Raw genomic sequence first — 69,600 nt, forward strand, 5'->3', positions numbered from 1 at the left:
CTTTTAAATAAATCAGGATATCCATTTACGTGAAAGTATTTATAGGCAATATGCAAAGTGCGGATGTAAGCACTTGAAAATATCTGGAAGAACACACAAGTAACTGGGGGCAGTGGGCCCTCACACTCCTTGTCCAGTACTATTCCAATTTCCAAGGGTACAAACTCCAATTCATCGACCTGTGCTACCGGCAGTCGATCAAAGAGGGCGCAATAGCCACCAAAGTCCTGTTTACAAGTCAAGCGTCTCAGTAAGCCGGCGTGGTTACGTCATCACGACGCGCGGTGGCGCACGCGCAGTTGCGAGGTGCCGGGACGCTGCGTGGTTTGCTTTCGATTCAGGGTCTTATTTTGGCACCGAGGGCGCGGGTCTGGCGGCTTTGGTTCGCTTGGTATTGCGTGGGCGGCATTTTGGGACCCACATGAGCCAGTGGCATCATGCCCGCAGTGATAGGAGCCGGGGACGCGACTCTTCCGGACGTTCCTCAGGCAAGAAGAAGGGCAAAAACCACATTCCGGAAAGGTAGTGTATGTGTCTTGCTCGTAGCTTCTGGCCGTCGGCGCGCGCTTGGTCAGTCCGCCCTTGCTTGGGGGCGCGGACCCTTTCCTTGCACCCCACCCCGCCCCGCGCATCCCGGAGAGCTTGAAGGGTAAAGTGTGATGTTTTGTGATTTCGCTCCATCCTTTTCAAAGCGAGACTTTGGGCGTTGCTTCTCAGGTAAAATAGGAAAAGATTGTTTTAAGGCAGTAGTGGTGGTGTTGAGGACGCTCCTTAATTACTAAAGTTGAACTCCCCACTCCTTCAGTTGCTTAGGTTATGTTATTTGGCACCAGAAACATGAATAGTAAGGTCTAAGTTTGAGTGGCAGAACCCCCCAGTACTGCGCTGAGATCTGTGGAAAGTTGCTTTGTATTGTTTTTGGGAATCACGAAGGGCACGCTGTTGCTTTCTGAAATTGTCATTTGAGACAGCTTCCTCCATACGTCCCGGTAGTTAACTTTGAGACCTTGCTCATCTGTTCAGTGGAGTGTTGTGAATCCTTGAGACCTTCCTCTTCCCCGGGTCATCGCTCCTTAAGTCGTCTTCCTGGATACTTTTCAGGCTGTCAACTTCCTGCCTTCAACATGATCATATGGGTCTTGTCTCATCTATTGCAGTTGGGTCCTGACTAGTGTCTATTTATCTTTCCTTCCAACCCATCGTCACACAAGAACTCTTAAATAGGTAATTAGTTAAAAATTATAGGTGGAATATTGCTCAAAAGCATTGCTTTAAAAATAAAAATAAATCCCTTGTCATAGCCTGTTATACATAATTCTGCATGGGCTTTGATCCTCTCTGCTTGTCCAGCCCCATCCCTTGCCATTCATGACCTCACCTGTGCTTCAGATAAACTGAACTAACCCTTGATAATTCTAACTCTCCCTACAGAAGTCAGCTCAGCTATTAACATTTCAGTGTGACTCCCAGCATAATTAGATGAAGTTCACAGTCCTTTTCTATCAAGTTTTCTCTTAAAATATGAACTGACATTTCCTACTGATGGATTTGATGGCATTAGTTGTATGAAGACTTAAAGCTGTGAAGTGAAGGAATTGAATTTAAACTTTGTCAATCAACATATATTTATTAACTGGCACCCTAGTGTTTGCTACTGGTTTAGATTTTATCTGGGATATAGAAGTCCTGGCTAGAGGCCAGTGCTATGGCATAGAAGGAAAAGCTATCACCTGCAATGCCAGCATCCCATATGGGCGCTGGTTCAAGTCCAGGCTGCTCCACTTCCAATCCGGCTCCCTGCTAAAGTGCCTGGGAAAGCAACGGAAGGTGGCCCAAGTGCTTGGGCCCCTGCACCCATGTGGGAGACCCAGAAAAAACTCCTGACTTCTGGCTTTGGATTGGCCCAGCTCCGGCTGTTGAAACCATTTGGGGGGTGAACCAGTAGATGGAAGACCTTTCTCTCTCTCTCTCTGTCTCTGCCTCTCTGTCACTCTGCCTTTCAAATTAAATAAATAAATCTTAAAAAAAAAAAAAGTCTTGGCCATACTTGGTTTAGTATGCCTTATTCTTATTTGTAGTGTATCTTTTTTCCTTTTCTTTTTAAGAGTTACTTATTTGAAAGGCAGAATGACAGGGACAAAAATCAATCTTCCATCCCCTGGTTCATTAATAAAATGCAATGGCTAGGTCTGGGCCAGGCTGAAGCCAGCAGCCAGAATTGCATACCAGTCTCCCACATCGCTGGCAGGATCCAGGCACTTGTGCTGTCTTCTGCCTTCCTACATGCATTAGCAGTAAGCTGGATTGGAAGTGGAGTAGACCGGACTCATACTAGCACTCTGATGTGGAATGCCAGCATTGCAAGCTGTGGCTTAAGGCTGAACCAGCTGCACCACAACACTGGCTCCTGTGGAGATCTTTGCACTGTTTTGTTGCCTTGTATATGTTTTCAATATGGGGAGCTAGGAAGAAGGCAGGTATGGGTTGCTATTAGATGAGAGTGAAAAAGTGAAGTGGCAAAATGCAAAGCAGAGAAAAGAGAGGATGGACTGTGATTCCCAAGTTCAAGGAACTTTCATTCTGTACAGGGGGGCAAGGCTGACACACATTTGACTAACAAAAATGTTCTCATAGGTGGAAAGACTATCTCCCAGTTGGACAGCGGATGCCTGGAACTCGTTTCATCGCTTTCAAAGTTCCTTTGCAAAAGGTAAGTGCAGTGGTTTGAGTGTGTCCACCAAAGGTTCTTGAGCTGGGAGCGTGGTCCCAGTGTGGCAGTGTTGAAGAGTGGAACCTTTAGGAGGTGGGGCCTACTACAAGGTAACTAGGTCATGGGGACGCCACCCTCGGAGTGCATTAATGCTGGTCTCACCAAGTGAGTGAGTTCTCGAGGAAGCGAAGTATTACACAGCGAGGCCACTCAGTGTGCTTTGCTGCTTCTGCACGGAGCCCTTTACTTGCCATTTCTCTAGCATGTTGTGACCCAGCCAAAGGGGCCCTCCCCAAAGGCTGAACTGATGGGGCTGCCTGATGTTGGGTTTCCAGCCTCCAAAAGCTGTGAGCCGAATAAACTTCTTTTGTTCATAAAGTTCTCAACCTCAAGTGTTTTGTTGTAGTAGCAGAAAATGTACCAAGACAGTAAACAAATGTTAATTCAGTCAAAAGTCTGAGTTCATCTTGTAGGACACTGATTCTTAACCCTATCACAATCCATTTTCCTTCTTTATAGTAAGTACTTTATTTTTTTTTTTTTTTTAAGATTTATTTATTTGAGAGGTAGAGTTATAGAGAGAGGGAGAGACAGAGAGAAAGGTCTTCCACATGCTGGTTCATCCCCAAATGGCCACAGTGGCCGGATCTGGGCTGATCCGGAGCCAGGAGCTTCTTACATGTCTCTCATGTAGTTGCAAGGGCCCAAGCACTTGGGCCATCTTCTGCTTCCCCAAGCCATTTCAGAAAGCCGGATCAAAAGAAAACAACTGGGACACGAACTGGCACCCACATGGGATGCCGGTGCCACAGGTGGAGACCTAGCTTACTGTGTCACAGCCCCAGCCCCCCAAGTACTTTATAATGTCTTTTGATTATCCTGAAATTAAATTTACATATAATACAACCTGTTGCCATACCTAATTTTAAAGAAAAAAAATCTATTTAACACCTTAACCATAATGTAAAAAAAAACAAGGCCAGCATTATGGCACAGTGAGTTAAGCTGATGCTTGTGACCCAGGCATCACATATGAATGCTGGTTCAAATCCCGGCTGCTCCACTTCTGATCTGGCTCCTTGCTAATGCACCTAGGAAAGCAGTGGATGATGGCTCAAGTACATGAGACACCTGGATGGCATTCCGGGCCATAAATTGCCAGGGAAATTCTAAAAAAGAAGACTTCTGGAATGAGGGACATCATCTGGATGTACCAGATACTAAGCCATATCAAAAGTGTGTAGTTAAAGGATTTTCTTTTTCTTTTTTTTTAAGATTTATTTATTTGAAAGAGTTACAGAGAAAGGTAGAGACAGAGAGAGAGGTCTTCCATCCGCTGGTTCACTCCCCAAATGGCCACAATGGCCAGAGCTACAATTGGTGCCCATATGGGATGCTGGCACTGCAGGCCAGGACTTTAACCCGCTACAAAACAGCGCAGGCCCCACAGTAAAGGATTTTCAAGGCAGTGAAACTATTCTTTGTGATACTATAAGGGTGATACATGTGAATACATATTTGTCAAAACCCATAGAATGTGCAGCATAAAGAGTGTGCCATATGTGTGTGAGCTGTGGACTTGGTTGATCATGATGTGTCAGTGTTGATTCAGTGACTGTAACAAGTAGACCACACTGGTATAGAATGTTCATGATCGGGAAGAAGTCTGCGGGAATCGTCTGTCTTTAGCATAGTGTGGCGGGAACCCAAAACTACTCCAGAAACTTAAAGTCTATTAATTTAAAAATATTTATTTATTTGAAAGGCAGAGTTACAGAGAGGCAGAGGCAGAGAGAGAGAGAGAGATCTTCCATCTGCTGGTTCACTCCCCAAATGGCCACAATGGCCAGAGCTGATCTGGTCTAAAGCCAGGAGTCAGAAGCTTCTTCCGTGTCTCCCACATAGGTGCAGGGGCCCAAGGACTTGGACCATCATCCACTGCTTTCCCAGGTGTATTAGCAAGGAGCAGGATCAGAAGTGATGCAGTTGGGACCTGAAACTGTCTCATATGGGATGCCAGCACCACAGGCGGAGGCTTTACCCAGTATGCCACAGTGCTGACTCCAGTCTATTAATTTGTTTTAAAAGTGTGTTGCTGGGGGCCGGCACCATGGCTCACTTGGTTAATCCTCCGCCTGTGGCACCAGCATCCCATATGGGCGCCGGTTCTAGTCCCTATTGCTTCTCTTCCAGTCCAACTCTCTGCTGTGGCCCGGGATGGCAGTGGAGGATGGCCCAAGTGCTTGGGTCCCTGTACCTGCTTGGGAGACCAGGAGGAAGCACCTGGCTCCTGGCTTCACATCGGCGCAGCACCGGCCGTAGCGGCCATTTGGGGAGTGAACCAACGGAAGGAAGACCTTTCTCTCTGCCTCTCACTGTCTGTAACTCTACCTGTCAAATAAAAAAAAAAAAAAGTATATTGCTGGCACTTGAGCAGCCTGCCATGTCAGGTCACATACATGAAAGAATAGTTAGAAATAAAATCCGTCTTCCATGTGTGTAGATGTGTAAGAAGTACTTACAAGCACTGAATATGATGGACATACCACTTGTGGTAGGAGAGACAGTGGTAAAGAGAATCAGGTTGGTCTCTGCCTTCTGGAGGTTTGTGACTTGATTAGGAGACCAACATGATATAAATAAACGTGGAAAACAATACATAGCGAGTTTTTTTTTTCCCTTCAGGTAACTCTGGAAGAAAGGATCATAATATCTAGTTTCTACATCCCAGAAAAGTGGAAACTTAGGTTTGAATTTTGATGTATATTAGCACCCAGAACTTGAGTACATGCATGCTGTGCTAACCCATTTGAAGCACACATTGACTCTCTCTTATTCTCTTTGACAGAATTTTGAAAAGAACCTTGCTCCAGAAGAATGCTTTTCCCTTTTGGATCTTTTTAACAAGATCCGAGAACAAAATGAAGAGCTTGGGCTTATTATTGATTTAACATATACTCAACGCTATTATAAACCAGAGGTAAATGGAACCTTTAACTGAAAAGAAATTTTTTCATTCGAATGCTAAAGTACTTCATAGTATTTCAGTAATTCATTAAGCTGCCTTTCATGGATAATAATTTTAGAAGGGAATGAAACAATTTCCTTAATATGTTTTTTGTTTTGTATCATTTTGTTTGGAGACCCATAGAGACAGAAAGAGTTCCCATTCACTGGCTCATGTCCAGGCTGAAGCTTGGAGATGGGACCTCAATTCAGATCTCCCACATGGGAAGCTTCAACCCAGTTATTTCAGCCATCACTGCTGCCTCCTGAGGTTTGCATTAGCAGGAAGCTGGAATCAGGAGCTGGAGCTTGGTATGGAACCCAGGGACTCTGATCTGGACTTGAGCATCCTAACTAGTGTGTTAACCTCTAGACTAAATACTTGTCCTTAACAAAATAAAGTATGAATTGAACTATAACATTTAGCGTTAGATTGGGTGTTTAAGAAATCATATAAGCTTCTACTCTATATTTTGAAAATGAAGTAAGTTAGTAAAATAATAGTAGCCTGAAAGAAAAAAAAAAAGGAAATATCTGTTACATCTTTAGCATAATTAAATTTTCTTTTCATTTTATTTGAAAGGCAGAGAAACAGAGGGAGAGAGATCTTATATCTGCTGGTTCACTCCCTAAGTGCCTGCAATGATCAGGCCTGGGCCAGGACAAAGCCAGGAGCCTAGAACTCAATGCAAATCTCTCACATGGGTGACAGGGACCCAAGTACTTGAACCATCATCTACTGCCTCCCAGGGTGCACATTAGTAGGAAGCTGGATGGGAAACAGAGGTAGGACTCAATCCCAGGCCCTACTGTTAGGGGCATGCATTCCAAGTGGTAGCTTAAGCCAATGCACCACCATGACTGCCCCTCTTGAGTCCTTCCAACACAGCCTTGTAGTCTTAAGTCACTTTTTAAAAATTATATTTATTAATTTGAGAGACAGTACTCCCATCTGCTGGTTCACTGTCCACAGTGACTGGGGCTCGTTCATGCTAAAGCCAGGAGCCAGGAACTCAATCCAGGTCTCCCACATGAGTGGCAAGGACCTGACTGTTTAAGCCATCACCACTTCCTCCTAGGGCTTGCATTAGCAGGAGGCTGGAATCTGGACCTGGGAGTCGGACCCAGGTACTCTTGATGTAGGACACATTGTTTTAACCACTAGACCAATACCTCCAATTTTTGACCACTGTTGTTACTATTTGTATATAAAAGAATTCCAGGCTCAATTCATGCATTTCTTTTTTTTTTTTTTTTTTAAGATTTATTTATTTATTTGAAAGTCAGAATGACACAGAGAGAAGGAGAGACAGAGAAAGAGGTCTTCCATCCGCTGGTTCACTCCCTGTTTGGCCACAGTGGCTGGAGCTGCGCCGATCTGAAGCCAGGAGCCAGGAGCTTCTGGGTCTCTCATGTTGGTGCAGGGACCCAAGGACTTGGGCCATCTTCTACTGCTTTCCCAGGCCATAGCAGAGAGCTGGATCAGAAGTGAAGCAGCCAGGACTCGAACTGGCACCCATATAGGATGCTGGAACTGCAGGCAGTGGCCTTACCCACTACGCCACAGTGCTGGCTCCTTTGTGTTTCTTTTTTTTTTTTTTAATTTATTTTTTTGACAGGCAGAGTGGACAGTGAGAGAGAGAGACAGAGAGAAAGGTCTTCCTTTGCCGTTGGTTCACCCTCCAATGGCCGCCACGGCCAGCGCGCTGCGGCCGGCGCACCGCGCTGATCCGATGGCAGGAGCCAGGATCCAGGTGCTTTTCCTGGTCTCCCATGGGGTGCAGGGCCCAAGCACCTGGGCCATCCTCCACTGCACTCCCTGGCCATAGCAGAGAGTTGGCCTGGAAGAGGGGCAACCAGGACAGAATCCGGCGTGCCGGCGCCGCTAGGCGGAGGATTAGCCTAGTGAGCCGCGGCGCCAGCCTCCTTTGTGTTTCTTATCCCAACCCAGACTCAATCATTTTTACAAGGAGCTTTGATTGTTCTTAGTGGGAATGGTATTTAGAGATTACCACCTGAGTGCTAGAGGTGTTCATCGCTAATAGTCTGATTTTATTTCTAGCTATTTCTGTGGACACAGCTGGGAAATAGTCTCTTAAGTTTGTAATATAATGGGGCCGGTGCCATGCTGCAGTGGGTTAACACCCTGGCCTGAAGTGCCGGCATCCCATAGGGGTGCTGGTTCGAGATCTGGCTGTTCCACTTCCTGTCCAGCTCTCTGCTGTGGCCTGGGAAAGCAGTCGAGGTTGCCCCAAGTCCTTGGGCCCCTGCACCCACGTGGGAGACCGGGAAGAAGCTCCTGGCTCCTGGCTTCGGATCAGCGCAGCTCCATCCATTGCGACCAATTGGGGAGTGAACTATTGGATGGAAGACCTCTCTCTGCCTCTCCTCTCTCTGTGTAACACTTGACTTTCAAGTAAAATAAATAAACCTTTTAGGCCGGCGCCGTGGCTCAATAGGCTAATCCTCCACCTTGCGGCGCCGGCACACCGGGTTCTAGTCCCGGTCGGGGCGCCGGATTCTGTCCCGGTTGCCCCTCTTCCAGGCCAGCTCTCTGCTATGGCCAGGGAGTGCAGTGGAGGATGGCCCAGGTGCTTGGGCCCTGCACCCCATGGGAGACCAGGAAAAGCACCTGGATCCTGGCTCCTGCCATCGGATCAGCGCAGTGCACCAGCTGCAGCGGCGGCCATTGGAGGGTGAACCAACGGCAAAGGAAGACCTTTCTCTCTGTCTCTCTCTCTCACTGTCCACTCTGCCTGTCAAAAAAATAAATAAATAAATAAATAAATAAATAAACCTTTTAAAAAAAAGTTTTTGATATAAGATAGATCATGAATTCATATTGATACTTTCCATTTAAACTCAGAACTGCAGGATTTTCACTTAAATGCCTGTTTATTTATTTATTTTTATTTTATTTTTTGACAGGCAGAGTTAGACAGTGAGAGAGAGACAGAGAGAAAGGTCTTCCTTTTTCCGTTGGTTCACCCCCAAAATGGCCTCTACGGCTGGTGCGCTGTGCTGATCCGAAGCCAGGAGCCAGGTGCTTCTCCTGGTCTCCCATGTGGGTGCAGGGCCCAAGCACTTGGGCCATCCTCCACTGCCTTCCTGGGCCACAGCAGAGAGCTGGACTGGAAGAGGAGCACCCGGGACAGAATCTGGCGCCCCAACCAGAACTAGAATCTGGGGTGCCGGTGCTGCAGGTGGAGGATTAGCCAAGTGAGCTGCAGCGCTAGCTACTGCCTGTTTTTTTAATCTGTAACTTTTTTTTTAAAGATTCATTTTATTTATCTGAAAGGCAGAGTTACAGAGATAGAAGGAGAGACAGAGAGAGAAAGCTTCCATTTGCTAGTCCACTCCCCAGATGGCTGCAACATGCAAGGCTTTGCCAGGCTGAAGCCAGGAGCTTCATCTGAGTCTCCCACGTGGGTGGCAGAGGCCCAAGCACTTGCAGCATCTTCTGCTGCCTTCCCCAGGCCATTAGCAGGGAGATGGATCAGAAGTAGAGCAGCTGGGACACGAACCAGTAACTGTATGGGATGCCATATAGTTATATGGGTGGCTTTATTTGCTACGCCACAACACCGGCCCTGTTTTTTGTTTTGTTTTTGTTTGTTTGTTTTTTAAATATTTACTTATTTCAAAAGTAGACTAATGGGGCTGGCACTGTGGTGTAGTGGGTAAAGCCACTGCCTGCATTGCTAGCATCCCATATGGGCACTGGTTTGAGTTCCTGCTGCTCCAGTTCCGATCTAGCTCTCTGCTATGGCCTGGGGAAGCACTAGAAGATGGCCCAAGTATTTGGGCCTCTGCACCGTCTGGGAGACTTGGAAGAAGCTCGTGGCTTCTGGCTTTGGGTCAGCACAGCTCTGGCCATTGTGGCTATCTGGGGAGTGAAGCAGAGGATGGAAGACTTCTCTCTCTCTCTCTCTCTCTCTCTCTCTCTCTCTCTTTCTGTCTCTCTATAATTCTGCTTTTCAAATAAATAAATAAATGTTTTAAAATAAATAAATAAAAAGTAGATAAACAGAGGGAGAGAGAGAGAGATACTCTTCCATCTGCTGGTTCATTCCCCAAATGGCCACAACAGCCAGGTCTGGGTCAGGCCAAAGCCAAGAGCCAGGAACTCAGCCTGGATCCCCCATGTGGGTGACAGGAGCACACATACTTGGTCCATTCTCTGCTTCGTTGGCAGGTGCATTAGCAAGGAGCTGGATTTGAAGCAGAGCAGCTGTGACTTGAACCAGCACTCTGATTTGGGATGCTGGTGTTCCAATGCAGCCCAACCCACTGTGCCACCCGCCTGCCTGCCCCTATTTTGTTCTTCATTGATTTTCTTCCACTTCAGGAATACCAGGGCTCAACAGTGCCTGGAATTTGCTGTGTCTCAAAATTCATATCCCAATCCTTCTGACTCTTTTTTAAGATTTATTTATTTATTTGAAAGAGTTACACAGAGAGAGGAGAGGCAGAGAGATAGAAGTCTTCCATCTGCTGGTTCACTCCCCAGTTGGTGGCAATGGCTGGAGCTGCACTGATCCGAAGCCAGGAGCCAGGAGCTTCTTCTGGGTCTCCCACGTGGGTGCAGGGGCCCAAGCACTTGGGCTATCTTCCATTGCTTTCCCAGGCCATAGCGGAGAGCTGGATCGGAAGTGGAGCAGCCAGGTCTCCAACCAAGGCCCATATGGGATGCTGGCACTGCAGGCAGCGGCTTTACCCGCTACACCACAGTGCCGGCCCCTTTCTTCTATTGTACTTAAGTCATGGCTGCTTTATGAAAGCACTGGTACTAGGAATGTAAAATATTAGGTGGAACTGTTTGCATAGTTCGGAGTTGTACCATCATATCAAACCTGCCCTCACTTTTGTGTACCCATTGACTGTCCATCCCATGGTTTTAAAGAAAAACAAGTGATACTTCTGATTGAAGCAGATTTTTGAAGAAATGGCTTCTTTTTAATCAGAATTGCTGACATGCCAAATTTATCATAATCTCCTGGTTTATATTTTGGTTCCTCTCACCTTTAATTCTTTCCCCACCAATGAAATAATATTTTTTATGGTTTTATTTTATAGGACTTGCCAGAAACTATTTCTTACTTAAAAATTTTTACAGTTGGGCATCAGGTGCCTGATGATGACACTATTTTAAAATTCAAACATGCTGTTAATGGATTTGTGAAAGAAAATAAAGATAATGGTGAGTTTTATCGTTTTTCTTATCTGAACTTTGATATCCATTTTGAGTGGTGTTAGGGATTTTTTCTTTTTTAAGGATTTATTTATTTACTTGAAAAGTTACACAGAGGAGAGGCAGAGAGAGGTCTTCCATCTGCTGTCCACTCCCCAGTTAGCTGCAATGGCCGGAGCTGTGCTGATCCGCAGCCAGGAGCCAGGAGCTTCTTCTGGGTTCCCATGCGGGTGCAGGGGCCCAAGGACTTGGGCCATCTTCTAGTGCTTTCCTAGGCCATAGCAGAGAGCTGGATCAGAAGAGGAGCAGCCAGGTCTTGAACCGGCACCCATATGGGATGCTGGCGCTTCAGGCCAGGGCATTAACCTGCTATGCCACAGCGCCGGCCCCAGGGATTTTTGATATTGCTAATAGTTGTAACATTTGGCCTGTTGTAGTTTATGATGTTAAGGTGGCTTTTTCAGAGGCTGGCATTGTGGCACAGTAGGTGAAGGCTCTGCTTACAAAGCTGACATCCCATATCAGAGTGCTGGTTTGTCCTGGCTGCTGTGCTTCTGATCCAGCTTCCTGCTATTGCACCTAGGAGAGCAGTGGAGCATGGCTCAACTACCTGGGCCTTGCCATCCAGGGAGACCTGGATGGAGTCCTGGCTCCTGGCTTCAGCCTGGTCCCCACACCTGCTTTTTGGGGCCATTTGGGGAGTGAATCAACAAATGGGAGGTATCTTTCTTTCAAATAAATAATTGAATAAATATTTCTGAAAGTGGAGGCCTGTAATGGGATAAGGTGTTTTTCTTTTTGGTCACAAATAAACAGTTACTTTGGAAAGTGATTTTAGTGAGAAATAACGAACTCTGACCTCACTAACATCTTTGTGAAAAAATCTGAGTGGGAAATGTGTAATAAAATAAAAGGTTTATTCTACCTCATATATTGGTTAAGAGATAAGAGAATAATTGAAGAAGGTGGGAAAAGCTCAGGGTTTTAGAGTCACATAGAAGAGACAGAAGGCAGAGGGTTAGGAGTGAGGCAGACGCTCAGAGCGCAGCAGCACGGAGTGAGCCAGCCAATGGAAGTCCGCCATCACCATCTTACGGAGGGCGTTCCCAGGCTGATTTTCCACTCCGAGCGCAGGTGGGGATGGACACCACCACCTCTTGCTCTTTTTCTTCAGACAAGAAGAACTTGGGTCAGAGTCTGGTTCTTTCTTGTTCCTGCTTCGTGATCTGCCTGACTTCATTTAAATAGATCAGGTTTTTGCTTTTTTTTTTTTTTTATTAATTTGAGAGGTAGTGTTGTACACAGAGCGAGAGGTCTTCCATCCGCCAGCCCACTCCCCAAATGGCCACAACTGCCGGAACTGGGCCAATCAGAAGCCAGGAGCCTCCCCCAGCCGCCCCACACAGATGCAGAGGCCCAAGCACCCTGACCATCCTCCACCGCCCCCACCCCCACCCCCCGGCCACAGCACGGAGCCGGATCGGAGCAGCCGGGACATCCACACGAGACGCTGGCAGTGCAGGCAGAGCCCCAGCCCTCTACGCCACAGCGCCAGCCCCGATAGATCTGTTTTTAATACCTTTTGCGTTTTAAGGATCCAGTAACTTTTTCTTAGCATATACCCACAAGAAAGAATGTGATAGTTTTCATATTTTCAGTCTGAAGAAGCTTTTGTCTTCAGAAAGCTACTGACTGACAAACCACAGGGCAAAGCATTTATTTGCCTTCTTCCTCTTCTTTCTAAATTAAAATTGAGGCGTTTATACTTTATTAAGTCAATCTGATAGACTTCAACAAATATGATAAGGACTAGTGGAAAGACACTGAAGACGGAGGTGGGAGGGTATGGGTTGGGAGGTGGGGGGGGGTGCTAATAGTGGGTTTGAAGATATATTTTCAGACTATAACCTGGTCTCTTAAGGTAGCACTGGTTCTTACTTCTCTAAAGCCCTGCTCACAGGTCTTTCCCTTTACTTCACCTTTAAAACTTGAGAGGCTTGGCTTTGCCGGTGATAGCTGTGGCGTGTCGCTGTTGTAAGCTGTAGTCACAGAAATAAATACTCCTCCTCAGATGCGAGGGTGTGGCTCCCAGCCTGCTTCCAAGCTCTCCTGAGTGTTGCAGTGTTTCATCGGATCTCAGAGGGCTGGGAGATCCTCATCTGCACGGGAGATGGTTCTGAATTGTTGATGCTTGCATACGGCCCTGAGCACAGTCGGCCAGGCGCACAGTCGGCCGGGCGCGTAGGCTGACTCCGGGGGCGCTCCCTGCCTGAGTGGTGCCAACTTGTCTGTGACTCGCAGCACTCCCTCCCGCAGCAGTCCTGGGGCCTTGTTCAGGATCCCTTTGGGCCACCTCTGCTGTAAGCCCTTCCCGCAGGCACTAGGCTCTGAATAAGAGCAGAGCACCACACTGTCCTTTCCCTGGGACTGATAGAGACTGAGAACATCAGTTGATTTTTAGTGAACACGAAGAGCTCTTGGGTTTACTGTTGAGGCAAAGGAGCTACAGAGCTCAGTAACAGTCTCTGTTCTTGAGAAACTCACAGTCACCGAGGACGGTAAGCCGTATATTCTTTTCAGCAAGTATTTAATAACCTTCCATGTTAAAGACACTGCTCTTGCCCTTATCTACTATCCATTGTAGTAGGGGAGAGAGGTAAATAAGCAAATAAATGCAGGGTGATGTTTGCTTTGGAGAGGAACAACAGGATAAAGCGGTGAGGGAAGTGGTGGGTGATCAGGCAGGCCTCTCTCACAGTTGGAGGAGGATGTTCTAAGGCAGCTGGAACAGCAGCTACAAAGCCCCTGAGGCGTAGTGAGGAGGCCTGTGACTGGGATGGAGTGAGTGAGGGTCAGAGCGGCAGAAAATGGGGTCAGAGAGCCTGCGGGTGCGCGGGAAGGAAGTACGTGGTTCTAAGTCACAACATCATTTCAGATTCATAGTTCAATTGAAAAGACAGACTGATGGTAGTTTATAAAACATTCTAAATGCCATGCTAAGAAGTTTGAACTTTATCCTGTGCTAAAAATGATTCTTTGACAAAAGAGCCACCCAGCCAAGTTTATGTTTTAGAAAGCTAGCATTTTTCCGAGTGCAGGATCAACAGAGTTAGAAGCAATGGGAGTGGGGAGATTAATTTGCTGTGGCAGTGCAGGCAGGCACTGGTGTGTGTCTTCCTTACCAGATGCCACCTGGCCACACGTAGAATTTGCAGAGAAAAACTACACATTGTTGGTTTTTCCTTTATTCTTCATACTTTTTTTTTAAATGATGGACTAAGAAATACCATTGGCAGAATTTAAAAAAATTTGGACTTGATTTCAGTCTTTGTTCTGATTGCCGGCTTTGTAGCTTGGGCTTCCACCTCAGAGTCTCACCTTTGCACCAGATGGCGTGAAGGGTGCCGGGTCTGGAGCTGTTCGCAGGGCACTTACTTCTGTGGCTTGTGGGGCCCCTTATGAGATGGAAGGGGAGCCCTGGGGATCCTGAGAAAACCGCCTGCTGGGTGTTTGTAGTGCTCAGCATCCAGAGTGAAGGCATTATTCCATCCATGTCATTCCAGACAAATTCCCTTCTCATAACCTGTTGTTTTTTTAAATTTCCTTTTGCTGCAATTAAATCAGTTACTGGTGGGTATTCTATATTAAGCCAAATGGTTTGTCTCAATGTAATTTTGTAGTTATTAATACCTGACCAGGCCTTTGGTAGTTTACATCATTTAGTCTAGTTGGGAATATGTAAAATTTCCAGAGACAGTGAATTTTGGCTTTTTTTTTTTTTAACAGAATTAGAGAGAGACAGACAGAGAGAAAGGTCTTCTTTCCGTTGGTTCACTCCCCAAATGGCTGCTACAGCCAGAGCTGCACTGATCCGAAGCCAGGAGCCAGATGCCTCCTCCTGGTTTCCCATGCAAGTGCAGGGGCCCAAGCACTTGGGCCATCCTCCACTGCCCTCCCGGGCCACAGCAGAGAGCTGGACTGGAAGAGGAGCAGCCAGGACTAGAACCCGGTGTCCACGTGGGATACCAGCACCACAGCTGGAGGATTAACCAAGTGAGCTATGGCACCGGCCTCTTCTTTTTTTTTTTAAAGGTTTTTTGAGGGGCCTGTGCTGTGGCGCACTGGGTTAAGCCACCAACTGCAGCAACAGCATCCTGTATGTCCACTGGTTTGACTCCTGGCTGTTCCACTTCCAATCCAGCTCCCTGCTAACGTGCCTGAGAAAACATTGGAGGATGGCCCAGGTGTTTGGGCCACTGTACCTACGTGGGAGACCTGGGTTAAGCTCCTGACTCCTGGCTTCAGCCTGGCCCAGCCCTGGTTGTTGTGGCCATCTGGCGAGTGAACCAGCAGATGGACGATCTCTTTCTCTCTTTTTCTCTCTCTCTCCCTCTCCCTGTGTAACTCTGCCTTTAAAATAAACAAATCTTTTTAAAACAAAAGATTATTTAAAGACAGTTACACACACACACACACACACATTTTCTGTCTGCCTGTTCACTCCCCAGATGACCACAGTAGCTGGTTCTGGGCCAGAATACTATGGTGGATGGGAGAAAGGAGAGAGAGAAGTGGCTCTTCCAGATGGCCACAGTAGTCAGTGCAGGGCCAGACTGAAGCCAAGAGCGTGGAATTCCATCTGAGTCTCCCATGTGGGTGATGGGCCCAAGTGCTTGGATCATCCTCCTTTACTTTCCCAGGCCTATAAGCCAGGAGCTGGATGGGAAGTGGAGCAGCCAGGACTTGAACCGATATGGGAGGCTGGAATCACAGGCAGTGGCTTAACCCACTGCCTTTGATTTTCTCTTAAATGATTTTCTTAGGTGATGATTTTAGTCTTTTAGCTTCCTAAAAGACACATTGCTCTAAAGATTCTTCATTTTCTTGGTAGTGTTAATGCTATGGTAGCTTTAAATATCACTCTTTAGAAATAGTATAACTTGTTTTTTTTGTATCTACTTGTATCACTTAGCTCTGTATTTCTTGTTTCATAGACAAACTTATTGGTGTCCACTGTACCCATGGTTTAAACAGGACTGGCTACCTCATCTGCAGGTGAGTTGCCAACCCCAGGGCAAACCATATTTGTTTCTGTCTTTTTACAGTGATGATATAAGCTTGTGGTAAAAAATACAATTAGTATAGAAATACATGATGTAGAAGCAGACTTGCTTACCACCAGAGGTTTCCACTATTAATAATTTAGTATGTATCTTTTCAGACTTTGAAAATGCAGACAGAAGCATATATATATATGTAATTTAATAGTAAATGCAGTTTAGGAGACATTATTTTTTATAATGCAGTGTATGGTGGGAATCATTCAGTGTAGATAATTGGAGACTTTGTTTTAAAGGCTGCATAGTTCCTTTGCATACTGATAAAAGTCAGACATTTTTGAAATTATAAAATAGTGAAGTAGGAAACATTCCTATAAATAGAACATCTTTGAATACATATCTCACTGTCCCAGAAATAATTTCACTCAAAATGAAATTTCTGAATCAAAGAATATGTGTCCTTATGCTTTTCATAAATGTTGCTGCCTTGTACCTATTCATTCAGGAAATACTGAACATCTGTTATGTGTAGGTACTGTGCTGAGTGCTAGCAAAAAAATACTGAACCCATCCTTCGTGAGCCCAAACAGTATAGATGTTAAAGAATCACACAAATGTATATAGAATCACAACTGACAAGTATTAAGGAGGGGGACATGGTACTATGAGAACATACATTAGGGGCTGGCGCTGCCATAGCTCAATAGGCTAATCCTCCGCCTGCAGCGCCGGCACACCAGGTTCTAGTCCTGGTCGGGGCGCCGGATTCCATCCCGGTTGCTCCTCTTCCAGTCCAGCTCTCTGCTGTGGCCCAGGAAGGCAGTGGAGGATGGCCCAAGTGCTTGGGCCCTGCACCTGCATGGGAGACCAGGAGAAGCACCTGGCTCCTGGCTTCGGATCAGCACGATGCACCGGCCGTAGCTTGCCGGCCACAGCGGCCATTGGGGGGTGAACCAACGGAAAAGGAAGACCTTTCTGTCTCTTTCTCTCACTGTCCACTCTGCCTGTCAAAAGAAAAAAATAATAATAAAAAAAGAACATACAGTAGGATGGATTTGATCTCATCAGAGATCAGAGTCGTCAGAGGTTTCTGTGGTGGTTTGAGCAGGTATCTGAAGGTGAATAGTATTAACCAGATGGGGGCATTGTGGAGAGAATTCTGGACAAGGACAGCAAAGACGGTATAACAGGAAATCATACTGTGTTGGAGGAACTGGCTGGGGAGGCTGGGTCATAGGATGGCATTAAAGTGGATCTAGAAGGATGAGTAGGAAATAGATCCTACAGAGCCTATAGTTAAGTTTTATCCCTTATCTTCCCTTATCTTTTTTTTTTTTTTTTTTGACAGGCAGAGTGGACAGTGAGAGAGAGTCAGAGAGAAAGGTCTTCCTTTGCTGTTGATTCACCCTCCAATGGCCACCACAGCCAGTGCGCTGCGGTCGGCGCACCGCGCTGATCCGATGGCAGGAGCCAGGTACTTATCCTGGTCTCCCATGTGGGTGCAGGGCCCAAGTACTTGGGCCATCCTCCACTGCACTCCCTGGCCACAGCAGAGAGCTGGCCTGGAAGAGGGGCAACCGGGACAGAATCCGGCGCCCCGACCGGGACTAAAACCCGGTGTGCCAGTGCCACAAGGCGGAGGATTAGCCTAGTGAGCCGCGGCGCCAGCCTATCCCTTATCTTAAAAGCAATAGGAATCCGTTGAATGTTTTGTTGTTGTTGTTAAAGATAAGTGTGTAGAACATAATCAAATTTGTAACCTATCATTTGCTACTGAATGGAGACTACACTGCAGAGGGAAGGAAGTATAAGCAAATAGACAAATTTGGAGGCTTTTTTAGGAATTGAGTCATAATTATAGTTGGGCCAGGATATGATAGTCATTCTGATCAAAAGACATGGACATACTCTGGACATATTTAGGTACTGTCATTTTTCAGGACTTTGTGGTATATTGAAAATAAGAATTAGGAAGAAAAGGCTAACAGTAGTGATGACTCTTTAAGTTTTTGTTTACTTAATATCTTTTAGATGCAATGTTCGTATTTCTCCCAATTTGTCCTCTGCTTCTTGTTGGTTCCTAATATTGTCCTATTAGGGAATCTACAACTTTACTTTACAAACCATTTTGAGCAGAAATAACCATTGAGAGGCTGCAGCGTTGTGGCATAGCAGAGTAAGCTGCCCCCTGCAATGCTGTCATCCCATATGAGGGCTGGTTTGCATCCTTAGTGCTCCACTTCGGCTCTAGCTCCCTGCTAATGCTCCTGGAAAAGTGGCAGATGATAGCCCATGTATTTGGGCCCCTGACACCCACATAGGAGACCCAGATGGGAGTTTCAGGCTTCTGGTTTCAGCTTGGCCGAGTCCTGGCTTTTGCGGCTATTTAGGGAATGAACCAGTGGATGGAAGATTGATCCCTCTTCTGTTTAATTCTCTCTCTGTAACTCTGCCTTTCTGATAAATGAATCTTTAAAAAAAAAAAAAGACCTGATTTTTACCAAAACTCTTAATATTGCCAACTTCATTCTTCATTTTCTTTCCATTATTAGCCAAATTATTATATTAGTATAAGTAATTCTATTAATAGTTTTTCTTAAGTTGGATCATCATTGCATTCTTGAAGTGAAGTCTTTTTGTAGTCATGGCATATAATTCTTTAATAATTGTTGGATTAGATGTGCTTATATTTTCTTAAGATTTTTTACATCTCCATTTGTAAGTGAAATCGGACCTTTTTGAAGAAATTTGTTTTATATATAAAAATGACCCAAACTGTGTTGTTTTGTTAGATATTTGATTGATGTACAAGGCATGAGGCCAGATGATGCAATTGAATGTAAGTATGAGGGTTGTCACTATTCTTTCTTTTCTATAAATTAAAGGTGGAAATGTTGGATGAATTTCTTAAAACCTTTGTAATTCATTTATTCTGATATAAAATAGTCTTTTGCCAAAAGTTTATAAAAAAGAGATGTATCTAGAAGTAGTGAGATATAACAGAATAAATTAGAGATATAACTGAATAATTAATGAATCTCAGCTATGATTCGCTTTTTCTGAGAAAGATTTGGTTTTTGTACATTTTTAATAATCTGTCCACTCCCCAGTGTTCAATCGGTGTCGAGGACATTGCTTAGAAAGGCAGAACTACATTGACGACTTGCAGCATGGTCCTATCAGAAAGTAAGTCTTCATTTTTCTGTGGTGTTTGTGGTTAAGGAGATCTCTTTTTATATGATAGAAGTTGCACATATGTATTCTTTGGTTGCTTGTTTACTTGTTGGGGGAAAGCCACTGAATTGGCTACTGAGTTTGGAAACCGGTAATAATGTGTGGACATACTTTCTTTGAGAAGTCGAAAATCCAGGGTATCCAGATCGAGTGGTTTTGAGGACTCAGCATATCTCATGGACCCAACCCACAGTACTGATAAGGCTGTTCACCAGGGACATAGACAGAGCCTACATCGGAACCATGGCCACCCAGCACCTTCTCGGCAAGTCCGTAACCAGACCCCAAATTTGCAACATTCTATCAGGTATCTCTGCCTTCCCTTCTGCAATTGAAGTAGAAATCACTACTGTAAATTTGTGAAAATACATCATGATGATGATGGTGGTGATGATGGTGATGATGAGGTGAAAGTAATCTTTTCTTGCCAATCATCACGGTGAGCCAGGAGATACCATCCTGCTGTGTGTTCTGGAAACTCAAGAACAGGTAGGGTATGTGTAACATATAATGAAGCAATTATATGCATATTAGAATGTAAAGCAAATGAAAGTGCAGAGTTGTGTAGGAAGCTTGTTGGAAAGTCTTTTTTTTTCTTTTTAAAATTTATTTTATTTGAAAGTCAGAGCTACACAGAACAAGAGAGAGAGGCAGAGCGCATGCATGCACACCCTCGAGAGTGAGAGAGAGAGAGGTCTTCCATCCACTGCACTCCCCAACTGGCCACGACAGCTGGAGCTGTGCAGATCTGGAGCCAGGAGCTTCTTCTGGGTCTCCCACACAAGTGCAGGGGCCCAAGGACTTGGGCCATCTTCCACTGCTTTCCCAGGCCATAGCAGAGAGCTGGATTGGAAGTGGAGTAGCTGGGTCTCCAACCGGCACCCATATGGGATGCCGGCACTGCAGGCAGCGGTTTTACCCACTACACCACAGTGGCGGCCTCAGTATTTTTTAGGCTTTTTATTTTTAATTATATTTGAATAGATTCAATATGTTCATAGGTAGTAGCTCTAAGAATATAATGATATTTCCTCCGTGATGAGGCCTGGAATGAGCACCAGCGCTGGTGCCTGAATCCCACTGTGGAACCATTCCCTGTTGCCTTCCTTCTGAGAACAGTGCATTGTGGGGAGGGGGGGTGGAGGGATATAATGATATTCCTTTCCTAATAAGCAAAATTAATAGGTTGAGGTTAAACAGTCAAAGAAAGAGCCAAAGGAGACAAAGACCAAAAGGAAATATTAAGCAATTAAATTAGATTCAGTGGGATTAAGGGACCTTCACATTCTCTTTCACATGATTAGATTTAATGATCTGCTGTTTGAGTGATTAAGTTTAAGCACTGATTTTCCAAACTTATCACATGTGCCATCACTTTATAATTAACCTACTTATTTATGAAGTGAAAGCAGCTCTCTGCTTTAAATCCTGAATAGCTTAATCTGTTTTATGTTAACCCTCCAACTTCTGGCAAACATCTGTCTAGATTAATGTGGGCATGCATTTAGCTTACAGGGAAAGGCGAAACGATCCCGGAAACCTCTGTGTGCCAGAGCATTCTAGCAGTTTCAGTATGTGGTCTGGATTTACCTTATGACAGCTGGTGAAGAAGGAAGGTGTTACTAGTACGCTCATAAGAAAGGAAGAGATAGATGAAATAATGTGGGAAATCATAGAACCAGATTCTCTGTGTATTATTTTACAAAGCTTATGTTTGTTATTCACTCTGACAACACTTTATTACTTTTTGTTTGGTTTAAGGAAATTTTCACAAAATCACGTTTACCAGAGACGCCGCCTCCCTCCCCCCGGCCCCCCTGGAGAGGACTATTCCCGGAAGAGATACACCTGGGACGTGAAGACCAGCGGCAGGCGCACAGCCTGCAGTAGCAGGTGGTACTCGGACACTTACCACAGACTGTCCCATCCGGCCTACTGGGGATGGACCGAGTGACGCAGACTTGCCTGGGAACCCTGGATACCAGAGCCAAACTGAAGCAAGTTCGAGTGACTTTTAATTAAATCAGGTCAAACAAAAGTTTTTGAATCTATTTTATTGCTCCCTTATGTGCTCAAGCTCAAAAAAATTATATTAAATTATATTAATATTTACCTCTTTGCTGATAGATTTGCCATAATTTCAGCAGTGCAGGAAAAGAATCTGTCATTCTAGTCTTAAATTTTTCTAAGGAAAGATATTTTAGACTATAACATATTAAGAACTTCCCTTGCAAATTATTTTTTAAAAGTGTATCTTGTAATGTGTGTGTGTGTGTGTGTGTGTGTGTGTACAGAAATGTTTAGTGCTCTTGTCATGTTGTATGATTGACCCAGACATTATGGGTATCTTTTTTTCTTCTAACTGTTCAAATTTCTATTAAAATCTACCAAGACAGTTTCTTTTACAATCTAGTCAATATCTGTAATTATGACATTTTTGGGATTAGTTAGTTCTTTGATAATTGTGGAAATTGACCCAATTTCCTTTCACTGAATTGCCAGATATATCAGATGGATAACATTTTAGGGATTGTCAGTGGGGCAAGAGAGACAGTTGTTGTATTAAATTGTAATGGGTACTTTACCTGACAGGGTAGTTGTTATCAATAGGGTAGTATAGCTTAGAGAGATTGCTTGATGCACAGAGTAGGATATATGACGATTTAAAAGTCTAGGGTAGGAGTCCTCAACCTTCACGTTACTGCTGTCAAGCCTAACTCCTGGGCTCTTTCTCCAGTTGCCTCTGGTAGTAAGGTGGTGGTTTACCTTTTTTCTAAGCTGCCTCTTCTGGTGTACCTCTGGACTGCAGATGGCTCACTCAGGAAGCTGTTAATTAACTTCAATTGTAGAGGAAGCCAGAAACTTTAGCTTCCTGAAGAAAGCGTCTAGTCATCATGATGCACAAAAGCCTGGGTAAATATTTGATGAATACTTGAGCAACTTGCCTTCGTTCTTTAAAGCCTCAGACTTTGAGGATTTGTTTCATAGAATGCCTGATAGTGCATGTGGACCTGACCTTAAGGAGGTATGATTCTCCTTGTCTCTACCTGATTGCCCATTCACGTTGCTGTACTTCGTCTGAGTGATGGCTCATGATATTTTTTTCTGTTGGGCACATTACAGAGATAGAAAAGTTCTTTTGGCTAAAACCCTGCTGTTGTAGAATTGTCCCCCAGGATACACCACGAAGCCTCACTTGAGAAGTACTTGGAGCGAGACAACAGGTGCAGCAGAATGTGCAGGTGCAGGGATGGGAATCTAGCAGTCCAGTGGGCTGGGAAAAATCAGGACCCTGCCAGCAGAAGTGCCGTCACAGAAGGTCTGCACCTTCAGAAAAACGCTGTTGCTCTGTGTTTCCATTTCACTTATCCACATAGCTTGTTAAAAACTTGTAAGCATTTGATGTTCTGGGACTCGTTTATTCTTCAAAACACTGCTTCTGGGGCCAGCGCTGTGGCTCACTTGGCTAATCCTCTGCCTGTGGTGCCAGCACCCCAGGTTCTAGTCCTGGTCGGGGCGCTGGATTCTGTCCCGGTTGCTCCTCTTCCAGTCCAGCTCTCTGCTGTGGCCCGGGAGGGCAGTGGAGGATGGCGCAAGTGCTTGGGTCCTGTACCCCATGGGAGACCAGAAGCACCTGGCTCCTGGCTTCGGATCAGCGTGGCACCATTTTGGGGGTGAACCAATGGAAGGAAGACCTTTCTTTTTTCTTTTCTTTTTTTTTTTTTTACAGCTTGCATGTTTATTGAACAAATACTACTAAAGTAGCTAAAATACACTGGGTACTTCTCAGGAGTGCGTCAGGAAGGATCGCATCGTTACAAAAGCCTGCAAGTCCAGCAGCACAGGGCTGCACTCTACGCAAATGCCACAGATGCAGGAGCCAGCGTCTCACTCTATGTACACGGGTTCACCTAGGCTAACACACGGGGTGCGGGAGAAGCACACGCGGGACTCAGGCTGGGGGTGTGGGAGGAGGCGGCAGAGGTCAACGGTCAACGCATGCATCGTCGGTGTCGCGGAACAGCTCAGAGCCGGGGAAAGCTCAGAGCCGGGGACAGCTCTCTAACAGTCGAGGTGGGCGTCCAGGCTGGCCGGCACAACAGCGTTCCGTGCGGTGGGCCGTCTGATTTGGGTTTTGTTTTTCCTTTTCACTGGGAGCAAGGACAAAAGTGTAAAATCTGCACCTTGCATATCGAAATCTGCTGAGAGGCTGCTCTCCGCCTCACTTCTGCGTTTGTCTTGAGTATTTTTGTCATGAGACCTTTCCCAGCTTAGCTTTTAGGAAAGGCACAATTTTGTATTCCTTTGGCTTTTTCAGAGGGCATTTATTAGAAAAGAATTGACCCTTTTGTTTTCCAAATATCCTGTCAAAGATCCCCAAGAGACACCTCAAAAACGCCTGTAAAATTATTGCTTCTCTTTCTCTACGTCAGGCAGGCGAGGCAACAGCAAGGAAGAGCTCTGGCCCTCAGTTAGTTTTGTGATCGCTCCCACCGCCGGGCCTGCGTGTCCGTGGGCGCTGGCCGAGGGGCCCGGCCTCCCACGTGCTCTGGCAGCACCCACTCCACGACCACACTGAGGAAGCAGCACACTGCAGACAAGGGAAACAAGTCAGTCCAGTCACGAGAACAACACTCAGGGGGACAGAGGACCAACGCCTTCTCAGAACATGGAAATAAAAAATAACTCCATCAGAGCTACCTCGCCAGGGAGCGTGTTGAGAAGTCCAAAATAGCACCATTCATCAGTGTCTCAGGTCCTGTGGCAGCATCTCGTCACTTACCACAAGGAAACAATGAGTGTCAACTACTATACATCAAAGGAGTACATGGGCAAAATATAGATATACAGACAGTTGATGGACATAAACTACTAGGCTTGTTACAGCTAAATGAAAAAAAAAAGGGGGGGGGGGCTCTCAGCCTCTGCCGGAAGCAGTCGGGAGCTGTGTGTGTGGAAGACAGGAGTGGACCGGCGGTGTGGCACGGAGGGGTGTGAGTTGTGGAAGACGTTTGCTGTGACGACCAGGCCTGTGGGCCCACCTGTAGGGTCTGTAAACGTGGATTCACAGTGTGAACTTCTGAGCGTTCCACTTGAGTCAGAACGGCTGAAGACTGGAGTGATGATCCCTACTTGTCCAAGGCAAATTCTCTAAAGCAGGACTCAGAGTCCCATGGTTTCTTCTTACACTCGATGATTTATACAGAAAAAAATCCCATATATGATACCATGACCTCATCAATCCCCATACACCATACGCAATACAAATGAAGGTGGATCAGAAAGAGTGGCGGTAGCTGACGCCCGGGGCGCGCAGTCCATGGCTGCCTGGTGGGGTCGGGGAGGCAGCGCTGGTCCTGGCCATCTTCTTGCGGTTCACTTCCTTTGGGACGGGAAGACCTCCCTCAGGGAGCCTTCCCTCCAGGCCCTGGTTTGCAGATGGCCCTTGACTGACCCACACAGAGACATCCTGGCAATCAACCATTTTGACAATCCTAACGGTCCTGGGCCCGTGCTCTCCCTCTCTTCAGTCCCAGGAGACCGACGGACAAAGCCCGCTCCGCCCGCGCCGCGCCGCCTCGCCTCAGCCGCCGGGTCCCGCGGCCGGCGCACAATGAGCTCAGGAAGACCTTTCTCTCTGTCTGTCTCTCACTGTCTATAACTCTACCTGTCAAATAAAAAAAAAAAAAAACACCGCTTCTGCCATCTTGCACAGTACCTATGAAAGGTTTCGGGCTAAAGGGACCACAACTGTGTTTGGAAAGGTGAACTGGCGCCCATAAGGAGTGGAGCAGCCGGGACTCAAACTGGCGCCGATATGGGATGCTGGCACTGCAGGCAGTGGCTTTAGCTGCTACGCCACAGTGCTGGTCCCATACAATTTTTAATTCTTATTTAAAATAAAACCACAGGAGTAGTTTAAGATTCAAATAGCTCTACCAAGATCACCACAAAAAAGAGCAGCCCTCTGCCCTGCCCTTGCCCCTGACTCATTTCCCAATACTTTGTATTTTTTCATATTTGGGTATTTGCCTCCCTTTTTTAAATAATATACTTATATTGTCACTTCTTGGTTTTTAAATCTGTGATGTTATCTGTGAAGTTCCTGCTGTGACAGATGAGGCTGTCGCTGTGGCAGGGTAGCTCTCACAGTTGTTTCCCAGTGTTGCTTGAACAGGGTTCTGAGTTCACGTTACCAAGTAACTGCTCATCACAGACCACAGGGTGCTAGGAATTATGTTTCCTTTCTTATACCTCCGTTTCCCCCTCTCATTTTTGCTTCTTCTCCTGTGGACCTAACACTAATTCATCCCCCAAATCTCCAACAGCAAGACAAAATATCTCTTAATATAGGTATATGCATGATTCTGTTTTTGTTTGAAATCTTTCTTGGTGCCCTCTTGACCTGTTCCAAGTTCAGTGTTTTACTCATATTAGTTTACTAGGGCTGCCAAAGCAGGGTACCACAGACTGGGTATAAGCTACAGAAACGTATTTTCTCCCAATTCTGGAGACTAGGAGTCCCAGCTCAATCTTGTCGGCCAGGTTGGTTTCTTTGGAGGCCCTTCTTGTCTTGTGGGTGCTGTTTCTGCCCTGTGTGCTCCCACAGCTTTCCCTCTGTGTCCAGATTTTCTTCACTTACGAGGATGCCAGTCATCTTGGATAGGGTCCACACTCGTGACCTTTTTCTGACTTACTTCCCTGGATAAGTCCCGACTAGCATTCTGTGTGCACCTTCTTGTCGATGTGATTCTGACTGCCCCAGAATTCTTCTCTGAGGACGAGTTCCTTCTTGTTATTCCCACCTGGACATCCAGAGTGCCCCGTGGCCTTGAGATGCACGTGCAGCCCACTGGCAAGGCTTTCGGCAGCCTGACTGCGAGCAGACCCTTCAGAACCATCTGCTGTGCTCCCTTCGATTTTTGCGTGTATCTTGTGTTAACCTGTGCTTATGCCACCATATTCTTTGTCTTTCGTCTTGATCCCTTTGCCATATGTGTCTCCTGTGGTCTCTGTGAGCAAATCCTTCTCACTGTTTGGGCCACTCCACCTCAGTAAAGCCGCCTTCCCAGTCCATACTCAAGTTCTCAAGTGAGTGATCCCTTGTCTACAAGGTGCCTTGTATCATGATTTAGCATTTATTTCATTTATATCTCATGCTGTCTGAAACACAGGTTCCAGAGCAGTCTTAGAATTCAGCCCCTTAACTCCCTCCTCTGTGGTGACAGCAAAAGTTTTCTGAGCTGATGAGAGTACGAGTTCAGCTCAGGGACTGAGTGACCTTTCCAGTTCCCTGACATCAAGGCCTCTGTGTTCTCAGTGTCCCCGTTTTGGGACGGAGGAAATGCTATGCCAAGGGCTGCGGGATCTGGCTTTCTGAGCTGCCGTGAAGGGCGGGCGAGGTGAGGATCTAACATCAGCTCCATGGGGGCCTTGGTTAATGAAACACATCTCAAACAAGGCACCAGATTCTTGCCTCAGGCTCTGCTTTCTCTAGGACTTAGGCTAAGACATTCAGATTCTTGTTCAAAAAGCAGACACTCTAGCTTTTAATTGTTTAGCCTTGCATATGAGAGAGAAAAGTACTAGATCTCTGCCACTGATTTGACATTGAAACTCCAAAGAACATGGAGATGTCAGTCATGATAATGGCTTATCAAGGATTATGGGTTTCAGAGTGGATGTTTAGCCTAGGTGTGTCTGCATCCCACATTAGACTGCCTAGAGTTCCAAGCTCTGATTCCAGCTTCCTGCTAATGTAGACCCTGGGAGGCAGCAGGTAGCGGCTCAAATAATTGGGTTCCTGTCACCCACATGGGGGACTTGGACTGTGTTCCTGGCTTCTTTCTCCAGCCCTGGCCCAGCCATTGTGGGAATTTGGCTAGTGAACTAAATAACTCTCTGTCTGCCTGTCTCACTAATGCTTCTTACATAAAGTAATTTTTTAAATGAAATTTTATTAATAATTTTACTACATGTGTACAACTGCACTGATCAAATGAGAGTAGTCAGCATTTCTCCTTTCACATTATTTTGTGATTGGAACCTTGGAGCTGCTTTCTTTTAATTGCTCACAAAGTTTTTGTTTTTGTTTTTTTAAACAACTGATTTCCCTTTTGGGGTTCTTTTCACATTAGGTGGGAGTAGTTTTTGGAGTCTGAGTGTTTCACATGCCCCATTTGTTCAGAAAGCACATCTCGTGTTGGTGTCATTGTAAACACATAGTAACGGCATAGTTAGCAAGTCTGTGTGAGGGGGTCTTCAGAAAGTTCTTAGCAGATGAATACTTTGAAAAAACTGCATCAATTTCCCTTTTTCTGCACCAAAACTTTTCATTATTTTTCCATGAAATTTGAAGTACTCTCATGTTGCAGAGAACAAGGTTGTTATCTTAGAAAATTCTAATTTGATACATAGAGCCTATACCCCTACAGCTGTAGATAAAGAATCAGCCTTATTTGGGGATGACTTTTTTCCTTTTTTTTAAAGAAAAACAGTAAAATGCATCCTTTTTAAATATACAGTTCTATCGGTTTGACCAGCATTTGTAACTACCACACCAAAATATGGAACAGTTCCACCCTTTCCCATACTCCATCAGACCACTTGGCAGCCAATCATCCCGCCAACACAGGCCCCGGCAGCTGCAGTTCTGATTTTCACCGCTGTCCATTCGCCACTTGGGGAATGTCACGTAAGTGCACTCATGGGGCATATAACCTTTCAAATATGCCTTCTTGGGGTTGGTGTTGTAGGGCAGCAAGTTAAACCACCACTTGCAACACCAGCATCCCATATCAGAGTGTGAGTCCCAGCTGCTCAGCTTCTGATCCAGCTTCCTGCTAATGCACCTGGAAAAGCAGTGGCTCATGGCCCAAGTTCTTGGGTCCTTGCCACCCACATGGGAAACCTGGATGGAGTTCTTGGCTTCTGACTTTGACCTGGCCTAACTCTGGCTGTTGTGGCCATCTGGGGAATGAACCAGTAAATGGAAGATATCCTTCTCTGTCCCTCACTCTACCTTTTAGATAAATAAATTTTATTTTAAAAATGGCTTATTTCATTTAGCATGCTGCTTTTGAGATGCATCCATGTCACTGAGTGCATCCACAGTTTATTCCCTTTTGCTAAAATAGTGTTCCATTGTATAAGTATGCCTTAGTTTGTCATATACAAGTTGAGGGATATTTGGGTCACTTACAGCTTTTAAATTTTGAATAAAGTTGCCATGAACTTTTGCACATGGGTTTTTATGTGAACATGTTTTTATTTCTCCTGGAGTGGCACTGCTTTTAGGGGATGAGGGTGTGTTTAATTTTATAAGAAACTGTCATGCTTTTCCAAAATGGCTCCACTGGGGCTGGCGTTGTAGCACAGTGAGTTAAGCCACCGCCTATGATGCTGGCATCCCATATGGGTGCGGGTTCACATCCCAGCTGCTCCACTTCTTATCTAGCTCCCTGTTAATGCACCTGTGAAAGCAGCAAAAGATGGCCCAAGTGTGTGTGCCTTGTGTGTGCCTTTGTCCCCGTGTGGGAGACATGGATGGAATACTAGGTTCCTGGCTTCAGCCTCACCCAACCCCTGTTCTCTCTGACTCTGACTTTCAAATAAATAAGTAAATAAATAAATATTTTTTTAAAAAATGGCTCCACTATTTCACATGCCCATCAACAAAGTATGAAGTTCCAATTACACAGTATTGTGTTTTTTATTTTGCCTATTCTAATAAAAAAAGATACAGTATTACTTCATTGTTTAAACAGCATAAGAAATAATTGACATACAATACACAGTACATTTTTTTAAGTTATACTGTGTGACTTGCTTTGACCTGAATACATTATGAAGCCATTACCATCAAGGCAGAACATACCTCTTGCCTCAAAGTTTCCTCATGCCCCTTGGTTATTGCATTTCCACCCCAGGCCCACTATCTGAGCAACCACTGATCTATAGATAACAGAACCTGTAGATCAGCCACACTGTAAAAGGCTCCGAGGCCTTATCTCAGAACCGCTGAACTCTTCGTTGCCTGGAACACTGGTCTCAGATTCAGCAGCTTGCTTGCAGACCTGTTGGCTTTTTGTGGTGTGATCTTTCTTCACCCACAGCCTGGCACACGCCCCGCCCTGCTCTTGTTCTCCACAGCTTAGTGACCTGTCTCCCCATGCAAAGGGATAAAGATGGGCAGCAGCCTGCAAACATGGAAGACAGTTTGAAAACTTCCTCTCCTGGAGGCCGAGCGTTCAGGGCCACGCACCCCATTTCCTTATCGATATGCAAATCGGAGCGCTGTCGGCTCCAGGGCCTCCTCCCTAACAGACCGCTGTGAGAGCCCGAAGCAAACAGTCCCGAAAAAGACCCAGGGCATCTCCGGCAGCAGAGGCCCGGGCAGAGCTCATCTGGGACAATGCTTTGCCCTGCTCAGAGGGAAGGCGACGCCCCCTGCACGGCCCCACACAAACCCCAGACTACGAACTGGACCTCAGCTTCCGGCTCCGGCATCCTTTCCGACTCCTTCGCCGGAAAAGAAGAACAGATCCCGTTCCCCTTCGCGTCCGCTACCGGGACTCAAGGCTTGGGTGGAAGGGTCAGAGAGCAGGGACCACAACCTCCGGGATCCCAATCCGGCCGGCCTACCCGGAAGCGGCTCGGGGAGGGCGGGGATTGGGCACCACTTCCGGAAGCCGAGCGATTGGTTTCCCAGCCGGAGCTCTTCGAGGACGGACCGGAGGCGGCCGGTGAGTTCTGCCTGCGAGCCCGCGGGCCGGGCTGGGAGGGCGGGCAGTGGGAGCGGTGTTCTTGCGGGTGTACGGTGCTTCGCGTAGATGTTTCTCCATCGCTGAGCGCTCGAGCAGATGTGGACGGGAAGGGAGGGAGCCCCTGGGAGGAGGCCGCGGGGTGAGGGGACGCCGGGACGCCCTTGCCGGGCTGGTGGGACAGTCGCGGCTGAGTTCCCAGAGCCGCAGGGCGACGAGGCCTGAGGTGCGTTTAGAGAGGGTCGCAGTGAGTGCAGCCGGGGTAAGATTCCGGGAGGCGGAGTTGTGAGGAGGCCTCTCTCGCGAGGCCGCTGCTGTAGATGGGACGGGCGGCCGGGGGACAGTTCAGCACGCCCCACAGGTTGTAAATTTCTGCCCTCTCAGTGAGTGAATTACGCCAAACACAAGCAAACTGTGTTCAAGTCCTCTAAAGGTTCTTTTCTTCTAGTGTTACGTACTCAAGTTTGTGTGCTCAGCATAGGAAATTCAGAACATGTACAACAAAATAGTTCTGTAAAAGACAATACCAATCACCTAATAATCTTATTACCCAAGATGACCATATGTTGGTGTTTCCTTTGTGTGTGTGTGCGTCGTTTGGTAATTGAGATCATAATGATTATTTTTCTGTATCTTTTTCATTGGACATCAGCATGATTAGAGGTTGAATGAACCATGTGTCAGGACATTTTAACACATTTATTTTTCTGCTTGCAACAGAAAATGTCAGGTAATTCTAGCAAGTCAATAACTTTTTAAAATACTCCACATTTTGCTTTTTCAGGTGTTTTTATTTAATATTATTTATTGCTGTTCTCATACATCATCAAGACTACAGTTGTAAATGGCTATTTAGTTACAACCAATCCTGTCATTGGCTGGATAGGTTTTCAACTTTTCACTGATAAAACGACAAGAGGAGCATCTTGTTATGTAATCTTCACATTTCCAAATAATTCCTTGAGAAAAAGAAATCTGGGACCCACCAGGTAAAAGGACAAAATGGCCCCATCAGATTTTCCTACCCAAATACCTCATTAAGACTTTGAAGATGTTCCATTCAAGGAAGTGGTTAGGTCATTTGTAATAGTTAGCTTTTTCTTTCTACAATGCAGTACCTTGGATTGGGAAGTTGTGAGAGAAGGAGAATTATTTCAGCTCTTGGTTTGGAGGTTCACAGCCCAAGATCTGGTGGCCCTGTTGGCTCAGCATCTGTAATGGCATTCTTGCTGGAAAAGTCCCAGGTAGCACAGAGCATCACATGGCAAGTAGGAGTGCGTCTGTCTGCGGCTCCTTAGAAAGCCACTGTGGTCCCTGGGGGCTCTACCCAGCAACCTAATCCAATCTGATCACTTCCGAAGTGAAACGATAGTGGATACATTAACATAAGACTTTGGGGACCAAGCCTTTAACAGCCGGGCCTTTGGAGGACAACTGGACTAATATCTAAAGCATAGCACCATTCTAGTTACTCAAGCTATCTTTTTTTTTTTTTAATTTATTTATTTGAAAGGCAGAGTTACAAAGAGGGGGTGGGAACAGAAATATCTTACATCCTCTGGTTCACTCCCCAAATAGCTGCATCAGCCCCAGCTGGGCCCAACCAAAGCCAAGAGACAAATTCCATCTGTGTCTCCATATGGGTGACAAAAGCCCAAGAACTTGGGCCATCTGCTGCTGCTTCCCCAGGCACATTAGCAGGGAGATGGACTGGAAATGCAGCAGCCTGTGCTCGAACCATCACTGACATGAGATGCCAGTTTCTCAGGCAGCGGCCTACCCTACTGTGCCACAATATGGGCCTTTAAATTGTCTTTTACTCTTTTAAAAATGTCTGTTAGGTCCAGCGTTCTGGCATAGTGGGTTAAGCTGCTTCCTGTGACACCATCATCCCATACGGGTGCCAGTTCATGTACCAGCTACTCCACTTCTGATCAAACTCCCTGCTAATGGGCCTGGGAAAGCAGCAGAACATGACTCAAGGGCTTGGGCTGCTACCACCATATGGGAGACCCAGAAGAAGCTCCTGGCTCCCAGCTTCGGCCTGGCCCAGCCCTGGCCATTGCTGCCATTTGGGGGAGTGAGCCAGTTGATGGAAGATTCCTCTCTCTTTCTAACTCTGCCTTTCAAATAAATAAATAAAACGTCTTCATTTCTATCCTTTCCGTGTTATGCCTGTGTCTAAGGAAGGGCCAACATAGTATTGATTCTTTAATAATCATGTCCTCTACCTAATTGCCATGTGTGGAATGAGTATCTTTGGGTCAGTTGTGATACTTCATCTTTCAAATTTTTTTTTATTCCTTAACATTTGTGTGCAGGTCTTGCTAAAATACAAAGTGGTGAGCCAGAAAGTTACAAAGGCTGAGAGTAAGGTTTCATTAGTCCCACAGGTGTTCTGCTCCTAGCTGTCTGCTGGGAAGCAGCCCCCTGGTGCAGCCCCCCGCACCCCAGCCTGCCTCATCTGGACGAACAAACTGGCTGGTTAGACTTTCTTCCAGCAGCAGTAAAGGAACTACAGGCAGCTCAGTGGGCTTCAGAAGACAGATGTGCTTGGGAACAGGGTTTTCTCGTTTAACCATTCTGTGCTGCTGTTACAGCTAGTTTTACTTATTTGTTGGCAAGGATACTGGTTTGTGAAGGAATGAATTATAATGTTAACAAAGGAAACTTATTAGTCTTTTTGGCTTTGTGCAGTGGAGTCCTGCTTATCTGTGAAATGCAGCTAATGCACCAGCTGGACCTGTTTCCCGAATGCAGGGTGACCCTTTTGTTGTTTAAAGATGTAAAAAATGCTGGAGACCTGAGAAAAAAGGCCATGGAAGGCACCATTGATGGTTCACTGATAAATCCTACAGTGGTGAGTACAAAATGGGAGAATGAAGGCACCACGCAGGCCTTTAAGGCTGTGCCACTTTCTCACCATGCTACTGGTTAGCCTACAATCTTAGCATCAAGTAAAAAGTTCTCATCCAACTCAGACTTGGCCAACCTTGAATTTAACAGTGAGTGGACACAGAAGCACCAGGCCCTGTCCAAGGGAAAAGGAAAGGTGGTGTGGCTGACCCCCATGGTGGATGCCAGGGACCCCAGCTGCTCATCTGTGAGATGAGCGTTGTGAGGAAGCCAGTCTGGAGGGCGTGGTGCCGCGGTTAAGACGACGTGACCAGGACCCAGCCACAGCTCTGCTGCTTACTGCAGCTCCGAGCAAGTGACAGCCAGCCTTTATGTGGCACTGACGTGCTCCTAGGATTGCTCTAAGTGTCGTTCCTCTAATTCTGACTCACCTGCCCAACAACCTGGTGAAGAGAGTTCTGGCATTTTCTGCCTCTAACTTAGCCAGCTCCCCTAGGTGGGAGAGCTGTGATTCACACCCTGACACGCCACGCCTCAGTCTCCTCAGCTACTACCTGTGAATAATGTCAGTTTCTGTGGGTAGCTTTAGGATTAAAGATCATACAGGTAAAATGTTTTAGAATGGGCCTTTCTGATAATATTAGCCCTGGATAAATGTTAAACATTCTTACTGTTTATTTAAAGTTTACTATTCTGATTTTTTTCAGTATCCAGACCTTTGATGTAATAGTTTTGAAAGTATACTCCACAAGAATTGTGATGAGCTAAGGCAGCTTGACACTGGAGCGACCCTGGGATAAGGCCCGTGTCTGCAGGGTGTGCCAGAATCTCTGATTCTTGTTGTTCTCTTTGGTAGATTGTCGATCCATTTCAGATACTTGTGGCAGCAAACAAAGCCGTTCACCTCCACAAACTGGGAAAAATGAAGACAAGAACACTGTCTACGGAAATTATTTTCAACCTCTCCCCAAACAACAATGTAAGGTGGCATTCACTATTTCTTTTAACCTTGTCCTAATGATCTGTGTGTTCCCCAGAGATGGGTCGGAGACTGAGTTCTTGCAAACCAGTTATTAGGAATAGACCAGAATAACTGCAAAGAGAGCTCTGGACAGAGAGTTCAGTGGAGCTCTGCCTCTGAATAGTTGAGTCGGCCTTGGAGCCAGTTTGCTTGTGAGGAAAACAGAAGTTGAGCTAAGCTAGGGAGGCTAGTTTTGTTTGTCCTTCTTAACATACAGGATTGGGAGGATCTCGTCAGTACTGATGTTTAAGAAACAGGCGGAAACCTCAATGACCAGACGTTAGGCACGGACAATTGATGTGTTAGCAGGCACATGTTTCACTCTCCCTGTAAACTTCATGTCCTTTCTGTGTACCAGGAACTTACTGGTGATGTGGGCCTTTTTTTAAAGATTTTATTTATTTGAAAGGCGGAGCCAGAGAGAATTCCATCTGCTGGTTCACTCAGCGAATGGCCACAATGGCTGGAACTGCACTGATTGGGAGCCAGGAGCTTCTTCTGGGTCTCCCACAAGGGTGCAGGAGCCCAAGGACTTGGGCCATCGTCTACTGCTTTCCCAGGCACATTAGCAGGAAGCTGGATCAGAAGTGGAGCAGCCTGGACTCGACCCAGCGCCCATATGGGATGCCAGCACTGCAGGCAGTGGCTTTTACCCGCTATGCTACAGCGCTGGCCCTGGTATCTTAATCTTTACTCTAGGACTGGCCCCGCACAGAGAGAATTCAAAGCAGAGGCATAATACAGTGCACAAGTGAAAAGTTTTTATTTAAAAGTGAGAGTGAATGTACATTCATGGTGAGTGGGCTGCCCCACACATAGAAATACCTGTCAAGAATGGGCCAGAGAGTGCCCATGAGAAGAGAGAGAAAGAAAGCCAGAGAAGGGTCCCCAAGCATGGCAAAGGGCAAAAGAAGGTCCCTCCTCTGTTATCAGCTGCTTTTATGAAGTAGGGGTAGTGTCAATTAAATAACAAATGGAGGGGAGGTCTTAGCATGCATGAGCTCTCTGAGATTTTTATGGCACATCCACTTCCATGTGGCCATCATGGCTTCTCCTTCTTGGACCTGGATGAGACACAGGTGCATCCTGGGAAGGCAGGCATGGTAGATTGACAGGTGAAGCGATAAAGCCTGCTCATACATCTACTACACAGGAAGAGTCCACAGCTTGAAATACTCACAATAATGCTTTCCCAATAAGAGCTAACTGAATTAGGGGCTGGCACTGTGGGGTAGTGGGTAAGCCAACTCGTGTAGCGCTTGCATCCCACAAGGGCACCAGTTCAAGTCCTGGTTGGTGCACTTCCAATCCAGCTCTCTGCTGTGGCCTGGGAAAGCAGCAGAAGATGGCCCAAGTGCTTGGGCCCCTGCATCCATGTGGGAGACCCAGAGGAAGCTCCTAGCTCCTGGTTTTGGCCTGGCCCAGCCCCACCTGTTGGTTGCCATTTGGGGAGAGAACCAGCAGATGGAAAACCTCTCTATGTAACTCTACCTTTAAATAAATAAATCTTTTAAAAGAAAAAGTTACTGAGCTAAAGGCATTCCACACACTGTATGTGCAAAAATGCCTGAAATTTTGCTAATGAAGTTTTAGTATTGCTGATGCTACTACTGTTAATAATGCAACCTGGTGCTGACAGCATCAAGAGAAAAATTAGGAAACCTGTGGCATGGTCTGAAATACAGATAATTACAAAGTTTGTAAAATGCACTTGCCTCAGCCTGCTAATGGAATTCTCCAGTACCTGGAATATAGTTTACCAGATTAGTTACTTCTTTGAAAGCATTTGAAATAATTCACGAAACTGTTCAATGGACATGGAACGTGTCCCATTTACAGTGCCAGGGGCAGAAAATGCAAATATATTCCTGAGGAAAGGCAGACAAACAAGACAAAAGTTAACGTGCCCTACAGTGAATATGGAAATATGATGTTAATTGTCAGGGTAACGGAAGAAGAAGGGTGCGGCAGAGTGGCAGCTGAACCAGACCTTGAAGCACACATTCGGTGGTCAGGCTGCAGGGAAAGGGGGAGACAGAGTGAAATCTGGCAGGATTCCCACGCCCGAGAGGCCAGGGGCATGTGGCTAGAAGGTCACTTGGGCCGTGGGAGTGGGCTATTTATGTGAAGTGCCAAGGAGTCTGGGCCTGATTCCGTAGGAACCAGGTCGGCTAAAGGCCCGGGGTGCCTTGGAGACCCTAGCAGTAGTTGGTGGAAAGGGACGATTGAGGGGAAAAGCAGGCAGACAGCTGTTTCCAGGTGAAGAAGAACTGTACCAAGGAGGATGGTGGACCAGGAGGTGTTTCAAATACAGGAAACCCCGACTCATTATCTTGTTGCTTTTGGATTTTGTTTGTATTTTTTCTTAGATTTCAGAAGCTTTGAAAAAATTTGGTATCTCAGGAAATGATACTTCAGTTCTAATTGTTTACGTTGAAGAGAGAGAAAAACAAATAAATCAAGAAGACCTAATATCTCAAGTGGAAGGGCAGCAGGTTTCTCTGGAAAAGCTTCCTGAAATAACAAATATTACAGAAGTCAAAAAGGTTCGTAAAACTTCACACATTTTTTTTTTTTTTTAAGATTTATTTGAAAGACAGTTACAGAGAAGGAGAGGCAGAAGGGAGAGAGAGGTCTTTCCTCTGCCAGTTCACTCCCCAGTTGGCCACAGTGGCTGGAACTGCACGGATCTGAAGCCAGCAGCCAGGAGCTTCTTCCGGGTCTCCCACGTGGGTGCAGGGGCCTGAGGATTTGGGCCATCTTCTACTGCCTTCCCAGGTCATAGCAGAGAGCTGGATTGGAAGTGGAGCAGCCGGGCCTCGAACCAGCGTCCATATGGGATGCCAGCATTGCAGGTGGTGGCTTTACCTGCTATGCCACAGTGCTGGCCCCTATACAAACATTTTTTTTTAAAGATTTTATTTATTTGAAAGAGCTACAGAGAACGAGAGAGAAATCTACCTGCTGGTTCATTCCCCAAAATGGCTGCAACAAGCCAGGGCTGAGCCGGGCTGAAGCCACGAGCCAGGAGCTTCTTCCAGGCCTCCCATGTAAGTAGCAGGGGCACAAGCACTTGGGCCATCTTCTGCTGTTTTTCCCAAGCCATTACCATGGAGGATTGGAAGTGAGGCAACCGGGACATGAACTGGTGCCCTTATGGGATGCTGACATTGCAGGCAGTGGTTTTACCCACTATGCCATGACACTGGCCCCTGTAAAACTATATATTTATATAGAGTGTGACAGATGAGGAATGTCAGTGCTGCTTGCTTAGTAATCAACAGTTCACCTATTTTTTTTTTTTAATATTTTAAAAATGTTCAGGGCCTGGCACTGTGGCACAGTGGGTTAAAGCCCCAGCATCCCTTTTGGTTCGAATCCCGACTGCTCCACTTCTGATCTAGCTCTCTGCTGATGCGCCTGGTAAGGCAGTGGAGGATGGCCCAAATGCTTGGGGCCCTGCACCCATGTGGGAGACCTGGAAGAAGCTCCTGCCTCCTGGCTTTGGCCTGGCCCATCCCCATCTGTTGGCGGCCATCTGGGGAGTGAACCAGTGGATGGAAGACCTCTCTGTCTCTATCTCTCTCTGTAACTCTGCCTTTCAAATAAATAAAATAAATCTTAAAAAGTTCAGATAACTAGAAGGTGCAGGTTTATGTACAGTATAATTAGAAACTTAGTTGATGAACTGTTCTCAGTTAAGAAAGTGTATGCCTTAAGGAGTAGCGTTTGGCACAGTGGTTAAGATGCTGCATGAGATGCCTGCATGCAACATCAGAGTGCCTGCCTGGGTTTGAGTCCCGACTCTATTCCGAGTCCAGTTCCCTACTAGTGTGCACCCTGGGAGGATGCAGATGATGGCTTAAGTACTTGGGTTCCTATCATCCGTGTGGGAGCTGCCAGTTGAGATCTGGGCTTCCTGCTTTAGCCTAGCCCAACTTGGGCTGTTAGAGGCAGCTGAGGAGAAAACTAGAAGACAGAAGATACATCTCTTTCTGCCTCTCAGATAAAACAAAAACAAACAAAAAATTTTATAAAGAAAGTAGATACCTTCAAATCTCAAGCTTACATAGTACATTTAAAATGTAAAATAAATTTAGTATGACATTAATGTCTAGATATATGCTTTTAAAATTGATGTAGATTTGACACTTTGGGTTTTTATGTGCATAAGTGTAGCTTAAAGGGAGTATTAAATATGCGCTGCATTGCTATCTACTTGAAAGATTTTAATCACATTTGTGGTTTGTGATTTCGTACCATTTACTCAGTGAATGAGGAGGAATTTCACTTATATATTTCTGTGTAATGATAGTTACTAGTATATGAACATATCAGCAAGTCCTAATGTGACTTTCATCTTTACAGATATATAAACTGTCCTCACAAGAAGAAAGTATTGGGACATTATTAGATGGTATCATTTGTAGAATGTCAACAAAAGATGTTTTGTGACATGTCAGAAATATCAACAGAAATTTTCAGCATTAAAGACAACACTGATTTTCCTGATTATAAAATTAATGTATATTAATTGTATAAAATTTTAAAACAGAATGGTATAAAAAGAAAAGAAAGGCTACTCCTATTTGTTCTTCTTTTAAAAGATACTCACTGTTGTTATTGCTTGTTATTGCCTGCTAGCCTTCCATTTTTCTATTCAGATATATTTTATTTTTATAATTGGAATAAAAACTGCAGCTACCTGTTGAATGGCTACAGTGTACTGGGTTATTAATTCAGTAATTCTCTGGCCAGCAGTTTGCATCCCTCCCCATTCTGCATGCCCTCTGAGGCCTCTGGATCCTGTTTTGCATGTAGAATTCATTCACTCCTATCAGCAACTTTAAGAGGCAGGTAGAGGTACCACTGTTTACTTATTTACTTTAATTTGTAATTCTTGTTCTTCTCCTTTATAAAGTAACTACATAAGCAATTATTTACAAAATTATGTTGGTGGATATATGATGTGTAAAAATGTAACTTGTGGGGCCAACGCTGTGGCACAGCAGGTTGAGGCCCTGGCCTGCAGTGCCGGCATCCTTGGTGGGCGCCATTTGAGTCCCGGCTGGTCCACTTCCGATCCAGCCCTCTGCTATGGCCTGGGAGGGCAGCGGAGGATGGCCCAAGTGCTTGGGCCCCTGCGCCCTAGTGAGTGACCTGGAGAAGGCTCTTGGCTCCTGGCTGGGATCAGCGTAGCCCTGGACGTTGCGGGAGTTTGGGGAGTAAGCCATCTGATGGAGAACCTCTCTCTCTGTCTCTGCTTCTTTCTGTAACTCTGTCTTTTAAATGAATGAAGTAGATATCTTTTTAAAAAAAAAAAAAAAGTAACTTGTATGACAGTATTACCATGAAGAGAGAGTGAATGGATGCATACTGGACCAGAGCTTTAAATTCTATTGAAATTAAGTTAACATTAAACCAAACCAGATTGTTCAAAAATGCTAATTTTAATCCCCAGGGCAACCATTAAGAAAATAACTTAAAAACAAAGAAACAAGGGACTTAGAGTGGCACCCTAAAAAATACCAATTTAAGGGGCCAGCGCTGTGGCTCACTTGGCTAATCCTCTGCCTGAGGCGCCGGAATCCCATATGGACACCAGATTCTGTCCCGGTTGCTCCCCTTCCAGTCCAGCTCTCTGCTGTGGCCCAGGAAGGCAGTGGAGGATGGCCCAAGTCCTTGGGTGCCTGCACTCGTGTGGGAGACCAGGAAGAATCATCTGATTCCTGGCTTCGGATCGGCATAGCTCTGGCCGTAGTGACCATTTGGGGGGTGAACCAACAGAGGGAAGACCTTTCTCTGTCTCTCCCTTTCACTGTCTGTAACTCTACCTGTCAAATAAATTAAAAAAAAAAAACTTTAAAAAAATACCAATTTAACACAAAAGGAAGGCAGTGATGGAGAAGTTAGAGGAAGCAAAGTCAGCAAGACATGTAAAATAGCATGGCAGAAACAAACCCACTTTATCAGTTATTACAAGTTATTACAGTAAATGTAGAGAGACTCAGCTCTCCTACCCAGAGACAACTACGTGCTGTTTACAAGAAGCATACTTTATGTGCAGAGACACAAATAAATTAAAAATAAAAGGATGGAGGCTGATGGGCACAGTGGGATAAGCCACACTTGTGACATTAGCATCCCTTATCAGATTGTTTGAGTCCTGGTTGCTCCACTTCTGGTCCATATTCTTGTTAATGTACCTGGGAAGGCAGTGGAAGACAGCCTAAGAGTTTGGGCCCCTGCCACCCATGGGAGAGACCTGGGTGGGGTTCCTAGCTCCTGGCTTCAGCCTGGCCCAGACCTAGCTGTTGTGGCAATTGATGAGTGAATCAGCAGATGGAAGACTGATAAGTCTTTAAAAAACAAAGGAAAAAATATATGCAAACTGTAATCAGAGAGCTAGAATGGCCACACTAATACTAGACACAGAAACTGTTAACAGAGACAAAGGACATTTTATAAGATAAGGGCCATCCAGGAAGAAGATGGAACTATTTTCAATAAACATATACACTGACTAGTAGGGCCCCAAAATACTTGAAGCAAAAACTTATAGAATTGAAACCAGAAATAGACCATTCAGCAATAATACTTAGAGATTCCAATACTTCACTTTCAATAATGGATAGAACAGACACGAGATCCACAAGGAAATAGAAGATGAGGGGCCAGCGCTGTGGCGTAGTAGTCCCGGCTGCTCCTCTTCTGATCCAGCTCTCTGCTGTGGCCTGGGAAAGCAACAAAAGATGCCCAAGTGCTGGAAGAAGCTCCTGGCTTCAGATGGGCCATTTGGAGAGTGAACTGGCAGATTGAAGACGTTTTTCTCTCTCCCTCTCTCTCTAACTCTACCTCTCAAATAAATAAATAACGTCTTAAAAAAAAATAGAAGATGAACACCTCTATGAGCCAACTAGATCATCTGGACTTCCCCAGTGCACGCCAACAACAGGGCATGCATTGTGCATCAGATAGCACACGTGAAGCACTCTCTAGGGTAGATAGTGTGCTCTGCTGCAAAACAAGTCTCCATACATGGAAAAGGACTGAAATGATACAAAGCAGAGTCTCTAAACACAAATGATACAGAATCAATTACATAGGGAAATACGGGGAAGGCACAGGTAGCAGTTAAACAGCACAGTTCTAAATAACTAATGGATCAAAGAAAAAAACGTGGAATTAGAAGATCTTGAGAGACAAATGAAAACAAAAGCAATACATTTTGTTTGAAACAAATGTTCAAACAAAACTTCCACCTAGGTGTTCCCAACAGTTCTACAGTAGTCAAAGAGTACAATTTCAATGTCTGTCAACTGCCAGAGAAACAAACACAGGACAGCCGTACACTGGAGTGCTATTCAGCCTTGAAAGGAGCAGAGTACTGCCAGGTGCTGCAGCAAGGCTGAGTGCCCCATGTATTCAAAATATTTGGGCGGGCAAATCCACAGGCAGAAAGCAGTTGCGAGGGGCTGTGAAGATCAGTGAGTGGGACCGGACTGCTAAAGACAAGCAGGTTTGTATTTGGGGTGATGGTTGCACAGCACTGGGTATATCGCTTAACTGTACAATGAACATGGTTTACACAGTGTTAGTTTTTTTTTTTTTATCGCAATTAGAAATATTTGGGGAAAAGGAAATAAGGGAAAACCATGAATGCAACGGAAGTATCTCAAGTGTAAAAACTCTCGGCATACTGGCCTCAAGCAGGGGCTCGTTCTTGTCTGGATCAGAACCTGGCTCATCTCAGGGGGAGGAGGGCGCTGGAGCAGAGCACAGCCTGGAACCTCTGTGCTCCCTTAGCCTGAAACAGCGTGGGTGAAGAGACACAGCGCCGCTCAACCTGGGACGGAAAAGCCCTTGTTCCTTGCGAGCAAGCGGAGCGAGCAGCGTCTTTGAGCGGGGCGGGGGCGGGACCAGCCCAGCGGGCGGCTGGAGCATGGCCGCCCCTGTCCGGCCGCCCCTGCGCCCCTGCGCCCCTGCGCCCTTGCGCCCTGACAGCGGGAGGAGCCGTCTGTGGCCTCCAGGACCAGGCTGGCGGCGGCGGCGGGGGAGAGGCTCCAGGAGCCCGGCTCCCATTTCTGTCCGTTTTCCGCTCGAGGTGAGTAGGCGACCCTAGCGCTGACCAGGAAGTCGCAAAGCACGATGAGGCTGATGCAGGGGAGATGGGGGACACCCGCACTCTTCCAGGTACCCAGGCCCCCTGCAATCCCAAGAAGACCCCAAGAGCCGCTGCAGCTGCACCAGGCCCTTTAAGTTGCTGGGGCCCCCAGGGCCAACCTCCGGCCCTGGACAGATAGAACTGAAAACAAAATGTCCTCCTAGCCCAGAAAGCCTCTCTGGAGAGACAGAAGACAAAGCAGCTCGTGTCCTGGAAGAAGCGTGAAGCCAGAGTGGGATGCCCGCAGCAGGCCAGACCCCGAGAGATGCAGGCAGAGACGGCCACCCTGGGCCACACTCTCGGGGTCAGCAGTGACCCCCGGCAGGCAGCAGGGCTGGACAGCACCAGGAGGGGGGCTTGGCGCTGGGCCCGCACTGCTCTCCAGGTGCCCGACTTCCTGGGTTTGCTAGGAGGCTGCAGCAAATGAACCTTCAATGAACGCGACTCGCCCATATCTGGGCTGAATGGAGTGGACAACACTGAGAGCATCTGTTGCCGTAGCCAGGCGCTTAATTCTTTGGAGTTACGTTCTTCAGATGGGCACAGTGGTCCGTTCGCTGTGCTGTGTGTTGTAGAAGTGGTCAGTATCAAAATGGAGTCACTTTTTTAAGCCCTAAGCAGAAATTTATAAGTAAATGAAAAAATAAAGGCAGCAGGCTGTGGAGAGGCTATCGTGCCTGGTAAGAGGAAATATTCCCATGGGACCCTCCCAAGCCCTCCTGGCACAAAGGCCACCACAACCATGAACAGAGCCTCTTTGCAAGATCATCTGTTCCAAAAGTGATTGTTCAGCCTTGGCCAGCCCCCCCACCCCCACCCCACCCCCGACTTTGATCCTGGTCACTAAGGACTCTTTGAAAACAGCTTATGTAATCCTCATTCTGCCTCTGAATGAGGCAGCTTCCCCTGCTCAGAGGGTCCCACTGCAGTGTTCCAGGATGCTCCGCAGACGAGCGTTCTCTGTGTGGTACAATATTGTCCCACAAGGAAGAGGAGAGACTCTCATGGGTTAATACATCCCCCAGCGTCTCCTGCTGCAGTTTATGCTCTGAATGGGGCGGTGACAGGGTAAGGAAGAGGAAGGGACCTAAGAAGGGGCGTCAGTGCTGCATGACCGGATGTGTGCCTGGAGGGAGGAGGAGGCATTGTGGAAGGAGGGGCGGAAGACAGCAGTCATTAGCTCCAGGTCTTGAAGGCGTCCTCCAGCTGTGGCCTCCCAGGAGTTCAAGGTGGTATTTTAGAAGTCAAGGTCAAATGGCTTATACTAATTTGAAAAGTGCAATCTTGAAAAACAACTGGGTGTCCCAACTTCTCCCAGGTTTTCTCTTGTTCCGAATTGAGATCATATTTCAGAGGTCTGAAAATTGTAACATCTCCAGCTCCTTCTAATTCTGACCCCATCTCCTGTTGGGTCATCCACCTCCTTGGTGCGCCTATTCCATATAAGGAGACAGGGAGTGGGTGTCCAAATATTTGTGCTCTGGGTCCTTGTCTTCTTTGAAAACCCCCTTATGTGCTGTGTGGGTGGGCATCATTGCTGCCAACCAGCACCCATTGCCCAGCCCCTTGCCAGGGACCCTTCCTCGCTGGACACTCCAGCCCTCGGTGCCTGGGCTCACAGTGCTCCGCCCTCTCTATTGGGGAGCTTATATCCTTGTTCTTTCTATGGGCCTCCAGCCCTCTGCTGCTCCATGGTGCACCACAGCCTATCTGAGTGCTTGGATCCTGGGCTCACCGGGGTCCATCCTGTCAGTTGAGCTGCTGCTGTTCTCAAGTACACGGTACTCTTGCTCTGTTAGTGGCCAGTTCCCCAGGTGCATGGTGCTCCTGCCTCTCATGGGGCCAGTCTCACTGAGCCGAGGGGTCTTCTGTCTCAGCTGGGGTGTGGGAATAATGGGATCTCAGGGGACTGGCCAGGCTAGTCACTTGTTTACTTGGGACAGGATCCTGTTGGATTTAACTCCTGCAAGATGTTGCAGTGAGATGTACATCTGGTTCCCAGAAAATGTGGATGAACTTTGGACTGTGTTCATTGCCTGACACGTGGAAGCTCGTTCCTAAGCCCTTGCGCTTCTGCTGGTGGTGAAACAGGAAGCCAGTAGTTTCAGGATGGGCTGCTGAACATCCTATATTTTTTTAAGTTAGTCAGGCTTGGGTTGAAGTGGACGCCGGGCAGAGTAGAGCAGAAAAGACATGAGGTCAAAACTACTTTTATGTCACTCCTGCAGGTGGAGCAGTTTCATGAGCCATTAGATCACCTGTGTTCCTTAAGCCAACTCCAGGTGGCTTTCCCACACTTGCAGCATACAAGTCCTCACTGTCAAGGTCACTCTCCTACCCACTGGTTCTGGATGCAGATGTTACACCAGGCAGTGTTCCCTGAGCCCTGTCAGGGGTGCCATCCTCGGGGAGGCAGCCACACCTCCGGCACCTAGCACCCTTCCTGCAAGCACAAGGCCTGGCATGTGGCAGGCACGTGGCCAGCACGTGCTCAGTGAACAAGTGCACCTTTCCTGTCCCCCAGAGGAGACCCAGACCTCTGTCAAGGACGCCCCAGAAATGCAGGAGTTGCACGAAAGCCTGGGCAGATGAAAAGGCGTGTGTGACTGAGGCCACGGGGTGCTGAGGAAGCCCCAGAACCAGCAAGGGTGCAGGGACACAGAGCACAGGGACTGACCACAGCCTCTCGCTCTGCAGTTGCTTATTTTATTAACACTTAATTCTAGAATGGTTTCAAGTCTACAAAACTTGTGAAGAAAGTACCAAGTAGTACAAAGAAAAGCTTGTGAAGTAGTACAAAGTACAGCTTCCCCTATTGTAACATCTTAGTGTGAGATATTTGTGACAATCGATAAACCACACCAAGCACCCCTACTTTCAACACCGCCTAGCAGTATAGTTGTCACAGTTAACCACATCCAGCTTCCCCTATCCTTTTAATCCAGAGTCCCTCTATCTGCCTTATCCTTCCCAGCCTCCAGTAATCAACATTCCCTCTCATTTCTCACAACACAGATGAACACAGAGGACACTGTGGTAAGTGAAAGAAATACATGATTTCATGCCGTGTAATATCTTTTTAAAAAATCTGTTTATTTATTTCAAAGTCAGAGTTACACAGAGAAGGAAAGGCAAAGAGAGAGAGAGGTCTTCCATCCACTGGTTCACTCCCCAATTGGCCACAACGGCCAGAGCTGGGCTGATCAGAAGCCAGGAGCCAGGAGCCAGGATCTTCTTGTCTCCCACGTGGGTGCAGGGGCCCAAGCACTTGGGCCATCTTCTACTGCTTTCCCAGGCCATGGCAGAGAGCTGGATTAGAAGAGGAGCAGCCAGGACTAGAACCGGCACCCATATGGGATGCTGGCTTGCAGGTGGAGGATTAACCTACTGCACCACGGCACCAGCCCCACTTTATGTCCTCTTGATAACAGACATTTCAATAGGAATGAAGTGAAATCTTGTGGTTTTGATTTGGAACTACCTTATGGTTAATGATAGTGAACGTTTTTTCATGTATTTATTGGCCATTTGAATTTCTTTTGAAAATTACTTATTCAGATTCCTTGCCCATTTATTAACTGGATTTTTTTTTGTAGTTGAGTTTTCTGATTTGCTGATATATTCTGGATATCAATCTTTTCTCAAATAACTTGCAAATATTTTCTCCCTATTCTGTAGGATGTGCCTTCACTGTATTGATTTTTTCTTGTGCAATGCAGAAGATTCCAAGTTTGATATAATCACATTTGTCTGGTTTTACTTTTGTTGCCTGTGCTTTTGGGATTTTATCAATAAATCATTGCCTACACAAACATCTTGAAGTGTTTCCCTTTGTTTTTACCTTGCAAACTTCACTATAGTATGCCTTGGAGAAGATATTTGCTGGTTGAGTCTGGTTGTGGTCCTTTGAGTGTCTTCTATGAGGATGTTCATATCTCCACACTTGGAAAGTGGTCAACCACTGCTTCATTCAGTAGGGATGCCTTTTTCCTTCTCAATGCCTTTTTCCTTCTCTTCTCCTTTTGGTATCCTTATAATGGGAATATTTATTCACTTAATGGTATCCCATTATTTTATTTGAAAGGCAGAGTTACAGAGAGAGGTAGAGACACACACAGAGAGAGAGAGGTCTTCCATCCATTGGTTCATTCCCAAAAGGCTATAATGACCAGGGCTGGGCCAGGCTGAAGCCAGGATCTTCTCCTGGGTCTCCCATGTGGGTGCAGGGCCCAAGCACTTGGGTCATGCTCTGCTGCTTTCCCAGGTGCTGTATCAGGGAGTTGGATTGGAAGTGGAGCAGTGGGGACTCAAACCAGCACCCACATGGGATGCCGGCACTGCAGGCAGAGCCTTTACCTGATAAACCATGGCGTCAGCCCCTCCTTTTTCTTTTTGTATGACTGGGTTATTTCAAACCTTTGTCCTTGAGATCAGAAATGCTTTCCTCCGTGGTCTATCATGTTGTTGTATTTTTTATTTCATTGATTGATGTCTGCTGAGGATGCCTCAGGGTAGCTCCTGCAGGGCAGTCATGATTTCTGCAGAACTGACCCCAAGTCTGGTGGTTATCTCTAACCCCTTCCTCATCCTCAGTACCATTAGATTCATTTTAACTCCTGCCCAAAAATGCATCCCCACGTGGTGCAATTGTCACCATCTTGGCTGCCTCTTAGAGGACCAGCCACTCCTCTGGTCCCCCCACTGACTCAGAAGACTCCTCAGTGAACCTAGGACAAGGCACCCCCTTCAAGCACAGGATGTCACCTGGACAGGGTGAACAGTACCTCTGACAGCTTGGAGTCAAGAGCCACTGTGCTTGGACACACTGAGCTCCATACCAGAGCTCATTGCATAGTAATCAGCGGAAGATCAAGTTCAGTTCCCACTACCCTCTCTGACCAGCCTCACTTGTGCAGTGAGCAGCCTGGGGGCACTTGCATCACTTGGATGTTGCACTTGTCTGTGGGAATACCTGTTTCAGTTCCTGCCTCCTGACATCCATTCTCCACATTAAGCAGAGGAATACCATAACACACATACAGAAACACACACACACACACACACACACACACACACTTACATACAAGTGCTTACATACACATGTTACTCATTTCTATTCCCAAGTAAAAGTATTCAGGGATTCTAGTGGCTCATGGGATAGGCTTGGGTAGGGAGAGGCCACACTGAGAAGGACTCCGTTGCTTAGCCAGGGCTGTGGACATTGATCCCAGACCACAGAATGCAGAGCGAGTGCTGCAGTCCCCAGGTTCCTAGCAGGTGTGCACAGGGTCCGAGGTGACCCCTCAAGAGCCACAGGAAAAATGGTGGCTGGCTTTCCCCAAGGAAGGGCCCCAGGCTTACCCTCCTGGCTAATTACCTTGTATGAAAACAAACAAAAAAAAAAGGTGGGGTGAATAGATGTGGACTCCCTAATCTGAGTACCCCAGTTCATTGACCCCAGGGTTGATGATTATGATGATTATCAAACATCCAGGTGTCAGCCAATAAGAGCCACCAGCAGAGGTGGGGCAAGCCCAGAACAGTAGCTCCTGGAGGCCAGGCACAAGCTGAGTCAGACCATGCTTCACACACTCAGCTCTGAGAGAGCAGGTGAGAGGCTGGGGAGGGGGACGAGGTGGGAGCTCTGGGAGCAGGGTGGAGTCCTGGGACCTTCTTCAGAACCGGGGCCCGTGCTGGTGGTTGGAGGCAATGTCCTCTCATTAGGCTAAACATGGACAAATCAGGGAGGAGCCTGTGCTGAAAGGGGTGCTTGGGACACAGGATTTCTGCAATCATGGGCTTGGAGGGGGCCACAGGGCAGGGGCCACAGAGGCTGCTGCACGGTCCAGCCCAGTGTGGCCAGGAGATGACAGGGAAATGAGACATGACAGCGGAGGACACGGACTTCAAGTGTGCAAGTGTTACAAGTGCTAGTGCGTTAACTTCTCAGATCTTATTTTACCCTGTGGTACAGATGAGCCCGCTGCCTCACAGAGGTTGAGTGCCATGGCACAGGTCATGTGGCCAGCACACATGACAGGCTGAATGAGGGCAGCACTCACAGGGGAGGTCTGCTCCTTCTTGGCTAAGGCATAAAGGCACCCCCCTGAGCAGGGACTCCCAGTACAAGGAGCCTGGGAGCACGGGCACTCATGGGAACTCACGTAGCTTCCTCTCTCTTCTCCAGGGCAGTAGCAGGTGTGCAGGGGTGCCCAGCTGTCACTCTGGAAAGTGATTCAGACACAGACATCCCTCATGGCTCCTTATCACATCCACAAATACCAGGAGAGAGACCACAAATGCGTCCTGGCCCTGTACTTCCAGGGGATGAAGGAGCATGGCCCCGCCACCTTCCGCTATCTGCTGAGGCTGCCCCGAACCCTCCTCTCTTACCTGGGGTCCTCCTCGTCCTCCTCTTGGTCTCTGGCCCCTGGCTCCTCGCACTGCTGGCCAGCCTCGCTGTCCTCGTGGTCCTGAGGCTTGCTGCCTCCTATTCCTGGAAGAAGTATGTGGCCCTTAATCTGCAGTCAGACTTGGCTGACATCACCAAATCCTACCTGCAAGGGAGTGGCTCCTGCTTCTGGGTGGCCGAGTCTGAGGGGCAGGTGGTGGGCACGGTGGGAACTCTGCCCGTGCAGGATCCCACCTTGCGGGAGAAGTAGCTGCAGCTCTTCCATCTGTCTGTGGCCTTGGAACACCGGGGTCAGGGGCTAGCGAAAGCCCTGGTCAGGACGGTCATCCAGTTTGCCCAGGCCCAGGGCTACAGTCATGTGGTCCTTGAAACTAGCCCAGTACAGCCTGCTGCCCTGGCCGTCTACCACGGCATGGGCTTCAAGATTACAGGCCAGTACTACTTCCACTTGAGTGCAAGGCTAGTGGCTCTTTCTAACATTTGTTTAAAACTCTGCCTGCCTTCTGCTCAGGGAGGGGGCTTGTGATTGATTTCCTGTGTTTGACTTAGGAGAAGATCAGTTCTGCTGTGGTCACCAGCAAACCCTGACGCCTCAGTGCCATCAACAATAAATCTCCTTGATCCTGCAGATCTGAGTCCATGTGTGTGGTGCTGGGAGGTGTAGGGGGCTGTGCTGCATTCATTCTACTTGGGGTGTTCTGTTCCATTTCTCCTGCACCACAACAACCTTCTTTGAAAAATCAGCTGCCAAACAGTAAGATGTGCAGGCTTCAGCTCCTGAGTCTGCTGATAGTTGAGAGTTGGAGCCGAGCTACGATGGTCCAGCCCCTGTCGTCTCAGATTGCTCAGATGTCTTGCGTTGGTGATGGCTGAGCACCATCGTGTCCACCAGTCTGGCCTAGGCATGGTTTACATTCTTTGCAGTAGACCCAAAGCAAAAGCATAAATTTTCTCAAGCATTGGCATCTGCTGCATCTGCTCCACTCCCAGAAGGGACCTGCCCATGCTGTGGAGGAGCTGCAGAGATCCCAGCCAAGTTGGGGTTCATACATGTGGGAAGAACTGGTCAACCACGCCTGGGCCTACAGTAGCCTTCGTGGTCCTGATGAAAAGGAAGCAAAGCCAGGAGCGACTGTGGAATGTTGTCATGGCTGAATGTCCCTCCTCCCCTTGCTGTACCGTGTGGGATACTCAAGCTGACTGTTCATCCTTTATTCATCGACCACGTGTCAGGCCTGTTCTGGGCACTTTGGCTGCATCAGTGAAGCAGAGACAAAGGCCCCTGCTTTTTAGTCCTTACTAAGTAAAATGTTTATTTAGTCCTTACTAAATAAAAATGAATGATACAGAACTTTAGCATGCACAGTATGCTAGCAGGCCAGAGTAGGAATAGGGAGAGGCAGGTTCAGGGGGTTCATGACATTCTTCATGGGAGGGCGTAGGCAATGCTGGATGAGGAGGACAGGGAAGGCTGTGCTTGGATGCAGGTTCGGGAGAGTCGGGTTAAGAACCCTGCATTGTGCTGTGAGGCTGCCCGCAGGCCCTGTCCCAAGGCCTCTGCCCAGCCTCTCCTCTGCTCTGCTTGGGAATTCCCAAATGCGCCACAAGGGCTTGACCCTCAGCCCCCAGCCCCTGTCTCTACCTTTATCTCACCCCAAATCCAAACTATCAAAGGAAGACCTCTGTTCAGAGGCAAGGGAGCCTGGTTAGCCTGTAGTCTCCTGGCCCTACTCTTTCCAATAATTCTTGGGCCTTGGAAGGCTGCAAAAGCTGACTTGACCCTGTTTTCCTGTGTATTCTGGCTGCAGCCTGTCCTGGGCCAGGGAGGGTCAGGATGGACTGAAAGGAGCAAAGGAGGACTGTGGTGGAATGAAAAGATCATGCCAACATGGCCTCTGGCAATAGAAACTGCCTGGCAACAGGTCGTGATTGGATGGCTTCGGAAACCACATGACAACAGAGCCTGACTGGCAACAGGATGGCTTTGGAAACTGCCTGGCAACAGGCTGTGATTGGTTAGGGCATAGACTGCCCCTTGATCGGATTGGCTGCCTTGGCTATATAAGCAGCTGTACCAACTGAAATAAACGAGTCTGCAGGCTGCTTGCCTCAGGCCTGCCTTCACCCAACCCCCGGGGTCTGTGTGGTGACTCCGTGCCTCTTGCCCCACCACACTCTTCCTCTCAGAAACGAATCCACCTCAACAGAGGACAAGCACGGCAAGCACCTGTCCCTGCCCACGTTGCAGATGATGCGGCCCCAGAGCCTGCACTGAGGAGCTCTTTCCTTGGAAAATGCTGTTGTTTTACCTTGCAAATGATGGATGTCAGAATGCAAATAGGGCATTATCAAGCCTGATACAAAATTTAATTTAAAAAAGTCGAGGAGAAAATGAATCCAGAGATTATGGAGAATGGGATATCAGCTGCATTCGCCTAATTCCAGGATCTCGTCCTGAAGCCTTGGCTGCAGCTACCCCTGCACTGAGACTCCCCAGAGCCAACACAGGGACTGCTCTGCCTGTTCTGTCCTGCGGTGATGCCACCATGGTGACTGGGCCTGGAGTAGCTCTGGTTCAAATCATGTTGACCCGGGATTATTATTTCAAGAATCTCAAGCTGGGCAGGCATTGTGGCAAAGCAGGTTAAGCCTCCACCTGCAGTGCCGGCATCCCATATGGGCGCCGGTTCAAGTCCTAGATGCTCCTCTTCTGATCTAGCTCTCTGCTATGGCCTGGAAAAGCAGAAGATGCCCCAAGTGCTTGGGCCCCTGTACCCATGAAGGAGGCCTGGAAGAAGCTCCTGCTTCACATGGGCCCAGCTCTGGCCATTTGGGACCACTTGGGGAATGAACCAGTAGATGGAAGATTCTCTCTCTCATCCTCTCTCTCTCTCCCTCCCTCCATCTGTAACTCTGTCTCTCATATAAGTAAATCTTAAAAAAAAAAAAAAAAGCTCAAGTACCTCCTCCTTTAGCAAGGTTCCCTTGCTGCAGCCTCTTTCCCTCACTAATAGTTCACTCTCATGCAAGTGCAACCTTCCGCTGTCCTTCCCTGAACGTAACCTTTACAGATTCTTTGGCTGTGTCTATTTGGGTGGTCAATATTTAACCACAGGAAAAACAAAAAGCTTCTCACTGGTTCACACCTCCCAGAATATCTGCCTGTGCACACTGCTGTCATAGTTTAAGCTCTGATGGGACGGTGACAGGCAGGACAAAGAGAGTGAGAAAAGACGGCTCAGTGCTCAGGATTGCATGTGTGGCCGCAGGCAGGAACTCGGTGGCTGAAGTCACTGGCTGCCCAGGCGCCACAAGTGAACTCAGGTGTCTTCATGAGGCCAGGAGACAACCTGGCTTATATTAACTTGACGATGAATGTTTATCTAGAGACCAACAGGTGCACATGATACCCCCTTTTCAGGTATTTTAGAAATCAGTGAGAAACCAACTCAGACTTCAGGGGTCCTTCAATTTGGATGTGCCCCCATCTCCCATTGACACAATCCACCCCCTCTTCTTCCTGTTCCATTGCAAGCTCAACACAACGGGTGGGAGTGGTGTTCTGAGTGCTTGCACCCTGGTCCTTGTCCCCATTGCAAACTCAGGCACAGAGTGGGGGGCACCCTGGCTGCTGAGCTACATCCATTGCCCAGCCCCTCCGCTGTGGGTCCCCCGCCCCCACTGGGAGCAGAGTTCACCTTGATGCATGCCCTCGGCCCCACGACACTCAGGGATGCTTTGTCCATCGGGGGCTGGGACCCATGGTGTCTCAGTTCCACCACAGTCTTACCCCTTGGGCTCCCAGTGGCCTGCACCCCATGCACGCAGAAACCCTCCCTTCCTGTCAAGGTATAGAGCAGGTTGGAAGCCAGCATGCTGACCCCTGCTGTGACATGTGGTCTCCAGGAATCGTGAGTGACCTTGAGACTGAGGGAGCCCCCTTTTAACTCTCCTGGGCCCTTGAAGTGCCAGTGCTCACGCCCTTACCTTGTGCTGGGGCTCAACAAGGAAGCTTCTGTCTTCATTCTGGGCTGGAAAGCACCCCTTTATCCTCTGAGGTCAGCCAGACCTGGGAGGGGACTGGGTAGGTACAGGAGGGCAGAAAAGACATGAGGTCAAAGGCACCTTCACATCACCCTATCTGTATTCTTGGAGGTGGGGTTTCATGAGCTACTAGGTCAGCTGTCTTCCTAAAGCCAACTCTAGGTGGCTTTTCCACACTTGCAGCATACAAGTCCTCACTGTCAAGGTCACTCTCCTACCCACTGGTTCTGGATGCAGATGTTACACCAGGCAGTGTTCCCTGAGCCCTGTCAGGGGTGCCATCCTCGGGGAGGCAGCCACACCTCCGGCACCTAGCACCCTTCCTGCAAGCACAAGGCCTGGCATGTGGCAGGCACGTGGCCAGCACGTGCTCAGTGAACAAGTGCACCTTTCCTGTCCCCCAGAGGAGACCCAGACCTCTGTCAAGGACGCCCCAGAAATGCAGGAGTTGCACGAAAGCCTGGGCGGATGAAAAGGTGTGTGTAACTGAGGCCACAGGGTGCTGAGGAAGCCCCAGAACCAGCAAGGGTGCAGGGACACAGAGCACAGGGACTGACCACAGCCTCTCACTCTGCAGTTGCTTTATTTTTATTTTTATTTTTTATTATTTTGGCCAGGCAGAGTTAGAGAGAGATACAGACAGAAAGTTAAAGACAATGAGAGAGACAGAGAGAAAGGTCTTCCCTTTCTGTTGGTTCACCCCCCAAATGGCCGCTATAGGCGGCACACTGTGCTGATCCAAAGCCAGGAGCCAGGTGCCCCCTCCTGGTCTCCCATGGGGTGCAGGGCCCAAGCACTTGGGCCATCCTCCACTGCACTCCCTGGCCACAGCAGAGAGCTGGCCTGGAAGAGGAGCAACCAGGACAGAATCTGGCACCCCGACCGGGACTAGAACATGCAGTGCCGGCGCTGCAGGCAGAGGATTATCCTTGTGAGCCACAGCGCCGGCAGTTGCTTATTTTATTAAAACTTGATTCTAGAATGGTTTTAAGTTTACAAAAGTTGTGAAGTAGTCCAAAGAGTTCTATACCCCACACCCAGCTTCCCCCATTGTAGCATCTTAGTATGAAATATTTATGAACATCGATGAACTACACCCAGTATTTCCTACTATCAACATCCCCTAGTAGTATATTTGTCACAATTTTAGTTCAGTTAAAATATCTTCTAGTTCCATCCATTTTGCTGTAAATGACAGGATTCATTCTTTTTTATGGCTGAATAGATATTGGTCTGTAGTTTTCTTTTTGTGTTGTATCTTTGCTTGTTTTTGATATCACAGTGATGCTGGCCTCATAAAAAGAGTTCGGCAGAGTTTCATCCTTTTCAATATTTTTTAATAGTTTAAGGAGTAGTAGAGTTCATCTCTCTTAAAATGCTTTGCAGAATTCAGTTGTAAAACCACCAGACCTGGATTTTCATTGATGGGAACTTTTAATTACTCATATCACTACTTGTTATGGATCCTGTTTATATATTTCATACCTTCTTGATTTAATCTTGGTAGGTTATATGTATCCAGGAATGTATCCATTTCTTCAAGGTGTTATAATGTGTTAGCATATAGCTGTTCATAGAAGTTTATGATCCTTTGTATATCTGAGCCATCAGTTATAATGTCTCCTTATTCATCTATTTAATTTTTAAATATTTATTTGAAAGGCACAGTGACACACACAAATACACACACACACACACAGAGAGAGAGAGAGAGAGAGAAGGAATATCTTCCACTTGCTAGTTCACTCCCCAAATGGCCATAACAATGGTGATTGGTCTGGGCTGAAGCTAGTAACCTGGCGCTCCATCTGTGGAGCTCTACCCATGTGGGTGGCAAGAGCCCAAGCACTTGAGCCATCTTCAGCTGCTTTCCCAGGTGCATTAGCAGGGAGCTAGATCAGAAATGGAGCAGCAAGGTCTCAGGGCTTGAACTGGCACTCTGGTACGGGATGCTGGCGTCACAGGCAGCAGAATAACCTGCTGTGTCATAGCACTGGCTACATCTCTAATTTTATCTATTTGAGTTTTTTCTTTTACTTCACTAGTCTAGCTAAAAGTTTGTTTTTGCTTATCTTTCAAAAACAAAGTTTTTTGTTTTGTTAACTTCTTTTTAGATTCAATTTCATTCATTTCTGCTTTGATTCTTATTATGTATTGCCTCCTGCTAAGTTTGGAAATAGTTTGTTTTTGTTTTTCCAGGTCTTTTTTTATTTAATTATTTTTTGACAGGCAGAGTGGAAAGAGAGAGAGACAGAGAGAAAGGTCTTCCTTTGCCGTTGGTTCACCCTCCAATGGCCGCCATGCGGCGCACCGCACCGATCCAATGGCAAGAGCCAGGTACTTATCCTGGTCTCCCATGGGGTGCAGGGCCCAAGCACCTGCGCCATCCTCCACTGCACTCCCTGGCCACAGCAGAGAGCTGGCCTGGAAGAGGAGCAACCAGGACAGAATCTGGCGCCCCGACTGGGACTAGAACCTGGTATGCCGGCGCTGCAAGGTGGAGGGTTAGCCTAGTGAGCCGCGGCGCCGGCCTTTCCAGGTCTTTGAGATACAACATTAGATTGTTTATTTCTGATCTATTTTAAAAATGTAAGTAACTATTACTATAAACTTACCTCTTTATACTGCCTTTGCTGTATCCCACAGATTTTTTTGTAAGATTTATTTGAAAGGCAGAGTGATAGGGAAAAAAAGAAATAGCTCTTCCATCCACTTGTTTACTCCCTCAAATAGCCTCAATATCCAGGGCCAAGAACCTGGAACTCCATCCAGGTCTCCCATGTCAGTGGCAGGAGCCTAAGCACTTGGGCCGTCTTCTGCAGCTTTCCCAGGCACATTAGCAGGGAGCTGGGTTGGAAGTGGAGCAGTTGGGACTCAAGCCAGTAATCTGACCTGGGATGCTGGCTTAACCTGCAAAACACCACAATGCCAGCCCCTTCACAGGGTTGATATGTTGTATTTTCATTTTTAGCTGTTTCAAAAAAATTTAGTTCCTTTTTAATTTCTTTAATCATCTATAGGCTATTCAGTAACATGGGGTTCAATTTCCACATATTTGTAAATTTTCTAATATTCTTATTGTTCACTTCTAGTCTTATTCCTTTGTTGTCTGAGAAGATACATGGCATGATTTTTTTTCTTATAAAAAGTTTACTTTTATTTATTTGAAGGGCAAAGAGACAGAGGCAGAGAAAGATCTTTCATCTGCTGGTTCCTTCCCCCAGAAGCCAGCATCAGCTAAGACTGGGCCAGGCTGAAACCCGGAGCCAGAAATTCAGTCCTGGTTTCCCACGTGGGTGGCAAAAACCCACACACTCAGGCCACGATATCCTGCCTCCCAGGCATGTTTGCAGGAAGTCGGATTGGAAGCAGAGGCAGCTTGATCCCAGGCCCTGTCATAGGATGTGGGCATCCGAAGTGGCAGCTCAGGCTGCTGTGCCATGATGCCTGACTCTCTTTTAACTCCATTTTTCCCACCAACATTTGAGACTCTCTTAGACAATTTTTAATTCTTATAGGTGAGAAGAAATTCACATAAGTACGCAAAAGTTTGAAGCTGATGTGGACATTTTCTTCTGGACATCAAGGTATCACTAGTGTCAATTAATGTTTGCAGTTTGAGAAGAATGAATTCATGACTTGATCTTTCGCCAAAACCACAGGCAAAGCAAACCCTCCCATCTGTTTGAGAGTGAATCCAAGTTTTGTTTAGTGTTAGTAGTATTCTTAGTGTTTCCTTTTTTTTTTAACTTTTATTTAATGAATATAAATTTCCAGGCCGGCGCCATGGCTCACTAGGCTAATCCTCCACCTAGCAGCGCCGGCACACCGGGTTCTAGTCCCGGTTGGGGCGCCAGATTCTGTCCCGGTTGCCCCTCTTCCAGGCCAGCTCTCTGCTGTGGCCAGGGAGTGCAGTGGAGGATGGCCCAGGTGCTTGGGCCCTGCACCCCATGGGAGACCAGGAGAAGCACCTGGCTCCTGGCTCCTGCCATCGGATCAGCGCGGTGCGCCGGCCGCAGCGCGCCGGCCATGGCGGCCATTGGAGGGTGAACCAATGGCAAAGGAAGACCTTTCTCTCTGTCTCTCTCTCTCACTGTCCACTCTGCCTGTCAAAAAATAAAAAATAAATAAAAAAAATAAAATAAAATAAATTTCCAAAGTACAGCTTATGGATTACAATGGCTCCCCCCCCATAACTTCCCTCCCACCCACAACCCTCCCCTTTCCCACTCCCTCTCCCTCTCCCCTTCCATTCACATCAAGATTCATTTTCTTTCTTTTCTTTTTTTCTTTTTTTTTGACAGGCAGAGTGGACAGTGAGAGAGAGATAGAGACAGAGAGAAAGGTCTTCCTTTGCCGTTGGTTCACCCTCCAACGGCCCCCACGGCCGGCGCGCTGCGGCCGGCGCACCGCGCTGATCCGATGGCAGGAGCCAGGTATTTATCCTGGTCTCCCATGGGGTGCAGGGCCCAAGCACTTGGGCCATCCTCCACTGCACTTCCCTGGTCACAGCAGAGAGCTGGCCTGGAAGAGGAGCAACCGGGACAGAATCCGGTGTCCCGACCGGACTAGAACCCGGTGTGCCGGCGCCGCAAGGTGGAGGATTAGTCTAGTGAGCCGCAGCGCCAGCAAGATTCATTTTCAATTCTCTTTATATACAGAAGATCGGTTTAGCATATATTAAGTAAAGATTTCAACAGTTTGCACCCACATAGAAACACAAAGTGAAAAATACTGTTTGAGTACTAGTTATAGCATTAAATCACAATGTACAGCACATTAAGGACAGAGATCCTACATGAGGAATAAGTGCTCAGTGACTCCTGTTGTTGACTTAACAAATTGACACTCTTGTTTATGGCATCAGTAATCACCCTAGGCTCTTGTCATGAGTTGCCAAGGCTATGGAAGCCTTTTGAGTTCACCGACTCTGATCATATTTAGACAAGGTCGTAGTCAGAGTGGAAGTTCTCTCCTCCCTTCAGAGAAAGGTACCTCCTTCTTTGATGACCTGTTCTTTCCATTGGGAGATCTTTCATTTAGGGGTTGTTTTTTTTGTTGTTGTTGTTGTTGTTTTTTGCTAGAGTGTCTTGGCTTTCCACATGGCATGATTTCTATTTATTTTTTAACTTACTGAGACTTGACTTATGAACTATGATTGATCTATCCTAGAAAATACACTGATAAGAATATATTCTGTTAACTGTTAGGTGAAATGTTTTATAAATGTCAATTAGGCTCATTTGATCTCTAATATGGTTCAACTCTGATGATGGTTTTCTATCTGGATAATCTGTTCACTCACTAATGACAATGGGGTTGCCTTCATTATTACTGTACTGAAGTCTAGCTGTCCCGTTATGTCTAATAACATCTGCTTTACAGATCTGGGTGTGTTTGTGTTAGGTGCATATTTATTTATGACTGTTAGACATTATGAAATCAATCCTCTAACCAACATATACCATCCTTTTTTTGGTCTATTTTTACAGTCTTTTACTTAAATTCTGTTTCACTTGATATAAGTATAGCTAGCTACTCCTGCCTGTTTGGGGCTTCCATTTGTGTGATATATGTTTTTGCAATTCTCCACTTTTGTCTGTGCATATCTTTAACTGTGAAGTGCATTTCTTGTAGGCAGCAAATAGCCATGTCTTGCTTTTTCATCCATTCACTCAACTTGTATCCTTCAACTGGGGAAGTTAATGCATTTACATTCAAGGTTGATATGGATAGATAAGAACTGCCTGCTTTCATTTTGTCAATTGTTTCTGCTGTTGGTGAATTTGCACTGTTGTGTGTTTCCATGATGGTTACTTCTAATGTAGGACTCCTTTCAGGATTTTTTTAATAAGATTTATTTATTTATTTGAAAGTCAGAGTTACACTAAAAGAGAAGGAGAGGCAGAGAAAGAAAGAGAGAGATCTTCTATCTGCTGGTTCACTCCCCAATTGGCTACAACGGTCAAGCTATGCCGATCTGAAGCCAGGAGCCAGGAATTTCTTCCAGGTCTCCCATTTGGGTGCAGGGGGCCCAAGGACTTGGGCCATCTTTTACTGCTTTCCCAGGCCATAGCAGAGAGCTGGATTGGAAGTTGAGTAGCCAGGTCTTGAACCGGTGCCCGAATGGGATGCCGGTGCTGCAGGCAGCAGCTTTACCCACTACGCCACAGCACCAGCCCCTCAGGTTTTCTTATAGGACTGGTCCGGTGAGAATTCTCTTGGCTGTTGCTTGTCTTCTCCTTTACTTCACTGGATATAATACTGAAGGTTGGAAGCCTTTTCCCTTCTAGGCTTTGGATAGATTCCAACTCTCTTGTGATCATAGGGTTTCTGATGAGAAGTCTTTGTTAGTCCACTGGGTTTTACTTTATACGTACCTTGATTTTTATGTCACTTCCTTTAGGATCTTCTGCTTGTCTTTACCTTTAGAAAATCTGGTTAAAGTATGCCGTGGAGAATTCTTCTATGGTGTAGCTTCCTTTGAGCTTCCAGGATCTGCATGTTCAGATCCGTTTCAAGATATGAACATTTCCCACTATTGTTTCATTCAGTGGGTTCTCAATGTCTTTTTCCTTCTCTTCTCCTTTAGGTATCCTTATACTATGAATATTTTTCAATTAATGGTATCCCAAATGTCTCATAGGCTTTCTCCATTATTTTTAATTTTTTTATTTTTCTCTAATTTGGTTATTTCAAAGCCTTGTCCTCAAGATCAAAAATTCTTTCCTCCACTTGATCCATTCTGTTGTTGAAGCTCTCAATTGCATTTTTTTTAATTAGTTGACCTTTTCAGTTCCAAGATGTCTATTTGTTTTTAAAAGATTTATTTATTTGAAAAAGCAGAGTTAAACAGAGAGAAGGAGAGGCAGAGAGACAGAGGGAGGGAGAGGGAAAGATGGGGGGGGCAGACAGATGCATTGGGGAGGGGGAGAGGAGAGAGAGAGAGGGAAAAAGAGCGGGAGAGAGGGAGAAAGGAGGATTGATTCTATCTGCATCACTCCCCAGATGGCCACCACAGCTGGGGCTGCGCCAGGCCAGAGGCAGGAGCCAGGAACCTCCTATTGGTCTCCTACATGGGTGGCAGAAGCCCAAATCTTGAGCCATCTTCTGTTGATTTTCCCAAGCCATTAGCATGGAGCTGGATCTGAAGTGGCGCAGGCAGGACGTGAATTGGTTCCATATGTGATAACAGCATCACAGGTGGTGGCTTTTACCCACTATGCCACAATGCTGGCCCCCAAAAAACTCCATATTTTTAAACAATTATTACCATTTCTTGGATGAATTTATCCTTCAGATTATGTATTGTTTTTCTCATTTCTTCAAACTCTACCCTGTTGTATCTCATTGAATATTCTTAATATGATTTTTTGAATTTTTTCTCAGGCATTACAAAGATTTCTTCAAATCAGAAATATTTCAGTGGAACTACTTTTTTTTTTAAGATTTATTTTTTTGAAAGCAGTTATGGGAGAGAAGGAATCAATTTTCAAGCCACTGGTTCACTCTGCAAAAGGCTGCAACAGTCAGGGATAAGCCAGGCTGAAGACAGGAGCCTGGAACTCCAGGCAGGTCACCCAAGTCGGTGCCCTCCCAGGTGCATTAACAGGGAGCTGGATCAGAAATGGAGCATCTGGGATTTGAACCAATGCCCACATGTGATGCCAGTGTCACAGGCAGTGGCTTGACCCGCAATGACGGCCCCTACTGTGTCCTTGGGAGGTGCCATGCTTCCTTGCTTCTTCATGACTCCTATGTTCCTCTGTTGAGGTCTGTGCATTCAGTGTTATGGTTCCTTCTTTACAAGGTCAGTATCATCGGGAAACGCTTTTCTTGTTGTGTACATAGATTGCAGGGTATCACTTGGGTTGTCTGACTTTTGTTCTGGGTGAGCCCAGAGATGTAACCTCTGAGCAAGTTCTTAGCTGTAACCCATGTCAGCAGAGTGCCAGTTTTCTGGTCTGCAGCCGTAGTATGACTTTAAAGTGGATGTGGGCTTCCTGCAGTGTGTATCTTCACTAACCCATAGAGCAGGATCCTAATCACACTAAGGTTTCTGATGGCTGAAGCCAGACTCCTGGAGCTGTGTGAAATAGAAGGAGCTGTTCCCTCATTCTGCCATGAATATCCAGTAATATTGGGGCTTGTGGCACCAACAGCCATGGCCCCTGGAGTGTGTGATGTGCATGGGGCCTTCCCCAGGTCCTGCTTGGTGGGTGTGACTAATGCTGAAGTTTGCAGCACCTAAAACCCTAGTGCCACCACACTGAGATGTGATGGGGGCCTTGCACCAGTCATAGGATGGTCACAAGTGGTGAGAACTGGGGATTGTGCACAGGCAGGAATGGGTCTGGAGCAGAAGAAGAAAGGCACCATCTTCCCTGGGTCTTACAAAGCAGATTCTGGTGACTATGAGGAATACAGTCTGAACAGTCCCAGTCCTGGAACTATAGGGAGGCAGTGGGGCCTCACCCAGGTCTCCTAAGGTGAGAATCAGTTATGCCTGGGAATATGGACTGGCAGCTACCAGCCAGAAGCAAAGCAGAGCAGATGCAGCTCTGCAGATACCAGAGGTGAGTGCGAGTCACCCCAGGGTAGCAGCATCCACAGCAACAGTCACTGAGCTGCCAGCACAGAAGGACCCACCTCCAGTTCCCACAGTGCACGCAAGGACCACTTCCTGGCCACCCAGACGTGCGCGCTAAGAGACACTAAGTGAGGCGGCCTCGGGCTGGTCCTTGGAGATGGAGGCATTTATGGGCTGTGGCTGGCGTGGTGCCCCAAGAAGCCAAAGGGAAACGCCCGAGACCCCCGCCGCCCTCCACAGGGCGAGTTTGTGCTGTGCCTGGACTCCTGGGGTCCCGCGCTTTCCACTCACCTTCCCAGCAAGATGGCGGCCGGGCCTGGCGCTGGCGCGCAAGCTGCAGGGGCTTTCTGCTCTGGCGCTGGCGGTCCAGTCTGTGCTGTCGGGGGTTCTCGTGGCTTCGCTCCTGACGTTTGCCCTCAGTCTGTCTCCTGGAACTCGATTCTTCCTTGTGTTCTGGCGTTTTTCTGTGGCTGAGGTGAGTGAAGGGCCTCTCTAGTCGGCCATCCTGTTAAAAAAAAAAAAAAAAAAAAAAGATTGCCCATGGCTGTGAGCGTTGGATCCCTGCAGGTTAATTTAGCCAGGCTTTCACCAGCACCTGCAGCCTGGAGCTCTGTTTCTCAGGCCTCCTGGCTCAACTTTGCATAACTTTGAAATATTTTAGGGCACTGCTGAGATATGCTATAAACATGTGACAAACACCCAGGGACTCATCACCACTTAGGTGGTGGTTAAATTTCACTTTGAGGCCTCCTCAGAGGCCAAAGATCAGGGTCGACAGCCTCTACCCTCTGGCCCAGCCCCTGCTGTTGCCTGCCAGTGTTGGTGTCCACAAAACAGTCTTGATTTTATCTTTTGCCATTTCTTTCTTCTTCTGTTTTTTTTTTTTTGTTTTTGTTTTTGTTTTGTTTTGTTTTGATTTATTTATTTGAAAGTCAGAGTCACACACAGAGAGAAGGAGAGACAGAGAGCAAGAGAGAGATCTTCCATCTGCTGTTTCAGTCCTAAAGAGGCTACAACAACCAGGGCTGGGCTAGGCTGAAGCCAGGAGCCAAGAGTTTCATCTGGGTCTCCCACGTGGATGCAGCATCCTTAGGGCTTGGCCACCTTTGCTGCTTTCCCAGATGCATTAGCAAGGGAGTTGGATCAGAAGTGGAGCAGTGGGGACTTTTCACACAGCAGGCTTCAGCTTTTTCTTCTGCACCACAGGTCTGGCCCCATATCCCCTGCCATTTCTTCCCCAAAAGGCACCCCCATGAGGTGAAGTTGTTACAATCTTGGCTGCCTCTGAGAATCAGCCACCACTCTGGCCCATCTGCTCACCCAGAAGTATCCTCTGTGAAGAGAAGAAAAATAATCCCAGTCAAGCAGGGAAGCTCTGTGATGCACAGGTGTCCAGGAAAGCAATGTCCACAACAACTTGGAGTCAAGAGCCACTGTGCTTGGACATACTAGGCTGCATGCCAGAGTTCATTGCTTGGTAATCAGGGGAAAATCAAGTTCAGTTCCCACTACACTCCCTGACCAGCCTCACTTGTGCAGTGAGCAACCTGCATACTGGTACCTGGGGGCACTTGTGTCACTTGGATACTGCACTTGCCTGCACGGTTACCTGCTTTAATTCCTGCCTCCTGATGTCCATTCTCCATATTAAGCCAGAGGGGTACCTTCACACACATACAGTACACACCTACACACGCACATATGCACATACAGGTGTGCATGCATACCACATCTTACCCATTTCAGTTCCCAACTAAAAAAGTATTCGGGGATTCCATTGCTCCTAGAATAGGCTTGGGTAGAGAGGGCACACACAGAAGGACCTTGTTGCTCGGCCAAGGGCATGAACACTGATCCCAGACCACAGAACGCAGGGCGAGTGCTGCAGTCCCCAGGCTCTTAGCAGGTGTGCACAGGGACCAAGGAGGGTCACAGGAAGAATGGCGGCCACCCTTCCCTAAGGGTGGGGAACCTGGGCTTCCCTGTCCTAAACCAAAAAAAAAAAAAAAAAAGTGACTAGACCTGGACTCACTGACCCTGAAGTTGATGATTATCAAACATCCAGGTGTCAGCCAATGAGGCGGCCACCCAGCAGAGGTGGGGCAGGCCCAGAACAGTCCCTCCTGGATGCCAGGGACAGGCTGAGGGTCTGAGGCCATGCTGCACACGCTCAGCTCTGGAGAGCAGGTGAGAGGCTGGGGAGGGGGACAAGGCTGGGGCTCTGAGTGTGGGGTGGAGTCCTGGGGCCCGTGCTGGTGGTTGGAGGCGATGTCCTCTCATTAGGCTAAACATGGACAAATCAGGGAGGAGCCTGTGCTGAAAGGGGTGCTTGGGACACAGGATTTCTGCAATCATGGGCTTGGAGGGGGCCACAGGGCATGGGGCACAGAGGCTGCTGCACGGTCCAGCCCAGTGTGGCCAGGAGATGACAGGGAAATGAGACATGACGGCGGAGGACACGGACTTCAAGTGTCCATGTGTTACATGTGCTAGTGCGTTAACTTCTCAGATCTTATTTTACCCTGTGGTACAGATGAGCCCGCTGCCTCACAGAGGTTGAGTGCCATGGCACAGGTCATGTGGCCAGCACACATGGACAGGCAGAATGAGGGCAGCACTCACAGAGGAGGTCTGCTCCTTCTTGGCTAAGGCATAATGGCACCCACCTGAGCAGGGACTCCCAGTACAAGGAGCCTGGGAGCACGGGCACTCATGGGAACTCACGTAGCTTCCTCTCTCTTCTCCAGGGCAGTAGCAGGAGTGCAGGGGTGCCCAGCTGTCACTCTGGACATCGAGATTCAGACACAGACATCTCTCATGGCTCCTTATCACATCTGCAAATACCAGGAGAGAGACCGCAAAAGTGTCCTGGCCTTGTTCTCCCAGGGGATGGAGGAGCACATTCCCAGTGCTTTCCGCCACCTGCTGAGGCAGCCCCAAACCCTCCTGCTCTTACCTGGGGTCCCCCTCGTCCTCCTCTTTTTCTCTGGCTCCTGGCTCCTCGCACTGCTGGCCAGCCTTGCCGTCCTCGTGGTCCTGAGGCTTGCTGCCTCCTATCCCTGGAAGAAGTACGTGGCCCTGAGTCTGCAGTCAGACATGGCCGACATCACCAAATCCTACCTGCGAGGGAGTGGCTCCTGCTTCTGGGTGGCCAAGTCTGAGGGGCAGGTGGTGGGCATGGTGGGAGCTCTGCCCGTGCAGGATCCCACCTTGCGGGAGAAGCAGCTGCAGCTCTTCCATCTGTCTGTGGCATTGGAGCACCGGGATCAGGGGCTAGTGAAAGCACTGGTCAGGACGGTCATCCAGTTTGCCTGGGCCCGGGCTACAGCGAGGTCATGCTTGACACTACCACAGTGCAGACTGCTGCCCTGAGCCTCTACCAGGGCATGGGCTTTGAGATCAAGCACCAGTGCTACTTCCACGTGAGTGCGAGGCTGGTGGGTCTTTCTAGTGTTCGCTTAGTCTACCGCCTGCCTTCTTCTCAGGGAGGGGGCCTGTGTGGGAGCCAGGAGAGCATCGACCCTGCTGTGGTCACAAGCCCACCCTGATGTTTGAGTGCCATCAACAATAAAAGCTCTTTACTCTTGCAAGTATGAGTCCCACGTGTGTGGTGCTGGGAGGCATACGGGGCTGTGCTGCATTCATTCTACTTGGGGTGTTTCTGTTCCATTTCTCCTGTACCACAACAACTTTCTTTGAAAAATCAGCTGCCAAACGGTAAGATGTGCAGGCTTCAGCTCCTGGGTCTGCAGAGAGTAGCTGAAGCCGAGCTACGATGGTCCAGCCCCTGTCGTCTCAGATTGCCCAGATGTCCTGGGTTGGTGATGGACAGGGTGGCTGAGCACCATTGTGTCCACCAGACTGGCCTAGGCATGGTTTAAGAAAGTTTCAGTTTACTTTATAAATAAATAAATTGGCTAATGGTTCCAGCTGTCCCCTTTGCCAGCAAGGTTCTCTCTCCTCGCAAGACCACCCCAGTTGTGTGGCTCCTCCAGGGCTCAGCTGAGGGGCAGGGCTGCCTGAAGTGAGGACTTCTGAGCCGGGGGTTGCCCTTCCCCCTGTGCCCTGGTGGCCACTGCTGCTCACTCCTTTGGGACTCCCAATGTGGACCCCAAACCTGTGGCTGCACAGTGCGCCTAAGCGGGTTGCAAATCCTCAAGCACAGGAATCCTGGCCTTACCAAAGATCTGCCCTGAGCATTCTCCATGGGGTTCCTCCCCAACGCTGCAGGGAGGTGGAGTTGTCCTAGTCTCTGGAGGCGAGTCGGAAGCTGAGGTTACATCGCCCTCTGCTGGCACCACCAAGACGCATCTGAGTTCTAACAGCTATGGGGAGGGGCTAGCTCACCCTGAGCAGCCCCACTCAAGTCCTGGGCCAAGTCCATATTCAGTGCAGTGAGTGGAGTTTTCTTGAAGCTGAGGTGCTCAGTGAGTACATCTCTGTGATCCGGGCGGAGGACCACCACTGGTCCTGGTGGTGGATTAGGGGACCAAGGAGCTATACTGGACCCCCAGACAGAGGCATTTCATGTGGCAGCTAAGAGTTTGCGTCTTGAAGTCTGAGACCAAAATGTGCTCTTTCCAAGGAGGGGATCAGGAGCAGCGTGGGTTTGCTGGGGGTGTGTGTCAAGGGAATGGGAAGCAAGGGGTCCTTGAGGCCCCACCCTCTAGTTGGTAACAATGGCTGGGGCTGATAAAGGCGGCCATCACCCAGTGTTGTGACTGTACCAATTGCCACCAAATGAACCAGTGAGAATGGGTGTTTATGTTGGGTCAATTCCACCTCCAACAGGGAGCACAAGGAGGCATTTCTAGCGCGCTGACACTCTGAGAGGTTAGAGACGATGGCGATGTGGAGGAGTTTCACGGGGGACAGAGCTGCTGCTGTGCCGAGGGCAGTGGGAGCTGCAGAGTTTAACCCCAGCGTAAAAACTGTCAACAGCAGTCTTGTGCCCTCTGCTCCCCAGCTCCTGGCCCAAGCGGGCCCCAGCCCAGGCCTCACCTCTTCTGCCTCCAAACTGGAGCATCTCAGACTCTCCTGGCCTCAGCGTCCCCCTGTGAGTAGGTGGGAGGTGATTGCTCTTTTGGTAAGACCAGTATTGGCATATGAAAATGCTACTGATTTTGTACGTTGATTTTGAGCCCTGTGACTTTACCGAATTAGTTTCTCAGTTCTAACAGCTTTCTGGTTGGGTAGAATGTCCAGTTTTTTCCATGTACAACATCATGCCACCTACAAACATCAATATTTTGATTTCCTCCTTTCCACTTTCGATGCCCTTTCTTTCTCTTCCAAAATTGCCCTTGCTACCACTTCCAATAGCTATCCAGTAACAGGTAAGAGTGCACCCCTCTGTCTTGTCCAGGCCATTCAGCACGATAATGGCTGCTGGTTTGTTTTATATAGCCTTTACAACGTTGAGGTGTGTTCCTTCTATACTTAGCTGTCACTTTTTTTTTCTTATCATGAAAGGACATTGAATCTTATCAGATGTTTTCTCTGCATCTAGGGAGACAATCATATGGTATTGTTCTTCATTCTGTTGAAGTGACTGAAGACATTTATTGATTTGCAAACGTTGAGCCACCCTTACAATCAGGGATAAATCGATCGTGATGTATGGTGCTCTTGACGTAGCAAGGATTTGGGTAGCTAATATTTTGTTGAGAATTTCTGCATCTATGTTCATTAAAGTTATCGGTCTGTAATTTTCTTTTTGTGTTGTGCCTTTGGTTTGGTTTTGATAGAGTGATGCTGGCCTCAAGATTTTGGCAGCGTTCCATCCTTTTCAATATTTTTTAATAGACTGAGGAGTATTGGAATTCATCCCTCTCAAAATGTTTTGTAGAATTCAGTTGTAAAGGGGCTGGTGCTGTGGCGCAGCATGTTAAAGCCCCAGCCTGAAGCGCTGGCATCCCCTATGGTTGCCAGTTTGTGTCAATTTGTGTACTGGCTACTCCACTTCCGATCCAGCTCTCTGCTATGGCCTGGGAAAGCAGTACAGGATGGCCCAAGTCCTTGGGCCCCTGCACTGCATGGGAGACCCAGAAGATGCTCCTGGTTTCAGATCAGTTCATTTGGGTAGTGAACCAGTGGATGGAAGACTTTTCTCTCTCTGCCTCTACCTCTCTGTAACTCTGCCTTTCAAGTAAATAAAGAAATAAATCTTACAGGTCTCCCATCAATGAAAAGTCCAGGTTTGATGGCTTTAAAACTGAATTCTTTTTTTTTAAAAAAAGATTTATTCTATTTATTTGAAAGACACTTTTAAAAAAATCTTTAAATTAACCTTTTAAAAAATAAAGAATTCAGAGGCTTAGACCACTATGCCACAGTGCCAGCCCCAATGGGAGACTTTTAAATACTACTTTAATCTCATTACTTGTTATGAGTCTGTTTCTAATTTCATACCTTCTTGATTTAATATTGGTCAGGAATTTAGCCATTTCTTCAAGGTTTTATAATTTGTTAGCGTATAGTTAGTTGTTCATAACAGTTTCTTATGATCTTTTGTATTTCTGCGTTATCAGTTATAGTGTCTCCTGTTTTACCTCTAAGTTCATTTTTTAAAAGGGATTGTTGATTCGTTTATTTACTTGACATAGAGGAAGAGAGAAACAGAGTTTCCATCCACTGGTTCACTCTGTCCAATGGCCATAATGGCTGTGGCTGGACCAGACCAAAGCTGGAAACTGGAACTTCATCTGGTCTCCCATAAGGATGGTAGGGGCCCAATCCCTTGAGCCAACTCCCACTGTGTTCCAGGTGCATTATCAGGGAGCTGGATCAGAAGTGGAGCAGCTGGGACTCAGGACCTGAACTGGCACTCTGATATACGATGCTGGCATCGCAGACAGTGATATCACATTGCACCACAGCATACTTCCCATCTCTAATTTTTTATTTGACTTCCATTTTTTTCTTTGTCAGTCTGCCTTAAGGTTGTCTATTTTGATTTATTATTTTTAAAAAATTTTTTCATTTTGTTGACCTTTTGTCTTATTTTTTGTTTCAATTTCATTTATTTCCTCTCTTATTCTTACTATTTCTTGCCTCCTGCTAATTTTGGAGTTTGGTTTGGTTTGTGTTTTTCTATGTCAATGAGATGTATCATTAGATAGTTTATTTTCCATGTGGGTGGCAGGTGGCCCAAATACTTGGACTATCTTCCCCAGCTTTCCCAAGCACTTTAGCAGGGAGCTGGATTGGAAGCAGAGCTGCTGGGACTCGGTCTGGTGATCTGACACGGGATGCTGGCATCCCAGATAAACACGGTGCCAGCATCTCCCACAATTTTGATAAGCTGTATTTTCATTTTCAGCTATTTCATGAAATTTTCAGTTTCCTTTTTAATTTCATCAGTGATCTACTGGTCATTCAACAACATGTTCAAGTTTCGTGTACTTGTCAATTTTCTATTATTATTATTATGATTGACTTCTAGTTTTTTCCTTTGTGGTCTGAGAAGACAACATGGTATGTTTCTATTTTTTAAATGTACTGAGACTTGATTTGTGGCCTACTATTGAATTATCCTAGAAAATGTTCATGTGCTGAGAAGAATGTGTATTCTGTACCTATTGGGTGAAATTTCTGTAAATGTCAGATCCATTTGATCTCTAATGTGGCTCCACTCTGATATTTCTTTGTTGGCTTTCTATCTGGATAATCTGTTCATTCATTAATGAGTGTTGAAGTCCCTCACTTATTGTACTGAAGTCCAGCTGTCTCTTTAGGCCTATAATATTTCCTTATGGATCCGGGTGGTTTTGAGTTCATGGATATTTATGATTATTGTATCTTATTCTGAATCAGCCCTCTAATCAATGTATAATGTCCTTTTAAACAGTTTTTTAATTCAATTCTGTTTCACCTGATATGAGTATAGCTACTCCTCCCTGTTTTGGCTTCCATTTGCATGGTATATCCTTTTCCAACTCTTTACTTTCAGTATATGCATATCTTTACAAGTGAAGAGCATTTCTGTAGGCAGCAAACAGCTACGTCTGTTTTTTTCATTTCTCCTTTACTTCGGAAAGAGCTTCACTCGACACGATGTTCTTGGTGGGAGCCTTTCTCTATCGAGACTTTGGATATATCATCCCACTCTCGACTGCAAGAATTTTGATGAGAAATCTATTGGGTTATATTTTACATAACTTGATTTTTTCTCTCACTTTCTTTAGGATTCTTTCCTTGTCTTTACCTTCTTTTTAATTTTTTTTTAACATTTATTTAATGAATATAAATTTCCAAAGTACGGCTTATGGATTACTATGGCTTCCCCCCCATAACGTCCCTCCCACCCGCATCCCTCCCCTTTCCCACTCCCTCTCCCCTTCCATTCACATGAGGATTCATTTTCGATTCTCTTTATATACAGAAGATCAGTTTAGCATACATTAAGTAAAGATTTCAACAGTTTGCTCCCACACAGAAACATAAAGTGAAAAATAATAGATGGTTTTTAAAATGATGATGAAATCAGATCAGACCTGTTGTCATGTTTAATCCCAGTGAGAGTCAGTTGGGAATTGATAATTTCTTTT

The 69,600-nt window shown here is 46.9% G+C and overlaps 4 protein-coding genes, 1 long non-coding RNA gene, 1 other non-coding gene and 1 pseudogene across 26 annotated transcripts; 5 read left to right on the forward strand and 2 right to left on the reverse strand.

The window, feature by feature from the left end:
- The first annotated feature begins 233 nt into the window (after positions 1-233).
- DUSP11 (dual specificity phosphatase 11) lies at positions 234-21,606 on the forward strand. Of its 10 annotated transcripts, none has more exons than XM_089327527.1 (10): positions 261-522; positions 1,158-1,224; positions 2,635-2,710; positions 5,559-5,690; positions 10,793-10,916; positions 15,902-15,962; positions 18,760-18,806; positions 19,078-19,153; positions 19,326-19,508; positions 20,963-21,606. In XM_089327527.1, exons 3-10 carry the CDS (start codon positions 2,666-2,668, stop codon positions 21,153-21,155), a joined length of 861 nt encoding a protein of 286 aa, XP_089183653.1. In that variant the 5' UTR covers positions 261-522; positions 1,158-1,224; positions 2,635-2,665; the 3' UTR covers positions 21,156-21,606. The 10 variants fall into 10 exon arrangements, with proteins under 10 accessions (XP_008252459.2, XP_089183653.1, XP_089183654.1 ...); XM_089327528.1 differs by having other exon boundaries at positions 264-522; positions 1,102-1,224; XM_089327524.1 differs by having other exon boundaries at positions 277-522; positions 19,323-19,508.
- On the forward strand, positions 20,229-20,321 carry LOC127490467 (small nucleolar RNA U83B). The gene has a single exon (XR_007918414.1). It is a non-coding gene; the product is annotated as a small nucleolar RNA U83B (small nucleolar RNA).
- A 2,741-nt stretch (positions 21,607-24,347) lies between the features above and the next one.
- On the reverse strand, positions 24,348-24,834 carry LOC149128055 (neuronal regeneration-related protein-like). Its single transcript, XM_089327532.1, has one exon. It carries the CDS (start codon positions 24,684-24,686, stop codon positions 24,480-24,482), a length of 207 nt encoding a protein of 68 aa, XP_089183658.1. The 5' UTR covers positions 24,687-24,834; the 3' UTR covers positions 24,348-24,479.
- Positions 24,835-28,894: 4,060 nt separating this feature from the next.
- On the reverse strand, positions 28,895-29,824 carry LOC138848585 (uncharacterized). The gene is made up of 2 exons (XR_011386525.2): positions 29,690-29,824; positions 28,895-29,400 (listed from the first exon to the last, which is right to left on the reverse strand). It is a non-coding gene; the product is annotated as an uncharacterized LOC138848585 (long non-coding RNA).
- Positions 29,736-45,817, forward strand: TPRKB (TP53RK binding protein). 12 transcript variants are annotated; one of them, XM_089327521.1, is made up of 6 exons: positions 29,820-29,946; positions 30,749-30,953; positions 32,662-32,824; positions 33,677-33,799; positions 36,211-36,387; positions 45,684-45,817. In XM_089327521.1, exons 3-6 carry the CDS (start codon positions 32,684-32,686, stop codon positions 45,702-45,704), a joined length of 462 nt encoding a protein of 153 aa, XP_089183647.1. In that variant the 5' UTR covers positions 29,820-29,946; positions 30,749-30,953; positions 32,662-32,683; the 3' UTR covers positions 45,705-45,817. The 12 variants fall into 12 exon arrangements, with proteins under 12 accessions (XP_089183646.1, XP_008252461.2, XP_089183647.1 ...); XM_089327517.1 differs by lacking the exon at positions 45,684-45,817 and adding an exon at positions 38,210-38,558; XM_089327522.1 differs by having other exon boundaries at positions 29,942-30,106.
- A 2,431-nt stretch (positions 45,818-48,248) lies between these two features.
- LOC138848583 (N-acetyltransferase 8B pseudogene) lies at positions 48,249-49,027 on the forward strand (annotated as a pseudogene).
- A 14,086-nt stretch (positions 49,028-63,113) lies between these two features.
- LOC100352648 (N-acetyltransferase 8B) lies at positions 63,114-64,641 on the forward strand. The gene is given in 3 exon segments (XM_017340665.4): positions 63,114-63,238; positions 63,799-64,361; positions 64,364-64,641. Coding segments are annotated over 2 exon segments (729 nt in total). The 5' UTR covers positions 63,114-63,238; positions 63,799-63,868; the 3' UTR covers positions 64,600-64,641.
- Positions 64,642-69,600: the final 4,959 nt, after the last annotated feature.

This window comes from Oryctolagus cuniculus, chromosome 2 (assembly GCF_051225735.1).
Source record: "Oryctolagus cuniculus isolate XC-2025 breed Fujian yellow rabbit chromosome 2, ASM5122573v1, whole genome shotgun sequence".
Classification (NCBI taxonomy): domain Eukaryota; kingdom Metazoa; phylum Chordata; class Mammalia; order Lagomorpha; family Leporidae; genus Oryctolagus; species Oryctolagus cuniculus.

Coding starts and splice junctions, on each gene's coding strand:
- DUSP11 (XM_008254237.5), top strand. CDS start 422: ATGAGCCAGTGGCATCATGCCCGCAGTGATAGGAGCCGGGGACGCGAC. Junction 5,691..10,792: donor AACGCTATTATAAACCAGAG/GTAAATGGAACC, acceptor TTTATTTTATAG/GACTTGCCAGAAACTATTTC. Junction 19,154..19,322: donor CAGCATGGTCCTATCAGAAA/GTAAGTCTTCAT, acceptor ACTTTCTTTGAG/AAGTCGAAAATCCAGGGTAT.
- TPRKB (XM_070068915.2), top strand. CDS start 30,633: ATGAACCATGTGTCAGGACATTTTAACACATTTATTTTTCTGCTTGCA. Junction 30,695..32,661: donor CTTGCAACAGAAAATGTCAG/GTAATTCTAGCA, acceptor GGCTTTGTGCAG/TGGAGTCCTGCTTATCTGTG. Junction 36,388..38,209: donor ATATTACAGAAGTCAAAAAG/GTTCGTAAAACT, acceptor TCATCTTTACAG/ATATATAAACTGTCCTCACA.
- LOC149128055 (XM_089327532.1), bottom strand. CDS start 24,686: ATGGTTGATTGCCAGGATGTCTCTGTGTGGGTCAGTCAAGGGCCATCT.